At 41.5% G+C, this 60,948-nt stretch overlaps 8 protein-coding genes across 12 annotated transcripts; 3 read left to right on the plus strand and 5 right to left on the minus strand.

The window, feature by feature from the left end:
- Nucleotides 1-4,718: 4,718 nt before the first annotated feature.
- On the minus strand, nucleotides 4,719-5,500 carry LOC132790419 (uncharacterized). Of its 3 annotated transcripts, none has more exons than XR_009632796.1 (3): nucleotides 5,361-5,500; nucleotides 5,121-5,309; nucleotides 4,719-5,065 (listed from the first exon to the last, which is right to left on the minus strand). XR_009632796.1 is itself a non-coding variant. In XM_060798927.1 (3 exons), exons 1-3 carry the CDS (start codon nucleotides 5,411-5,413, stop codon nucleotides 4,863-4,865), a joined length of 438 nt encoding a protein of 145 aa, XP_060654910.1. In that variant the 5' UTR covers nucleotides 5,414-5,500; the 3' UTR covers nucleotides 4,719-4,862. The 3 variants fall into 3 exon arrangements, 2 of the variants coding, with proteins under 2 accessions (XP_060654910.1, XP_060654909.1); XM_060798927.1 differs by having other exon boundaries at nucleotides 5,121-5,302; XM_060798926.1 differs by having other exon boundaries at nucleotides 4,721-5,065; nucleotides 5,365-5,497.
- Nucleotides 5,501-12,796: 7,296 nt separating this feature from the next.
- Nucleotides 12,797-13,560, minus strand: LOC132794008 (probable cytochrome P450 6w1). The gene is made up of 2 exons (XM_060804211.1): nucleotides 13,107-13,560; nucleotides 12,797-13,072 (listed from the first exon to the last, which is right to left on the minus strand). The coding sequence occupies exons 1-2, from the start codon at nucleotides 13,548-13,550 to the stop codon at nucleotides 12,797-12,799; spliced, it is 720 nt and encodes a 239-aa protein (XP_060660194.1). The 5' UTR covers nucleotides 13,551-13,560.
- An 8,533-nt stretch (nucleotides 13,561-22,093) lies between these two features.
- LOC132790413 (zinc finger protein jing-like) lies at nucleotides 22,094-33,193 on the plus strand. Of its 2 annotated transcripts, none has more exons than XM_060798913.1 (6): nucleotides 22,094-22,478; nucleotides 26,862-30,728; nucleotides 30,788-31,328; nucleotides 31,395-31,542; nucleotides 31,608-31,785; nucleotides 31,856-33,193. In XM_060798913.1, the coding sequence occupies exons 2-6, from the start codon at nucleotides 26,998-27,000 to the stop codon at nucleotides 32,307-32,309; spliced, it is 5,052 nt and encodes a 1,683-aa protein (XP_060654896.1). In that variant the 5' UTR covers nucleotides 22,094-22,478; nucleotides 26,862-26,997; the 3' UTR covers nucleotides 32,310-33,193. The 2 variants fall into 2 exon arrangements, with proteins under 2 accessions (XP_060654896.1, XP_060654897.1); XM_060798914.1 differs by lacking the exon at nucleotides 22,094-22,478 and adding an exon at nucleotides 26,601-26,758.
- Nucleotides 33,194-38,151: 4,958 nt separating this feature from the next.
- On the minus strand, nucleotides 38,152-47,506 carry LOC132788626 (V-type proton ATPase 16 kDa proteolipid subunit c). The gene is made up of 4 exons (XM_060796124.1): nucleotides 47,351-47,506; nucleotides 46,335-46,448; nucleotides 40,997-41,186; nucleotides 38,152-40,929 (listed from the first exon to the last, which is right to left on the minus strand). The coding sequence occupies exons 2-4, from the start codon at nucleotides 46,417-46,419 to the stop codon at nucleotides 40,725-40,727; spliced, it is 480 nt and encodes a 159-aa protein (XP_060652107.1). The 5' UTR covers nucleotides 46,420-46,448; nucleotides 47,351-47,506; the 3' UTR covers nucleotides 38,152-40,724.
- Nucleotides 47,507-47,941: 435 nt separating this feature from the next.
- On the minus strand, nucleotides 47,942-50,364 carry LOC132794497 (heat shock protein 75 kDa, mitochondrial). The gene is made up of 3 exons (XM_060804983.1): nucleotides 50,114-50,364; nucleotides 48,303-50,058; nucleotides 47,942-48,240 (listed from the first exon to the last, which is right to left on the minus strand). Exons 1-3 carry the CDS (start codon nucleotides 50,241-50,243, stop codon nucleotides 48,066-48,068), a joined length of 2,061 nt encoding a protein of 686 aa, XP_060660966.1. The 5' UTR covers nucleotides 50,244-50,364; the 3' UTR covers nucleotides 47,942-48,065.
- Nucleotides 50,365-50,539: 175 nt separating this feature from the next.
- Nucleotides 50,540-52,127, plus strand: LOC132794498 (angiopoietin-related protein 7-like). Its single transcript, XM_060804984.1, has 3 exons — nucleotides 50,540-50,831; nucleotides 50,894-51,876; nucleotides 51,940-52,127. Exons 1-3 carry the CDS (start codon nucleotides 50,751-50,753, stop codon nucleotides 52,076-52,078), a joined length of 1,203 nt encoding a protein of 400 aa, XP_060660967.1. The 5' UTR covers nucleotides 50,540-50,750; the 3' UTR covers nucleotides 52,079-52,127.
- A 118-nt stretch (nucleotides 52,128-52,245) lies between these two features.
- Nucleotides 52,246-58,120, plus strand: LOC132794496 (AT-rich interactive domain-containing protein 2). 2 transcript variants are annotated; one of them, XM_060804980.1, is made up of 4 exons: nucleotides 52,246-52,811; nucleotides 52,874-53,934; nucleotides 53,993-56,913; nucleotides 56,969-58,120. In XM_060804980.1, the coding sequence occupies exons 1-4, from the start codon at nucleotides 52,519-52,521 to the stop codon at nucleotides 57,929-57,931; spliced, it is 5,238 nt and encodes a 1,745-aa protein (XP_060660963.1). In that variant the 5' UTR covers nucleotides 52,246-52,518; the 3' UTR covers nucleotides 57,932-58,120. The 2 variants fall into 2 exon arrangements, with proteins under 2 accessions (XP_060660963.1, XP_060660964.1); XM_060804981.1 differs by having other exon boundaries at nucleotides 56,972-58,120.
- Nucleotides 58,121-59,172: 1,052 nt separating this feature from the next.
- On the minus strand, nucleotides 59,173-60,691 carry LOC132792633 (guanine nucleotide-binding protein subunit beta-like protein 1). Its single transcript, XM_060802067.1, has 3 exons — nucleotides 60,476-60,691; nucleotides 59,904-60,417; nucleotides 59,173-59,841 (listed from the first exon to the last, which is right to left on the minus strand). Exons 1-3 carry the CDS (start codon nucleotides 60,611-60,613, stop codon nucleotides 59,522-59,524), a joined length of 972 nt encoding a protein of 323 aa, XP_060658050.1. The 5' UTR covers nucleotides 60,614-60,691; the 3' UTR covers nucleotides 59,173-59,521.
- Between the last annotated feature and the right edge of the window lie 257 nt (nucleotides 60,692-60,948).

Genomic DNA, 60,948 nt, shown 5'->3' on the forward strand with positions numbered 1-60,948 from the left:
CAATAATATCCGACTTATTTTTGGAAGCCTCCCTCCCCTCAAAAAGTCTTCTGTATATAGCGAGGGGGGCTTGAGATTTAGGAAGCTATTCTCTCTGGACTTTCATTGAATTTTTGGCATATGCTGTGCCCCATCAATGAAATGTTTATTGGTTCCATTGTTTGTGTTTTCAATTTGTTCCACTGCTCAACTGGTTTTAGAGGCATTTTCCAACCCACACTCTCAAACACACACACACACGCACACTCCTCACAATTCATGGGCGTCAACCATTGCAAGTCACGCACTTCCGGACAGCGACACGCCCCCTAATTGCAGCTACCGATAGCGCCGAGAAAGAGAAATGAGAAATGAGAAATGAGAACGACGGCAGCGCCAAATTAGCAATTGTCATTGTGAGTTCTACGACTATTCGCAGAACATTCGCACAGCTGTGAGGAATTTACCAGTTTCCAGTTTCCCAATAGCTGAGCTCTCAAATCAACTAAACTGTCCAAACCAGACAGGGGCAACATCCCAACCACTGCCAGGAGTGCAAAACTCGTAACAATTAGCACTCAAGATTGATGACTGAGGGAAAGGGAGAGTTCTGCAGAGAACAAAAAGGAATGAGGTGTAAGGTAACGAGGGTAAGAGCTACGAAGAAGCGACGTGTGGTATGATTTTTGTGTGTGCATTTTACAACGAAAGAGTGTTATTAACATCCGTTGCATGCCACAAGTTAAGGCGTGGCAACGACCAAAAATGCTCTCGATTCGGATATGATGGATTGATGTGATGCTTTAGAGAACATCCTAATGGAGTTTGAAAGATATGTGCTTAAGCAAAATCCTCAATGAAAACTTGCAACTATAAAATTCGATAGGGAATATATTTAAATACTAAATAGCTATATAATTGGAACATATTTTTCATATATATTCTTGTAGGTTTTCTTTATACATTAATGAGTATTCTTCTTCAATCTAAAGGAAAACTAATAAACCTAATCTATTTTTGAAATTGAAGTTAAACAACTCACAAAATTATGTTCAACAGATATAAAAAATGCATAAATGCATAGCTGAATTTACTTAAATCCCAATTGATTTAAAACTTTGTAAATTGAGCTAATGTTGGCACTACTAATTTTTTTGGTGGGAAGTCGTCGTATTTAAATTCACAAATCTAGTTTACGAGTTCTAGAACAAATCATGAATTATCGTAAATATTTACCGACTATTCTCAATTAATCTTCAACATATTCAACTCCATTTATTTAAAGAACCAAGCCCTGTAGATATACTAGATCGAAATGTTCAGATTTTTGAATTTATTATTTATTTTAATGAAATTTTATTCAAAAATGAATTTTCAGCTTATGAAATATTATAAATGATGTTTTAAATATTGCAGAAATATCTAGCATAACGTTAATGTTACTTTATTTCAAATTAGTGAAAACTTTTGTTTACTTCTCAGTTAAATTTAAATTACTATATGTATATAAACTAAAGTTTCAACAAAAGTATTGACCAAGCCAAATTCCTATCTAACTCTATTGTCAATGAAATTAAAAAAGTATAAATTTGATCACACAAACTAATATTTCTCTTTTTACTCTCAGAGTAACAAATTTTCTGAAGATACCTTAAACTGAATTCTACCGAAATTTGAGTTGTATAAGAACAAAATCTTCAATACATCTTCTTGAGTTGAGTAAAATATCTTTCAGCGAGCTGACTCCCACAAACAACTATTCGTTTCTTATGCCACGAAAAATAAAAAAAAGACGCAGTTCCCATGACACCCACCTTATAAATAGGGCAATCTATTGTCTTGCTTAGTACTTGGAAAAACTATAAAACCTTTTATGAACTTGTAAAGATTTAGCATGCTGTAACTGACACATCAAGCAAGTTGGTTAGATCTTTTTGATTTGTGTGAGTTAATGATCCTTGACTGAATGGAAGCCGAAATCGAAATCGAAACCCCACAAAATCTACTCAACGACCCACACACACCGAGAAAGAAGTGCACTGCGACAGACGAAGACAGAGACAATACACAGAGAGAAAGACCCAGAGACAGACATGGACACGGACAAGTGCCACATGCTCCATTAGCGGCATACAATTTGTACCTACCGAAAAATCCATCAAAACAAGCCCACAATAAAAACCAATTCCAATGAAATTTTTCATGCCACAAAATTGAAAGAAGAGAAGCAAAAAAAAAATGGAAAAAAGCAGTCAAGAACGAACAGCAAATAGCCTAGCTCGCTGAGTTGTCTTGGCTTGACTTGGCGAGGAATGGGCTGAACTGGACGTGGACGTGGAAGCCACAACATGAAATCTCCGAGAAGCCCTTTTTATGGTGCAACAAATCTCGAACTGAATAAAAAACAGAGAGAAACAAGTAAGCAAGTTGCAAAAGAGGCATTGCTCGACTGAAGGTTACTCGGTAAATTGGTCTTTAGATTGTACATTTGGTAATTACATTAAAGAACATAGCACTTCTTACGTTAGTTTGATAATGTAGTCGAAATTAATATGGTTTATTTAAGACATTTGTAAACAACCTTAATAAGTTCTGGAAGAATAAAAGTATTACTATCAGAATAACCAGAATAATCTTATAGTGTGGCAGATATTTTTATACCTTTTTGTGGTAACTAAAGTTGAATTCAGAATAAAAAATATATAAAATAATAAAGCTTTTAAATTCAACTAATTTCATAAAATTGTATTTTGTCAATTAACCACATTTAAACTTACTTTTGAAATTAAAAATCATTTTAAGTTATCATAATATCATACCCTTTATGTCTCATCGGTTCCGGGTATAAAAGCGAAAGAAAGAATTGTTGGACGCGGACGATGACGACGACGGCGACGACGACGACGACGATGATGACGACCAACGCTGAGTGAAAAACCCGAACAAACAATGCGGCCAAGGCGGCTGCCCCTGCCTTACATTCTCTCCCTCACTTATTCCCCTGCTCTCCTGCTCTGTCAGATTCGAGCTCTAACTACCTAGCTGCCTCCCCCTTGACAACGTCGACGACGACAAGTTGTAGCAGGAGGCGGGCAGAGAACTTCGCCACGGTCACCACAATGAGTCGAGCTGGAGACCAAGACACGATGACGATGACGATGACGTTGTGGCTCTAGTCAAGTATATGTGTGTGTCTGTGAGTTTGTGTGTGTGTGAGCAATACCATATTATTAAGTGTAGCCAGAAGCAATTAAGTGTAGATAAGCAAACAATAATGTTCCTAGTCACGTACCATACAGTCTTGGGACATTCTCTCACTTGCTTCCCCCCACAGTCGTAACTCCCTCTTCGCCCCCTCTTCGTCTGCTGCTAAAAATCTTCTCTCGTGATGTTCAATCACTCAAGTGTATTGGTCAGTTCACGATTTCAAGCATCAACTCCAACTCCAACTCCCAACTTCAGTTCCATCTCCAACTAACAGCTCATAGCTCCTGTTTCAGTTGCTGCTTCGCTGCTGTCTTTGATACATTTAATTTCATTAGTTGCGGCCCCCAACAACAAATCGTTCTTCAAACGGAGACATTGCTTCATGTGTAGTGCCATTTAGCCAATGTTACAGATTGACAGTCTATTGGACACGGTCTTCGTCTTCGGCTTGGGACGTCAACTTGAGTGCGGGAGTTAAACTGCAAGTCGATGTTGGGGTGTAATAAGTTTCAGGGCTCGTAGTTGTTGACCACAATCTCTAAATAAGAAGCAAGTAAACAAAAAGAGTGTAGCTATGTTTAAAAAGGAAAAAGCTTCTCCTGGTTGATATACTGGGGGCTTACCCTATGTTCGTTTTATTAGATATTGTAGATAACACTAACTGAAAAATAGTGTCTTCTTTATTCTGTTTTCTTGAGTGTGACCGCTAAGCGAACAACTACTAACTTCATTGTGGCCGTTAAGTGAACATAACGAAGAGTGGAGCATTACTAAAGCGAGGTGACTCTTGATTAGGAGTATCCGAAATGGTTGTGAATAGAATCTAAGATCAACACAATTACATATGTAGAAGGATAGATGAAAGTAGAAAACCCGAAAAACATAAGCTTGCCAAATACTACAACACTCGCTTTCCCTATACCCAAAAGTACCGGATGTAGCAAGTTATCAATTTATTTATCTGTTCATAAATTCGCTAAGGGAATTTATCTAACCGTGTGTGCAAAGCAATTGAGTAATTGGCAATTGGCAATTGACCATTTGAACGATAAAAACCTTTGAAGTGCAAAATACAATAATTCACCTTTTGCAAAGTACGGTTCGACAGATTCCCGATTCATCAATTCCTTATCATTGACTCACATCAATTGTATTTCTCTTCCAAATTGCCGCACATTTCAATGAACATGTGTTCCATATCAACTACACACCAAATACTTTGTCAACATGAACGAACATTGGACAATAGAATCAAATACTGACCACAGACAAGAGCAAGGCAATGCTTTGAAATCATAAGCAAATAACGTCACCCGAATACAAATACAAATCATAATAAACAACAGACACAATAGAAATCACATTTTTGTTCTCGCTTTTCAACTGTATTCGCAAACGTATTTAATTTCAAAATTCGAACACTTTTATGTACATTTTCATTGTTTTAGGTTTCAGTTTCCTACAGCGTTCCATTTAACACACGTTTCATTTCATGCTGTTCCTAAATACTTAATTAATTAGGGAGTGACAAAAAATTGCGATTATCATTATGAATAGTTATTTATATAATGAAAACTAATTATAAATCTGACACTAGCATACGCGACAAAATTTCTAAATCTGGGAAAGGACTTTACGATAAATTAAAAAACTTCTATAGTCTAGGGAACTTTCAGTCATAGCACTCGCATGATCGACATACAGCATATAATGAACCACTTTGTGGGTGCTAGCCCAACACTGTCAGCAGGGCGAGAGCATTTATTCCTGCACTTTTCACAAAACCTTACAGGATTTCCATAAGGGTAAATTGTAACGCCTATAGCGGCATTACAGCCAAAGTTTTGCGACCAGAAACAGCAATATTTTGCGACATGCTCTGCAAAGGAAACTGCTTAAAACTACGACCTCCTAAGTACGCTTCAAGTACTTACCTAATCGGTATGGATATGGCACGCAGGTAGCCCACAAGCTGTTTGGATTCGGTGTACTAGTCGCGTAGTCCTCCTCTTTCAAGTAAACTTCAGATATTGAGGCACCGCGTTCACAAAAGTATCCCGTTTCATCTATCAAACGTCCGCTGTGCCAAAACTCTGTACAGTTTACACACTGACTCCTGAGAGCTATGATGATAAGAGGTAGAATGGAAGGGAGTAATGGAATGAAACACGCACCTACCAGGCAGGAACATGATCATTGCTAAAAGAATGCTTGAGTAGTGCAACATAATAACTGGAATTTTCGAATATCAGATTTTATTTTCTATATTTTGTAATTATCTGACGCATATCGAAAATATGCTCTGTCTCAATTATTTTCCTACTAGAATTAACTTCGCCAAATGAAACCCGCATTTTATATTCTAAATCATAATCGTATTTCTCTCTGGCAACTTTTGGTGATGCGTTTTATCGCACAGCGTGCTCAGTTGGTGTTCCTGCAATCAGGAACAACCATAATTAACGGCATCCGAGTGACGTTTGCATATTTCAGTTCATCTCTTTGCCGTCTCTGAAGGCGATTCGTTCTGTGGCTGGCAAAATTCCGATGAATTTTTAATGCTCATTATGCATAGTGGAACACGCCTGACTGTTCCAAGAAATCAACTGACCCAACCCGCGAGTCTTCGCGAATGTTTCTTTTTCGTTTACACCTTTCTGCACATTTTCGAATTGTGTTATGTGACCATCCAAGCGAGGAAACACTAATAACAGAGGCGTCCAATTGGGAATTAAATTCATCAGCATTAGCCCTACAGATCTATAGATAATTGACCTGTGTCCGAGATTCAACTTTTAATTAGATCTCAAATATATTTTAACTGACAGAAGTCAAAGCGATTGCAATTTAAATTAAATACGTTTAGGATCAGAAGTGATTATAAAGACTGCTTCTTCATGATTCCAATTCAATATGGTATATATTATCTATGTTATGCAGTGGTTAAATTTAAATTTATCTTAATAGATTTTTTGAGTTTTATAGTTTGGAAATATTAAGAGAATTTATATAGTGTACTGCCGACTTTATACGAAATTTAAGAACTCTAGCTTTTATGCTCTTTAAACGTAAGATCGGTCTATGAAAAGACTTTGAACCCAAATCAATGCCAATTATTTCTTAAATATTATCTACATAAAGTATATATATTCTTGATCAGCAACGAATAGCCCTGTCCGTGTGAATGTCAGATTCTGGACTCAGCACTTGTTATGTTTATACGCTGATCAAATTTGTTTCAAATTTTTGCCACGCCCGCTTCCACCGCAAATCAAGCAAAAAAAACTTAATTTTGAAGCTAGAGTCGCGAATTTCGGTAAACTCAATAATGACTACAGTACTTATGAATCCTAAAAATTTGGTTGCGATTAAATAAAAATAGATAGAAATTATTTAAGAAATACTTTTATGTGAAAACAAGTATGAAAGTTACAGTCGAGTGTGCTCGACTGTAAAAAACGCGCACTGCAAAAGGGACTTAGCTGCGTTTGCTGACTGGTATATTTAGTACTATATGGTATATTTTAAACGTAGTGCCTTAGCAATATACCAAATAAAGCCTTCGGTATATTTTTGTATTTTTTCTTGGTGTTTTTTTTTTGGTATATTTGTAGAATTCGGTTTTATTGAAAATGGATCTCACAAACGAACACACTCGAGTGTAGCTTTCTACTTGCTTTGTTTTCTTTTATAGTTAGAAAAAAGTACAACAATGTGTAAAACATGCTGACAACTGAAAATAAAATTTAACTATTTTTGCTTTTATTTTATATATGTATGTTCACTTGTAATACATAAATTTCTACTATTTAGGAGTATAATTAAACTGAGGCTTTAATGACGCTGCTAAAGAGCCTAAAGAAGATCCGCAGCAATTTCTAACAATGTCCGATTGGTGGCGCCACCAGACACCTGAGCAACTGCATCACAAATTGGCCTTTACACTCAGGGCCACTTGTCGTCGGTAGTTGTCATCCACTCCTCACTGGGTGGCTGGGTGGCCACTTGTCCTATTGCTGGAGGGAGGTGTAGCTGCGGCTGGAAACTTTGTCGTCGGTGTCCCGGCGCCAACATCATTGGCGGCTGCTTTGGCTGCTGGTGCTGCATTGTTATTCAAATGCTTCCATTAATACTTCACTGGCAATTGCAAGGAAGTGTAAGCGAGGTGGCCACTCTTTGAGTACTCCACACAAATGGGGAGCTGGGAGCCCACACACGTCATGTATGTGCACGGACTGCGGCTTCAGTCTCCGGCTCGGCGCTTTTCATTCGATTTCCAGCAGCTATTCATATGTAAATGTTTCTACTGAGACTTGGCTGAAGGGAGACAGAGGGCGAAGAAAGAGATTGCTTGGCACACGCCCACCAACCAACTGCACAGAAGCTAGCCAGCTAGCTAAAACCCCATCCCCAACTCCAATCCCATTCCCATCTCTCTCACCTCCATCTCTATTCAATGCATAGATGGCATTTCTTTTCACTGAGGCCCCTTTTGAAATTTAATATTCGTAAATGAAATTTTCAAGTGAATTTGAATTTATTAACTTGGCATTCAGATGAAGAAAGCCGTCCAGAGTCGATTTTTTCTCATCTTTGTATTTTTTGTTGGTCAAGGAAGCCAAACAACAATTGGCCCTGGGTTCATATAGCTAACAGCCTTTGGTCCTTTCTAACGCTTGTATCCTGTTGCCGCTTGTTACTCTCCAACTCCCTTCTGAAAAGCTAACAGCACCCGTTGCTGTGCATTAACGGAAAATTGTTACAATGAACTCTACATACAAACATATGAACACATGACAAGGCATTGGAGAAACATTCTTAGATTGTATCAATGTTGAGTTATGGAAATCTAATGGGAACAACTGATAGATACCCTGTAGTCAGTACTAAGATGCCTTATACTTAAACTTATATTTAAATTGTAATCACGAATGCGAGACTCGATTTACTATTTTAGTATTATAAATAAGCTTAAGAATAGAACTAAAGAATTTATATTTTTGAAAACTAGAATTAGGTTTGTTATTTATTTATTTTGATATCCTAAATTTTTAACATATAAGGTAAACACCATCGTAAAATTTCTGTTTTCAACACCATTGGGATTTAATTTAACAGATACACATTAATGCTATATCACTGTTATTATTGATAATTTAATCATTTAAAAACATTATAATAGAGTTTTGTAGGAAATCTCAGAAAATTGATTACAGCACGGAAAAACATATCAAATTTCTGTTTTGTGGGAAAAATGCGCCTTGCACAAAAAGTATCCTTCTGTAGGAAGATACGCTAAATAGAGGTGTTCGCTATGAGATGTTTCACTGTATGTCTTTTCAAATACAACATTCCCTAGACTTTTATTTAAATTATACTACCCATCTACAATGGTTACAATGGGTATAAAATAAAAATAAAATGTGATTATAGTAGTTGTTAAGAGGCAAGGAAAAAAATCATTTTCGCTTGTGGAGTTCACGATAAGTTTGGAGAGCGCAGTGCAACTGAAACCCCGCATGACAACAACAACAACACCATCCGCAATCAAAATAACAACAAAGCCAACAACAACAATAGTGACACTAGGCAACATCAATAATAGCAACTACCAGAAGAGCTACGAGGGAAGGAGAGGACTAGAGAGAGAAAGAGAGAGAGAGAGGGAGAGGTTACAATGCAACATCCCTCGTGAAGGTATTGAATTACAGTTGATATCTTTCGGTCCGGTTTCCCCCCCGAGTCGACCCATCGACGTACTTTCGGTCCGGTTTTAATGAATTTATCAGCTGTGGCCATCGCATGTGTCGTTGAGGTTCCATCTTGAGACATTTTCGTAGAACTCGAGAGAACTCAGCCAGAGCCCATTTGCCTCATTGTAAATTCAAATTCCTTCCTTCTATCTCTTTCTTTGTCTCGCTTCCCTTCCTGCTCTTTCTTTTTCAAGTTCGATTTTATTAACATTTAATGTTCCACATTCGATCTAATGTTAATGGATTTGTGTGTAAAGTTTCTTTTTACTCAAATCGTATTTCGGCAGGGGTCCAACTCCAGACTCACTTCTTTCCCATTACAATCCCCCAAGTCAGTCCTCAATCAAGTTTGTCTCCAGACAGTCGTCAATTGTATTAAATAGTTTTTGGAAATCTTACAATGTAATGGCTTCAATTGTGAATGCCTTTAAATAGCACATCAATTTACAATAAAATCTATAAATAACCGATGAACGCGCTCGCCCGAACATTTGTTGTCAAATTCTCAATAACATCTAAATGGGTTGATTTGTAGTTGCTGCTCATCTTCTGTCAATTATCAAACATTTAATTTCCACTTCGCTCAATATTTTAGCTCTACAAAACTTCCAAGATGTTACTTGCATTTTTCATACTAACTTTTAACGATTGATTTAATCATTTAATTTCCATTGCATTCATTTTTATACCCGCTACCCATAGGGTAGAAGGGTATTATAACTTTGTGTCGGCAGGAAATGTATGTATCAGGTAGAAGGAGGCATCTCCGACCCTATAAAGTATATATATTCTTGATCAGCGTCAACAGTCGAGACGATCTAGCCATGTCCGTCTGTCCGTCCGTCCGTATGAATACCTAGATCTCAGAGACTATAAGAGATAGAGCTATAATTTCGACAGCATTTGTTATGTTTGCACGCAGATCAAATTTGTTTCAAATTTTTGCCACGCCCACTTCCGCCCCCGCAAATCAAAAAAATCGAATAACAAGCGTAATTTTAAAGCTAGAGTTTCGAATTTTGGTATATACAATAATTACTGTAGTAGTTATGATTCCTGAAAATTTGGTTGCGATCAGAAACAAATTGTGGAAGTTATTTAAGAAATACTTTTGTATGGGCAAAAACGCCTACCTACTAGGGTCTGAGTTGCTTTGGCCGACAATCTGGTATATTGTGCCGTCTATGGTATATTTTGAATGGTGTACTATATCGATATACCAAATATATCATTTGGTATATTTTTAGTATTTTTTGTATTTTCGGTATATTTTGAAAATGATACCGCAATATTTTGCCTTTATTAAAAGTGGGTAGCGGGTATCTCACAGTCGAGCACACTCGACTGTAACTTTCTTACTTGTTTCATTTCGCCTTAGTTTGAAAATTATAGTTTAGATTCTCAACTTATTTCTTATCTGTCAATCAATCATTCTAGTGTTATTAATAGATCTATTTCTGTTCATTTCGTTACCATTTTGTTAAATTTTTGTGTACCTCATTCTTTCCGTTGCATTCTCAGTATATTTTTTCTTTTATTCTTTGTTTGCTCTCATCTTAGATTCATTTAAAGATCACCTATAGGTTCTAACTGTCAGTCATCAATCATTTCTGCCCATAATATAATTTTCCTTGCCTTTAAAAATGAACTTGTTTTAGAATTAATCTTTTGATTGCACACATTATGATAATTAAGAATAAAAAATTGCAAATATAAGAACTTTATTTTCAAGACTTGACTGTTTCACATGTTAAAAGCAAATCCTCGCTGATAAGCAGATAATGTAAATTTCCCTGCTGGATTAATATCCAGCATCGTTAATACGAACATTATTCATCGATAGTTTTCTCGATTGCCCATTCAACTGACTTTAGCTTCACACTCAAACTGATTAAAACAGTGAAAACTTGGAGTAACTGCCACTGGTTACGGTGCTCAAGACCATAAACATTAGAATTACAGAATAGAACCATGAACACCAGAAGACCAGCAGTCATAAAACTTTAAGCAAACACTGTAATTGTGGTTGGCAAACGATGAGCATGAACCGCAAGACTCGAGTCAGACTCCGAAATAAACTAATATACAAGCACATAAATGTATCTGCATTTGTATATGCAGAGAGCAATGCTTTGTCAGATGACAGACAACGACACCTGACTGTGTGGATTAAAGACGATTTGCAACAGCGCCGTGGGGCAAGACAAGAAAATACGAACTGCTGAAGTTGCAGCAAATGAAATGTATCTACAAGCAGCACGACAAGAACAAGATGCCAGCTACACAATAGACAGACAGACAGACTGATAGACTGCCAAACAGCCAGACATGCAAACAGACAAATAGACAAACATACAGATTAACTAACACCGACAACAAGACAATTAAATTATGCAGGATTTTTCACTTTGTGGATTTCGCATCCGCAACCTTTTCCTTCTTTTCCTTTCCTTTCCTTTCCTTTCCTTTCCTTTCATTTCTTTGGCTTCACTTTTACACAATATGCAAGATTGATTTTAAATAAATTAAAAGTTAAATATTGACAATGTTTCTTCTTGACACAGGTGCTAAACATTTTCCCCTGGCTCACTCGCAGCCCTTCACCCTTCAACCCCTTTTATATCATCCCTCTTCACTTGCCAATATGTGTCAAATTTGTCAAAAATTTCAAATGAATTTCGATAAATTTTGCAAAGGCCATGTTCGCCTGGGAGCTGAACCATTTAAATATTTAACTTAAATTTGTTTCCGGAATTTGTTACGGTTATGCAAAAAAGTCAATAAATTTAGGAATGCAGGTAACAACAGCAAATTATAAAAATTACCTTAGCGCTTGGAGTTTTGTGCCCTACAAAAGTATTTCTTAAAAATGTTCGACAAGTTTTTCCCGACCACAACCAAATTCTCAGAAATCATATAAACTGTAATTCAAAATTACGTTTGTTATTCGACTTTTGTCAATTTTCGGGAACGGAAGTGAGCGTGGCAACAATTTGAAACAAACTTGATTTGCGGGCAAACATAACAAATGCTCGAAACAAATTATATCTCTATCTCCTATAGACTCTGAGACCCAGAATATAAGATTTATACGGACATAGCGCTATATCGTTTCGGCTGTTCGACGCTGATCAAGAATATATATATTTTATGGGGTCGGTGATGTCTATTAAAGTCTGTCAATTAAATACCATACCTGTAGGCATATACCCATTATACCATAGATAACATATAATATATTTTTATGGATTTATATAATACATTTTTGTATATAGGCAATTCTCTGGTAAATGTCGCGTGCGACCACCTTTAAAGTTAAAAAAAAACAAAAACTAAAACAATTTTCAAAATAAGTGAAGGGCATTCTTAAAGCTATGGATTAGCACTATTTTTAGAGCTTGGATTGATTTTATAAACTTGTTCTGTTTTACGATAAAATATATAGATATATATACGAACTTGTTAATTATCAGAACAGAAAACAAAACAGAAAGAAAATTCCAAAAGCATTCTTAGCTCTAATTAAAGGACTAATCTAGAGCTATAAGAGTAACCTTTTCTAATTTTTTTTTAAATTATTTCAGGTTATGTTTTTTTTTGTTCACTGAAAAGATGGTCGCACGCGACTTCCGTCAGAGAATTACCCATATGTTTACTCTAAGAACTAATAGAGAGTCCTTCTGCACTTGTTTGTAGAAGTCTCCAAAATAAGATTTTTGGTACTCTACATATATAATCATATTTACTATAAATTTAAAAGATTTTCTTTCATAATAATGAGAAAAAACATTAACATTCTGATGCCCATAAAGTAAATTTATTGAAAACGTAATGTTCAAAATAAAAAGGGCTGCATATCAATCCTTTTGTAGTCGAACATAGATGTCCACATTGCTTGCAATAATTGGAGTTTTTACATCAAATTTAAAGGAGTCAATTGTCTTATCACACTTAGCTACACTGTGATTGTGCAACAAATTAACTAAACCTAGTTTAGCCTGCAGAAGTCCAAGTCTCATGCCAATGCAATTGCGGGGACCGATCCCAAAAGGCATATAGGCATCCATGTTGATTTTATCACGGTTCTCTGGGGCAAAGCGATCTGGATCATATTTCTCAGGATCTGGCCAATACTGCAATGATGAATAAAAACATTATTTGTAAGATTTTTATTGGAACCTTAAGACATATGTTCACTTTCTCATCTCGTTGTATCTCCAGAATAGAGACATAAAAGGGCATGCCACTCGGCACCTTAAAATCATAGTGAGGCTTTAGAGTAAACTTTTCTCCTGATTGCGGTTGGGCGCATTCTCGTTCAACGAAGCCAGCGATAAGATACTTTCTCAAAGTCTCATTGACAACTTGACCAAGATAAGCCATTTCCTGTAAACGTTCATAGCTGATGTGGTCCTCATACCCGAAGTATTCCTTTATCTCCGAGCGAAGTCGATCTTGGATCGCAGTATTGTGTACTAACTCAAAGAGCGTCATTGTCATAGTAGATGAACTTGTCTCAAATCCAGCTGTCTGAAATAGAGCAGCTTGGGCAACCAAATACTCCAAATCTTTATCATTAAAATCTTTTTGTGATTGAGTCTCTCGCTTCATTGCCAGTAGAATATCGACTAGACTCCAGACTTCTCACGCTCATCTAAAACGTAAGATATAGTACGAATAAAGAAATCTCTGTTTTTTTTTGGAAACATTTTGGCACGCATCAAAGGAACCAATTTCGGTAGGAGTAAGATGCAGAAACTATCCAAAAGCGATTTCAAGTTAAACCTAAAGAATTCAGTGTTAACCTTAAAGAACTCGCTATAAGATCAATGGTAAACCGAGCACATTTATCCTTAATTAGAACGACAGAATCAGCAGACACTTTCCCCAAGTTCGCCTCCAGTTCCTTTCCGACCTACGAAAAATTCAATTAATTTACATGTTTTTTAAACCATATATAAAGATGTACTCACTTCCACCATCAGGGGATACATTTGCTTAATCTTTCCGCTGGTAAAGACAGGCGAGATTGTATTCCTTAGGCCTTTCCAATCCGGAGCTCGCGAAAGCAAGAAATTATTGTAGCCGAGTGAATCATGAATTGGATCCGTTTTCATAGCACGATTTACAAAATAGTTGAACTTCTTGATCATCACAGTCTTGATGAGATCTCGAACAATTATGCCAGGACCCTTAAGGAAGTATACTCCGATTAATGGCTCATTCTCAAATCCCTTGGCTGCGTAGAGAATACTGAGTTGTTCAAAGAAAGAAATTTTCCCAGTAAGAAAACTACGTATATTTCCAAAAAATTGGCTCTGGCTTAATTGATTTCACTCCATTACGCTGCTAAAAGCTATAAAAACGCTTCTGCCAGATATAAAGGACAATTGCAACACTGGCGAAAAATATAAAGAATTCCGTAAACATCTTTTTAGTTTGTAGCAAAATACACGACTTACTGTGAATGCAAATGTTTGGGGTATTTATACCAATTCTCTTATCTGGTTAGAGTCATGCTGATAAACGATGACATAGGTCAAAATGTACATGTGTGCAATATACATATATGAAATATGCTATATCAAATATTTATGTAAATTGTTTAATATTATATCCATTAATCCAATAATACATATGTTCTAAAATTATCTTCTCTTAATAATATAATATTAATAAACTTTTTAAAGATTCTTTAAAATTTCGTCAGACTCGCACTCAACCCTAGAGTGTAGCGTTTTTGGCAATATAATGCTGAATGGGATCGTGCGTAATTTTATTCACTTCATTCAACTTTCTACGAGTCTTCTTATCATATAGCAAGTCATTATTACTTTCGTAGCCTTACGCTTCGACTATCTCAAATTATATTTTTTTTTTGTTCTTGGGCATTCCTTACTGATAACGAAGTAGACGGCACGTCGCTAAAATAAAGGGTGTCACAATATCCGAAACACAGAGAGAATTGTATGGTTCAAGATTTGTAGACTTGTCAGCAGTCAACAAATAAGATTCAAATTTCAATGAAATTTATTAAAAAGTAGTGTGCTCGACTGTGAGATACCCGCTACCCATTTTGAATAAAAGCAAAATATTGCGGTATCAAGATATACCGAAAAAACTACAAAACACTAAAAATATACCATTTGGTATATCGATACAGTACCACATTCAAAAAAATACCATAGACGGGACAATATATTTCTTTAATAACTTCCACAATTTTTATCTGATCACAACCAAATTTTCAGAAATCATAACTACTATGGTTATTATTGTATACACCTAAATTAAATAACGCTTGTTTTACGCTTGTTATTTAACTATTGTTATTATTGTATACATCAAAATTCTCAGCTATAGCTTTTAAATTACGCTTGTTATTCGATCTTTGAAACATTTGAAACAAGCTTGATCTGCGTGCAAACACAACAAATGCTGTCGAATGCTGTTATAGCTCTATCTCTTATAGTCTCTAAGATCTAGGTGTTCATACGGACAGACGAACAGACGGACATGGCTAGATCGTCTCGGCTGTTGACGTTGATCAAGAATATATATACTTTATTGGGTCGGAGATGCCTCGTTCTACCTGTTACATACATTTCCTGCCGGCACAAAGTTATAATACCCTTCTACCCTATGGGTAGCGGGTATAAAAACATTGGAGAAGTATTACCAACTCCATCTTTAGTTATTTCATCTTTAGTTGTCATCTTTAGTTGTCAAAAATTTTTTTAGTAAGAGATGTTTTAATTCATATCATATTTTATTATTTATGAATAGTGCTGTTGGTGACTAAGACTGTTTTATTAAAGGAGTCTTGGTAAAATTGTAAAGCAGAAGCATTTTAATCGAAATTTGTAGATTAGTTAGCTTCTGAGATCGATATCCTCTAGGAGACTGATAGATGGAATCAACTGTTAATGCATTAAACTGTAGATGTTATTAAAAAAAATCAACATTTTCTCTCTTTCTCGCTTAACTACGTCTGTCTCGCTTTTTCATTCGCCAACTGTCTGACTTGTTCAACTTTCCCGGGATGGCATCGTTGAATGTGGCCCCTGCTCAAGTTTTGTAATCGTTTCAAGTTATCCAATTTGTAAGATGTTCCAAGCGCGCTCCCTGTCCCGTTCCCCTGCTGCTCCCCCTCGTCTCCACCCCTGCACTAGCAATGATAAATCATCTTTTGTATTATGATTATTTTGTCGGTGTTTTTTTTTCGGGTAACCGTTTCCCATCTTCGACGCCTCTCCAGAACAGACGACGCCGCCGCCACAGCCAGTGCCAGCTGCTGCCTGCCGCATGTTGCATGCCGCTGCCGCATGCCGCATGCTGTATGCCTTATGGTGGCCTTTTCTTGCCTCTACCTGAACAGTTGCATTCGTAAATTTCATTGTAATTTTATGATTATGGCCGCACGCATTTTGATTGATACTTTAGCACTACTTACGAGGCCAACGGCCTTCCCCCCTGGAGCCATCGAGTTGCCAAAGGGGAGCGTGGGGGATTTGGATGGAGGGGGAGACTGCACCCTCCGCTGGCGATTCACCCTCAACCCTGCAGTCCAATTGAATTTCGATTTCAATGCTCATCATGTTGAAGATTATCACGTTATTGTAGTTCCAGCGAATTTCAATTTTTAGTCGAAATGCATTCGAGGCCCCGTTGAAAATACATCAATCTCATCGATGGGGCACGATGGGGAACGATGGGAAACGGGGACATGGCGGCGGGGGAAGCGCACACACAAAAAACTTCCTGCGGCGCACAAATTTTCAATGCCTGTGGCAACAAACTCGCGCTCATTATGGCCCCATTGAGGGGGGCGTGGCAGCAGCAACAACTGTGGGGCAACCTTTGGCCAATGTCCGGCCGGTAAAGCCCGCGAGGCCGGCAAGGGGCAAGTCGAAGCACTTGTCGGCTGCGTTCGCTTTGGCGGCCTCTCATTTCGTATGCCGTTAGGCGGCCCAATGTAATTATTCAATACATTTTACGTGCGTCGCATGCCAATGCTAGCCACGCCTACCGTAGCCACCGCCCACCTACACACACACACGGACACGCACTCGCTCGCCTTCACATTTGTATGGCTTTCCACTTAAACTTCATTAGAATATGTGTGGTGTGCACAGCTCGTTTCCTTCGACCCGACTCCGTCGCATCCCCTCGCACCCTCTCTTTGTGGCATTCTTAGTTCGTCTCTTGCTGTTGCCTCATTCACTGTTGCCACTTTCGGCGCACTTTGCAATTTATTAAACATTTTATTGCGCCCCAAGGCGTGCTTGCTAAAGTAAAATGCTACACAATGTGGCCAGACAGCTCAACTTTTCCCACCCATCCTCCCACTCCACATTCACTCAGCTGGCAACGCTGCACAATTAAAGCTTGAGCCTAATGCTCAGTGCATAAAGTAGAAGAGGAAGATACTACATACATACATAAGAAAGGTCTGGGAAAACTTTGGAATGAGTTTTCTTCGGATTTCAAAAAACCATAAAAGTAAAGAGTTCCTCAGGTGTTTCGCTTTATTGCTTAGGGGACGTGTATTTAAGGCGCCCTGACAATAATTTGTATAATACCAAAACATTTTTGCTTATTACTGAAATATCAGACGGAGAAAAGAGTTGAATGAGTTCTTTAACTTTCCTACAAATTAAAATATATGAACAGATGAGATACCAAAAATAACATTTTGAAAAAAAAAAAATAATAATAATAATAATTCACCGATGAAGAAAGTTATTTTAGTGGCACCTGCTTTGTCAATTTATATCCATAATTAGTTTTTCTTTATTTATCAAATTGCAGTCGTTTTCCATTTTAATTTTCCCGCAAGCGATGGCAACCCTGTTTGATATATTTACAACTTGTACCACCTTACTTGGTAAGAGCTAAGCTCTTCTGATCCCACGCACACATCCTTACAGACTCCCTCCAGCTGCAGCAAAGGGAGAAACGAGAGAGGAAAAAATAAAGAATTTAGGTCTTCCAGGCGAGTGCATGCATTGTATGAGTCCTGTCAGGGACCACTCAGCACCCCAATTATAACGCGCTAGACAATAAACAAAAATAATAATACGAAATCTAGTCCACACACACACCCATACACTTGTATGAACACTACTCATGTGTGCAATGCTAAGAGCAACCCTCGCTAATGAAGCTGCAGTTTTACTGCTGCTTTTTCCTCTTTCTCTCAGTGTTTGCCAACTGTGGTGTTTTGACTGTTGGGGAGGGAATAGAGTTGGAGGGGATTATCACCAGTAGCAATGGACATTCATTAGGCATAGGGGGGAAAAAAACCAACCTGCGATATCCACAATTACGTTTATTTGTAGCAAACATACAACAAAGTATTCGTGCTGCCTACTATCGGCTAGCGATGGCACGACTTAAGCACGAGCACGAGCACTCACACAAGTTCTGACACTTGCTGTAGTTGCAGTTGTTTGTTTTTTTGTAGTTGTTGCGGATACGCACATTCAGGCATTACATTCAATGGAGTATTCCATTAACTCACGCACACACACACACACATACACACAAAGATAGTCGCGCACTGACACAGCTGAGCTGCCTGGTAACCGCAGGCAACATGTGCCGCACACAGCGACAACATCAGCGTTTGCATGTGTAAATGGAAAGAGCGAGAGAGAGAGAGAGAGAGCGGCGCTTTATTTGCTGGGAACAAATACTTACAACAACTGCAAATCACAGCTGCAGGCTGCAGCAAGCAAACGGTCGTCGGCATCGTCGGCTCTCAACATAAAAAAGCGCCGCCGTCGCGTCTGCCTCCCCATGCTCGTCCCCATCCCCTTTTCAATCTTTCTCTCTCTTTCTGTCGTTCGGTCTGCGTAACATTTGTTTTGACATTGCCCCGTTGGCTGCCCACCAAACACATCGTTTGTCCATCTGTCAGTCAGTTCGTTCGTTCATTCGTTCGTCCGTCAGACCAGCAATCTATTTTTTTTTTTTGTTGATTGTTTGTTGTTCACTGAGCTTTTTTCTTGCCCGTTTCCAGGCGTAAAGTTTTGAAATTAGTTTCAAGTTTTTCTATTTTTTTCCTCCCCGAAAAAGCGCGACACATTTTTTTGTCAACTTTCAGTAAAGTGCTTAAAACAGCAGCAGGAAACAGAAGAAAAACCAAACAAACAAAAAAATAGAACTATTCCCATGCACTTGATAACAGTTTTTTGGTTCAATTGTTGACAGCGTGCGAGCAGATTGAAGACCCTAAAACCAAAACTAAAACCCAATGGAAATTGGATTGACAAAAATTTAGACCAACTCTGTGAATCGATCCCCTCATCTGGAGAAGAAATCCATAAATATGTGCATTGACGTGATTTGGCGACTTTCGTCGAAATGGAAAAAATCTCGTTCTAAGAATAGCTACATTTTTTTCTGGGCTTAAGTCGATATAATGCTGACTGGAATTTTTCTGTATTTTTGTTTTTTTTTTTTCGTTTTCATTTTATGCATCCACAACTGCGAAAAAAATGCATTTTTATTTTTCCAATTTATTCTCTACATTTTGCTTCGGGTTTTCTTCTTTTTTGACAACAACATTTTACTACGGCGAGAACATCTGCGGGCAACTGTGAGGCAATTGCGACTGATAAGGGTTTTCAAATATTGTATCTATGTGAATCTTTTGTTAGTGTTGGCATTGTTGCCACACACGATGCCACATTCTGTGTTGATGTGCGTAAAGGTTCTGTCAGAGTGTTTACTGAGGAAAATACTTATATCACGAGATACAACTAAGACAAACACCAACAAAAAACACACTCTTAATACAGTAGAGATGTTTTGAAGATCTGAAATGCTGAAATTATACTAAAATAATGAACACTTCAAGTCATATTCACTCATGTCAATATAAAAACATATAAGATTTTTACTCTAGTAAATAAATACCTAAAAACTACAATTTATTAAAGAATCTATGACAGAAAGTTATTGTCGGTCAACTAAGATTATTTCATATTTAACTTTTGTTTTAATTAAAACTGAATCATCATTAATATTTCTTTAGTAGGAAAAAAATTAATAAAGAACAAATTAATTTATAATCTATGCCTTACAATAAATAAATAAAAAAATAAATATGGTGGCATATTTGGGGAAAAAATTTAATTTACAAAAATTATATATACCGCAAATCTCAACTTTTTCATCTTTAGCACATAAAAGTTCAGGCCGTTTCATCGCCTTGACTTACTAAATTAAATTGAATTTCATGTAATTAATTAGGTTTAGCATATGTAGATTAAATGAGAAACAGTTTTCTCGGTTAGTTGCAGCTAATTAGCATAAGTAAATGTTAGGAACCCAAATCAAATTTAAAGTAATAGGCATTCACACGTACTATCCATAATTCATATTCACATACGAACCCGAACTCAAACTCCTCCCATTCACATAAACCCAAAAAAACCCGAAACCGAAACTGAAACTGAGCCTGAGTTGACAGGTCTGTTGCATGGACAGGCGAATGGAGAAGGATGCCAATCGAAAGAGGTTGTCAGAAACAGTTTATAACGCCTAGAATTATGCCGCACATAAATCAAAATTGACGCGTAAACAAATATGCTTCGATGTAGGTGATGGGGCTTTTGTATTTTTTTGATATTGCAAATTTTGCGCATATTAAGAAGTTGTGTATGTGATCAAAGGCAAAAGTAATGAAAGAAAGGAAAGAAAAAAAAAGATGGAAGCCAAAAAAAATCTGAGAGTTTCGTATTGGGGCTAGACGTTTGTTTTTGGCACTCTGTTTGCACTGTGGGGTAGAATTCTAATTTATGGCCGGCAATAAGCGCTAACGGAAAAATGGAAAACGTTTCAGGATTCGTTTTGCAGACGGAATCCCCATAAAATCCTAATATAATAAGCATGTAAATGTGTCCCGGCAAACTCAGCTTCACCCCACTGTTGACAGACAATCCATTAGAATGGCAAACTATGCGTATAACGGTATACAAGTTAGTTAGCAAAATTCAGTTTCGTTGAGATTTCTACGGCAAATTGAATAATTTTTTTTTTTAACGAAAGTGTCGGGCAATTGACGGATGAAGCTGGCGGGAAAACGTCTAAATAATTAGATAAACATTTAAGCCATGCAAACAGAGAGAAGAAAAGTAAAAAAGACGACAGCCTTATGCCAAGTGACATGAAGAAGAAGCAGCTGAAGTGGAGACAGAACACGCGACAACTGTAGACGCATAACGGCAATGCGGGGACAACAACGACAACAGCAGCCAGTTGATGTTTGTGGAGAGCAGAAGTTGCGCCAGCGGGGTCCGAGGCCGGAGAGTACGTGACCATAACATGAACTGCCCCCCGCACACAAATACACACAACAGAGTAGCATACATATACAATTTGCGGGTTCAAAGTGGAGAGACGACGTACTACATACAAACAGGAAATATTTAACGTGCTTGCAACAACAGCAACAAAAGTGAAATATAAATAAAAATAATAATAATAATGGGCAAAAACGTAGGGAACACACAGAACGTGTGTGGCTGAGAGAGCGCCGAGGGTTGCTGGCCCTGCACTCAGAAAGCAAGCGTGAGAGAGCCCTCCGAGAGAGAGAGAGAGAGCGCATTTCGAAATGCATGCGTGTGAGTGTGGGTGTGCGTGTGCAGTGTGCAATGGTCGTGTGCCGAAGTTGATGTCGAAGTCGAAGCTGTGTGGCATTGCTGTAGTCCTCACTCTCAGTTTCTCTCTCTCTCTCTCAGTCGCAAGTTGCCGTTAGAATATCCCACCGGCCCTTTTTATACAGGGAAATTCTCTGATCGCACAAGAGAGATAGACGACATCGCCAGCCAGCGAGAGAGAGAGCAAACATACGAACGAACGAAACAACGAACGAGAACAAAAGTGAACAAACAAAACACAAACGAAGCAATGCGACGCGCCGCGACGGCGCGACGACAACGACTTCTCTCTCTTCGAGTTGCAAGACTGAAAAAACAGGGAATTTGTTGCTGCTGCTTTAGCTGCTGCTGCTGCTGTTGGCCTTTAACGAATTCTATAAATCAGTCTTTCATTTTCTCTTTCACATCATTCAGCCATTTTCTCTTTGACGCGACGGACGCGTCTGCAGCTCGCAAACGGACGAACGGCAAAACGAAACGGGCAACGGTCATACTAAGCGCACGAACAACGCTTGGGAATTTGGTTTTTTGTCGGATTAATTAAAACAATGTTCTTCTTATGAATGTTTCGCCTTTTCGGGTTCTGTGCTACCATATAGTAATAACAAATACGTAATGCAAATATCTCCAGTAAGTGAAGAAGCAAAAGAAATGCACTAAGTGTATTTAAGAATAAAAGAATACAAAAAAATATAAGAAGCAAACAAACGTGCGTGCGTGCGTGCATTGTGAATGTATGCGAGTGTGTGTGCGTGAAACATTTAAGCTTTAAGTGCTAAAAGCGTGCGTTGCTGCTGCGCTTTGGATACCCAGCGACGTCGCCGTCACCATCATCGCCGCCAGCATTTGGAGCTGCTGTCTAACATTAAATGTTAGTATACCAACACAAGCATAGCTAAATATGTACATACATACATACATACATATGTATACACATACATATGTACATACAAGAAGAACAGCGAGCAGCATAAACGAAACGTCTGCAAAGATGCGACGGACGCCTGCCAGCCTGTGCCTGACTGTGTGTGTTAAAAATAAAAGTAATCAAAAGGGGGCAGCGATTACGTCGCCGCTGCCGCTGTCGCTGCCCTCGCCGTCGTTGGCGTTGTAGTTGTCGTTGTCGTTGTCGTCGCGTGCATTGCTCCCTCTCAGCTGCTGCGCATGTGTTTGTAGTTGTAGCTGTAGTTGGCGTTGTCGTTGTCGTAGTGTGTAGTGAAGTGTATTATACGTATACAATGCATGCCCATGTTGTGCCCTGCTTCAATTTTGTCAAACTATTACAGCAGCGCTTACATTTACATCATACGTTAAATAAACTGTTAACATTGAGTCCGAGACTCCGAGTGCTGCGCTGTCTGTCTATTGTTTGTTTTTGTTTGCCCACGCAAATATGCAATGATTTTTTGTCGCGTTACGCTGCGCTTTTCGCCTTCCCCACTCTCTCTCCACCATCCCAATCATGCATATTTATCGCGTTCGTTCTCTCTCTCTCTCTTACACACACAGCCCGCGTTCATTTCATTCATACCTTACAAATGAAGCGTGCTCAATTGTGCGAATGGCGGGTGGGTGGTGGGTGGTGTGTGTTGGGTTGGGTGGCTGCACAGTTAAAGTGACGGGAGTTGGGGTTGGAATCTGTGTGTTGGGTGGTGGATACACACACACATACTCACACCACGAAGCACACATACAGATGCAAATACACAGGCGTCTTACAAGCGGAAGTGGAAGTCGTTCTGTATGTGTAAGTCTTTTAGCACTGTGTTTGTGTGTGTGTGTGTGTGTGTATCTAATGGGATTTTCTAATAAAATTTAAATTGTTGCCGTTTTTGCTGGGCGCCTTCTATGAATTTAATATGAAGTGTGTGAGAAGTGGTCGAATGAAATACGAGTGAATAATTTACGAAGCACAAAACTTGCTGTTTTATACATAAATCTCTTCTTTAAATCGGATGCTGAATATGCAATTAACCTCAAATTTGTTGCTAATTGTACAAACAAATACATAAATCGTAACGCAAAGCAAAATAAACTCTTTTTCTTACATGAAACTTTAAAAATAAAGTGAAATATGCTTCATATGTGAATTCTTCGTGTGATGTAAAATGCCGTCGCTTAAAATATTAAGTGCAAACTGAAAATTAGTGAAAAACTTCTTGATAGTGTGATATTATACAACAATCAAAGTACATTAATGAAACTGAAAAGAATAATATTTATTTTATATGGAACAATTTAAGTTTTACCTTAAAAAAAAATTGAAAAAAAGGCTGTTTGAAAGACAAAACTTGTTTCTTATTCTTTCAAATAATAGAAAAGAGTGTAAAACACGGAAAATAAAACTAAAACCACATAAAAAAAAAGAAACATTTTGAAGCATAGTAAAAAAAATATTTTGTGCATTAAAGTGCAATAACTTTTAATTTATAAACATAACTAAACTCGTGTGCACTAAAGTTATTTACATAATTAAATGAAATGTTAAAATTAATCTAAATGAAGTAAAGTGACTGGTAACTTCAGAGTTGTGAGAAATGTGAGTTGTCATAAAATAAGATCGAAGGAAGTTAAACAGAAAATTAAATACAAAAATTAATCAATACTTATCACAGTTGAAGTTTTCTATTTAAATGTAAAATCTTCGAGATTATCCTTTAAATTGTGAACAGCACAGAGAATTTGAAATTCCATGTGTGCATCTGATTATATGAAACAAAAGAAACCTCACCAATGTAGAAAAACCTCGGACCCAAAAGTAAGGCGTTACTTCTTGGCAGAAGCCAACCCGACCAACAGAGCGGCTTAACATTAATCTTCACATTTAACGATGCGTTTAACAGGATTGTTGTTGTCACAGGCAGCGAAGAGGAAGACATAGAGAGGAGAGTGAGAGAGAGAGAGAAAGAGAATATAGGCAGGTGGCACAGAGAATTTCAACCTAAATGCCCGAAGCAGACCTAGAGATTATACTTTTGGGTCGTAAAAAAAAAACCCAAATAAAATAAAATATTTTGAGCATTCAAAGTCGTCAAAAAAATGCCGAAAAAAAATGTTACATGAAAACTCAAAATGAAATGCAATCAGCAGTGACGATAACAATGACAAGAACTGCTTACAAAACGAAAATTAAGGGAAATACTAGAAGTAAAGAAGCAAACAGTGAACACTCTAAAAGTTATCTATTTGATTTTGTCAAAGATAAAAACCTAAAACTGAATGCATTCAGTGTTAATTAAAGTAATAGGAATCAATAAAATAAAAACATTTTAAATCTCGCAAAAAAAATTTACACCTGTGAAACACTTTAATAAAAATAATTTTTATATAAATATCTTTTAAAATTTCAACTCGTTAGAGTTAAAAATCCCACATGTGATTATCTTTGGCTTTTATTAGTTCACTGTAACGAGCGTGGACTGTAAAGACAAAAGATCTGAGCACAAGTGCATACACACACACACACACACACGAATGCAAGCCGACATAAACATGGATTTATGTGTGTTGAGCGTGTGTCGATGCGTGCATTTGAGTGTGTGAAAGACTCACGCTCAACGCTTTTTATTAATTCTGTTAAATATGCACACACCAAAAAAAATGAAAATATAAAAAAGAAACAAGAATTTCAAACAAACATCAAACGCGGGCGGTGAGGAGATCAACAAACCGCTCTGCCTACGTGCAACTTCACAGTCGCAGTCCATTTCCCATTACGTTCCCCCTCTAAAGCCAAAACGGCTCTCTGCCTGCTGCGGCTGCCTTCACTGAATGCTTGCTACTGAAACTGAAATTTTCCCGCATTAGAATGCTCGTGCTCCGTTTCGTTGTTGTTGTTGTTACTGTTGTTGTTGGTTGGCTGGTTATGTTGCATGCGGACGACGACGGACGCCGCGACGTCGTCGACAGACAACAATCCAGCGGGACTGTCGGACTGACAGAGACGGACAATGCAGAACGCAAAGATAAAATGAGAGAGCGAGCGGGAGGGAGAGAAAAATAACACGCGAGCCGGAGCCGCAGCCAGAACCAAAGCAGAAGGGCATGCAATGGAAGAAGGAAGGGAATGGGAGTTGATTTTATTTTTCTTCCTTTTGGGCTGCTGCTTCTTGCCTTGCCTGTGCTCTGCGCTATGTTGTGTGTAGTATTATTTTTTTTGTTTACCTTATGCTTTCGTTTATCGACCCGTTTTTGGTTTTGTGTGTTTTTGTGTGCTACATATGCGTTTTTGTTGCGCTCTCTCGCTCTCATTTCGTTCGCGTGCTCTGCGCCGCTCTCGCTGCGAGTTGAGAAGCAGCAACCGCAGCATAATCGCAGTTTGCATGCTTTTAGTATCCTTTTGCTAGTCGGGGGAAACAGTTACTGGGATAAATAGAATAATCTACGAATGCAATATTAACGTTACGCAATTAAAATAATTACTATTTCCTTGCTTTCCTTTTGTTTTATTATATTTTTAAAATATTAAAGGTAAACATAAGTTTTGTAAATCAACGATTATTGCAATAATTTGTATGCTCTTAAAAAGCTGTTTTATTTAGCACCTGTGTCGGGGTGTGGCCGCAAGTTAAATTTCTAAAACATACGTTTTTACGCTGATAGATATACCAAAATGGTTACTTGTCATTTAACAGTTTGGTACATTTCCAATAGTGTAAGAAATGGCGCGTCATTTAAACCCATTTTATAGATTTTACATAATTTAAACTCAGTAGAGACCATTTTTTCTCCATATAAAATTTATAATAACAATTTCCATTGCACAAAAAAAAAAACGTAAAATAAGTTGTCTGTCAAAGCGACGGTTCCTCATCTCTTCGTAGCAGTCAGCTTTCGAGTGTGTTGCTGTTAAGGCACTGCACGCGGTTTCGATTGTTTGGGAAATTTCACAGCTGTTGGCTCCATTGTGTGCGTTAACAGTGAGATAGAGATGCGCGTGCGTTCCACACTGTTAGTTAACAGGCATTAAAAAAAAACAAGACATAAAAAGAAGAAAACAAAACTAATTGTTATTGTGATTATTATGTTTTTATTAGAATGAATTAAAGTGTATAAAAAATGCGTGCAACATAAGAGTGCACGCTTGTGGGGGCAGCAGCGCAGTAGCAGCAACAGCAGCTAGCATCAGTCGACACACACAGCGTGTCCAAGGTGTGGCAGCAGCTTTGAGTAGTGAAAAATGATTTTTTTTTTGTTTTTGCTGCAAATGCATTATTTAATAATGTTCAATTATTATCTCTCTTTTACTTTACAGTGGCGTTGCCACCTCGCTCAGCTGCGCCGATTCCAGCACAGGCTCCAGTGAGGATGCATCTGAGCCCGGCTCACCGTACAGTGCGCACTCGCTATTGAGCGACGAGCAGCAGCAACAGCAGCAGCAGCTAAACAAGATGCCGCCACAAATACTCAGCGCCAGCGCCGCAGCGGCAGCTGCTGCCAGCAATAGCAGCAGCAATGCAACAGGAACAGCAACAGCGAACGCTGCAGCAACAGTTGCTGCCAGCAATCAGAATGCAGCGAGAAGCAACCACAGCAACAACAACACTGCCAAAATCACCACAACAATAGCTCAACGCACCAACAGCAGCAGCAACACATCAGCAACAGGAGCAACAACTGCAGTGCCAACGCTGCAATGGCCCTGGAACACAAGTCTCGGCAGCACCTCAACTGCTGTGCCCGCCTACAACTCATCCTCCACACCCGCCACTACAAAGAAGCGTGCTGCTGTTGCCAGCAATGGCAGCAACAGCGACGCCGCCAGCAACACTGCCAGCTGCATTGCTGTGGCAGCGAAAAAGTCACGTGCCGAATTGCAAGGCAACAACAGCAGCAACAACGGCAACAGCAGCAGCAACAACCTCAGCACCAGCGACAAAAGACTGAAAGCCGCCGCCTTGGAGGAGTCGCAGACTAAGATCACGGGTTTCTTCAAGTCACAAATGAAGGCGACGCCTGGCAAGTTGGCCACGCCCTCACCACCGCCCACAGCAGCGGCAGCAGCAGCGAATACGCTTACAATGAGCACGCCGGCAACCACAGCATCGCTCAACAAATACTTTAACATACTATCGCAGCTCAACGAGCAGAAGCAGCACCAGCAACAACAACAACAACAACAGCCGCAACCCAAGCCAGCAACAGTTGCTGCGGCGCCTGCAATAGTTGCTGCTGCGGCTGCAACGCCAACTGCTGCTGCTGCTTTGCCTGTGCCAGCACTCAAGAAGATCGAACGCAGCAGCAAGCAACCGGCAAAGATTGCTCAAGTGGCGCCCAATCTGCGCAAGACACCCAGCAGCAACAGTCACAATCATGCCGGCAACAGCAGCAGCAACAACACTGGCAAATCGCCCGCCAAGAAGCACGTGGCCATTGCACCGCGCACGCCCGAGATGAAGCAACAGCAGCAGCAACAGTTGCAGCTGCAAGCATCCAAATCATTGCTTGCAGCAACCGCGTATCGTGCGTCCAACGGCAACAGCAGCAATGCGGTTGCCGTCACAGCAACTGCAACGGCAGCAGCCACGGCAGCCGTTGCTGTCGCCAAGCCCTGCCAGAAGCTGCAACTCGCCGCCGCGCCCACAGCCACGCCCACTCAGAATCCCACGCTCTATCAGCTGCCCGTGCAACTGCCGAATCTGGTGCAGTTGCCGCCGCAACTGGCAGCAGCCGCCAACATCATGCAGCTGAACAATGTGGCCAAAGCAGCAGTTGCTGCTGCTGCCAGCAACAATGCGGCGGCAGCAGCAGCCTCGGCGCAGGCAGCACAAGCAGCAGCCGCGCAGTATTTCCTCAACGGCACCGTCTTCAAGCTGCAACAGGTGACGACGGCAACGACGACGACAGCAACCACGGCGACGGCGGCAGCAGCAACTGCCGGAGGCGTCAATCCCTTTGGTCTGCTCAATGCCAATGAGCTGCAGGAGCTGCTACTCAAGCAGCAACAGCAGCAGGTGCAACAACAACAGCAGCAGCAACAGCAACAATTGCAGCTGCAGCAGGCGGCGGCTGTGAAGGCGGCTGCAGCAGCCGTGGCCACGCCCACTGCGAATGGTGCTGCCAACTTCCAGGAGTTGTTTCAGCAGCAGATTGCCGCTGCAATTGCAGCCCAACAGCAGCAGCAGCAACAACAACAACAGCAGCAACACCAACAGCAACAGTTGCAGCGTCTCGGCGCCGCAGCAGCAGCACAACCCGTGTTTATGGCAACGCCAGCGGGATTGTTGCTGAATGCAGCCACGCTGCCAGCAATGTTGGCGCAAGCAGCGGCCGCAATTGCCGCCAACAGTCAGCAACAACAGCAGCAGCAACAGCAAAAGGTTGCCGCCGCTGTGGCCCTGCAGCAGCAACACCAGCAGCAGCAGCAACAGTCGCTGCCAGCGTTGCAGCCGATACCCGCCTTGAGTTCCATCTTTGAGCCAGCCGCTGAGCAGCAGCAGCAACAGTTGCAGCTACAGCAACAGCAGCTGGCGCAGTTGCTGCTCTCCCATCAGCAGCAGCAGCAGCAACAACAACAACATCATCAGCAGCAGCAGCAACAGCAACTCATCACTGCCAATCAGCCACCGCCGTTGACAGCAGCAAACAGCTGCAACAGCAACAGCATTAGCAACAATACTGCCAGCAACATAAGCAACAACAGCAATGCCTCGAATAATTTAAGCAACAACACTGCCCTGCTGCCACAACAGCAGCAACAACAACAACAACAGCAGCAGCAACAACAGCTGCAGCAACTGCCACAGCAGCAGCAACAACAGCAACCACGTGCCATCATCAAGGGACCGCCACCGCTGGTCACCATCTCCTCCGCCTCCAGCTCCGCCCTCGGCACAGTTGCCGCCAAATCGCGCAGCTCGCTGCCCTCCGCTTTGGCCAAGCCCTACCAGAAGCGTCCGTCGCCGCAGCGCCAGCAGCAGCAGCAACAGCAGGTGGGCAAGTGCAAGTATGCAGCAATCGCCACGCCCACCACGCCGCCTCCTCTTGTGCCAACGAGCACGGGAGCAACAGCAGCCACAGCAGCAACGGGAGTCGGAGCTGCTGCCAAGGAGCTGCAGCAGTTGCGCAAGAGTGCCACGCCCAGCAACATTACGCCCACGCCGCCTCTAGTGAGCATAGCGCCTGCGAAGCTGACGCCCACGCTCAGCATGGCCAAGCAACAGCAACAGTTGCCGCCAACCACAGTTGGCAAGATCTCAAGCAGCAGCAGCAGCGCTGATCTCTTTGATCTGGTGAAGAACTCGAATGGCGCCATCAGCATTGTGGGCAAATCACCGGCAGCCAGCAACAGTTGCAGCTTTGCCTCATCGCCAACACCCTCGCTCGCCCTCACCCCGCTGCCCTTCAGCTCGCCCAGCAGCAGCAGCAACAGCAATTCCTCGCCAGCTCTCTCGGTGCACTCTTCGAGCACTTTGTGCTCCTTTGGCAAATCCCTTGTGACCATCAAGGCCGAACCCATCGAGGAGACACTCTCCGCCTCCACCGCCTCCTCCATGCCAACGCCCACTTGCTCAGCCACGCCTACAGCATTACTGTGCAGCTCAACGCCGCTTGGAGTGGCCAACAACAGCAGCCAAAATCCGCAAAGCTTTGCCGGCCAGTTGCCGGGCACTCGGTGCGTCAATGTGAAGCACGAGTTGCTCGCCGAGTGCAGCGGTGGGAACTCGAATTGCAGCAGCAGCTATGCGAGCACCAGCAACTCGGTGAGCTCCGCTGCGGATCTCTCGCTGGAGGCATCGACGCCAGCCACTTCGCTGAGCCCGGCGCCGTCGCCTTCGGCCAGCAGCCAGAGCCAAACGATTCCCATTGCATCGCCGGAGGGAAATGCCAGTCAGCAGGACATGCTGAGCGAGCTGGTCACCTCGTCGTGCAACTCCAGTGGCACCGAGGATTGCTCGCAGACCGCCTCGTTGCCGGCAACCACTGTGGCCACCGCCACAGTGAGCACGGCAGCAACTCCGATTGCCGGCAGCAGCAGCAGCGGCAGCAGCAACTACGACGAGGAGGACGACAAGTCGGTGGCCTCCTCGGAGGCAGCGACGCACAAGCGACTGACGCCCGAGTCGGGCATTGGCGGCAGCCTCAGCAACAGCGAGAGCAGCAACTCCATAGCCGATGCCATGTAAGTAATCTTCAGATCAGTTGTTGACAAACAATTTGTTTAATTTGCTTTCGATTTAGTTCCAGCAAATCCGCCTGTCCGGCTGCCTCTTCGGTCTCGGTCTCCGCCTCCGCCTCGGACAGCAACTCGCTGGCCAGCAACGCACCTTCGCCCGCCTCGCCCAGCAACGATGATGGCTCCTGCTCCGCCCCAGCAACGCCAGCACCCGCGCCCTGTGCTCTGCTGGACACAACGCTAGCGGAGACGGCCAGCAAAATGCTGCCCAAGTGCGCCATCTCACCGATATTGTCGCAGCCCAAGACGATCCGCTTCCCAGCTGGTGCTGGAGCCGGCGGCAAGGGTGGCAAGCGGCACGACGGCGTCTGCTACTGGGACAAGTGCAACAAGAAGCACGAGAGCAACTCGAAGCTGTTGGATCACATGCAGACACATCACGTGAACACCCAAACAGGTCCCTTTGCCTGCCTCTGGGTTGGCTGCAAGGTCTACAACAAGGAGTCCTGCTCGCGTCGCTGGCTGGAGCGGCACGTGCTCTCACACGGCGGCTCCAAGCAGTTCAAGTGCATCGTCGAGGGCTGCGGACTGCGCTTTGGATCACAGGTAAGTTCAACAGTTGCTGATCTTGGCTGCAATAGCAAACTAATTGTGAATTTCTTCAACTTGCAGTTGGCGTTGCAGAAGCATGTGAACAATCACTTCAATGCCACGGACAATGCCAAGGAGAGCACCAACAAACGCACCTCGGATCCCCCAGTGCCCAAGCAGTTGCGCAAGAACGGCAAGAAGCTTCGCTATCGCCGTCAGCCCTTCTCTGGTAAGTTGCCTTTAACCCGCCTTCTAATCTTGCAACGCCTTCTAATCTATTCTGTGCTTTTGCAGCGCGCATGTTCGACTTCTTCGACACGGGCATCATGGAGGGACTGCAGCATCGTCTGCGTCAGATCAGCACGCTCACCAACGGCGCCCAGGCGATCACCTTCCAGGGACAGTGTCTGATGCGACGCCGCAACAGCCAAGGCAGCTACGAGTGCTTTGTGCGCTGGTCGCCGCGTGAAATGTAAGTTAAAACAACTCTTCTAATCTTTGAATTGCAGTCAACTAATTGTGTGTTTATCTCTCTCTTTTAGCATCTCGGATGAGTGGATGCCCGAGTGTCCGAATCGAACGCGACAACACACAAAGGTGCTGCACATCAAGCACATGCGTCCGGCGGAGAAAACCTGCGTCGACAGTCTGCTGAGCACAGCGTACAGATTGCGCTATCATGCGCAGCTCTTCGATGACGACTACAACGTGAACGAACAGCAACAGCAGCAGGAGGAGGAGATGGACCAAAGCAGCAGCGAATGTGCTGCCAGCGACGATGACGAAGATGACGATGATGATGAAGAGGAGGATGAAGATGAAGATGATGGTGTATCGGGCACAATCAGCTCGACCAGCGGTAGTGGCACAGTGTCCAGCTACCAACAGGTGCTCAGCATAGCCAAGCTGCAGATGCAGCAACGTCGAAAGCATCCGCGTAAGCCGCCCAAGGTGACGACACAACTGGTGCCCACGGATGCGTTGGTGCCGCTCTAGAAAGTATTTTTGCCTAAGTAGTTGATAAACGGAAGAGAACGAGACGAGATGAGACGAGAAGCGAAGGACAAACGAGTAAACAGTGACAAGTAGTTGATAGAGAGATAGTTTTGATAAGGACACAACAACAACCACAACCAGCATCCCCACCCCCCGTATCACATAAACATAAACTAGAATTAACAACTGTAACATATATATAGTATATATACTGACATATACAACATATATCAAGATAGATAATGCCATGTACATAGAAGTCGCTTCAATATCAGAACAAATTTTAACTTGACTTATTTACTTATTTATAATGTTAACTCGTAACTTGACTTGAACTAATTTCTGTAAATTGTGAACTGCCTAAAACGAGTAGAAGACGAAGCAGAGGAGCCTTGAGACTTGTTTCCCCCCTCTCCCCTCTTCAATCATCTTCAATACTTTCGATTTTTGTTTGTTGTATTTCCACATTTCATCATTTGTTTCATTTCTCATTTTGTATTCCAAAACTTCCAAAAAAGAATGAAGAAAACGCACAAATAACAACAACAAAAAGAATAAGACTTGAAGCATTTATCGCTAATCATTTTAAAGTGTAGCATTAACATTAATTAAGCAGTTAATTAATGATCTTTCATGTACTCAATGTGTTTTCAATGAGCAATGCAAACAGTTTTAAGTTTTTACACACACACACACACACATTTCGTTAGAATTGAACAAAACCTAAACAAATTAATGTAGTCCAAATTTTTATACTTTTTTGTAAATATTAAAATTAATTAGTTTTTGCTCTTAGCTCTAATTCAATTTCATTAAACATTACGCCTAAACACAACTTCTCATTTAGAAAAGAAAACAAACAATACAAAAGGAAAAAAAAACTAAAAGAAATCAAAATAATAAACAACAAGCTGTTTTTTTAGAATTTAATTTGTTTTTATTTCGTTTTTCGTTTTTGTTTTTAATGATTAACAACAGTCGAAAGGTCAACGAGCTCGCCTTAAACAATTATTAAGCATAATTAATTTTCTACGCCAATGAATTTATAAGTGTTTAAAGCTAAGATTATACAACAAAAAAACAATACTATACGAACCCTAAGAACATTACTCAACACTGCCAAAGCGAAATGAATAATACAAGAACCACAACCACAAGATGAAGAACTAGAAGAACACACGAAAATGTGGACAAACAGTTATAAGAACGACTGATAAATGTAAAAAAAAAACGAAACACAAAGAACAAAAATCGTAAAAGATAAATCAAGCATTATCTTTTCTGTAATTCTTAGTTCGCACAAAGCTTATCATAATTCCCATATATATAATACGTATACATATATATAAACTATATCTGTGTGTTGTAGCTGCGCCTGTAATCAAGACCCTTCTCCCCCGCCCCCGCCCACGCCTATAGATGTAAGCCTATATGTAATACTCGTGTAGATAAAGCCAATCAGTTTTTGGGCATTACTTTGTACTTTCATACAGTAGTATATATACATATATATATATACATATGTATTCATAATACGTTTGGGTTTTCTCCATTTTGTAGATGAGGCAAAGTTGCATTTTGTAAATGATATAGTATTAAAATTGAAAGCAATACATTTTTAACAATTGCCTGGAAGTTCTGAGATTAACGTAACTAAAAAGAGAGTCAACAATTTGGATTGCCTAAAACCACGACAAAAACAAAAAAAATAATGAGATTCAACCATATTTTGTACCGAGAGAAAATTCAAATAAAAAATATAAACTACCTCAGATTTTTGCAAACAAAATGAAAAATAAAAACATAAAAAACATAGGAATTTTTCGAGAAAAGTTTTCTAAAAGACAACAAAAAAGAATAGAGACTATATTTAAAAAACAAATAACAACATTGTTGCAGAACAAGGGAAAAGTTTACAGAGATAAAAACTCGTAAATAGATAAAACTGCATATTTTCTTATAGAAGACACTCACACACACACACACACACACACAACTATCATGAGCTACTTACATACATACAGTTCAGCATATTCCCGTTTCACAACACTGCCCGTCATCAGATTATTATATAGATTTTCAAATTATTTTGTATATAGTTGAAGCAAAAATGCATAAATATATCATGATATCAATTCAATTACTAATAACGCAAACCGCTTTAATAAATAATACTATCTAAATAATTATTATAAACCTATTACCGATTTAGCATTGCGAAAGCAATAAAGAACAAAATGCGAATTAAGCATGGGAGATTTCTCAGAACTTATGAATAATTTTAGAGCTCGCCAAGCAGACAGCAATTGATTTGACATTCAGTTCTCGGGCCCCAGATCTTGAAAGAGATGTGTGTGTAATAGAGATCGAGAGCCCGCATATTGTAACTAATGTAATCAAAAGTACAGTCTACACGTAACAATGGAAAACATATATATATTATATATATATATATATATACATAGATATTATATTATATAATATTAACTCTACCATATACACAATTTAGTATGTACAAGTGGAACAGAACCGAAACAGAAACATGTAAGCTCTGACAAATGAAAAAAATATATAGAGGCAAGAAATACCATTGAATCGATTGTCGAATTATTTACTTCACTACTGGGCGGGACACCCACAGAGATTAAAAGAACAAAAGGTAAGTAAAAAGCTCAGGAATTGTATTATTTTGATGATTTCATACTAACGATAACATCTGAAGCGTAATATCAAACGATCATCAATTACTATCTTCATCTATTTTATCTCTCTTAACAATCCAACCACCCTCAGTTCCGTAATGGAAGTCGAAGCAGCCGGGCTTAGCATTAACGCGGACAAACCAGACCTTATCCTCTTCCCACTTCACGAAGAGGTATAAGGTACCCATGTGGACCCCCCAAAATGAGGCTGCACTACGCTAAACCCTAGCCAAGCAGTAAAATACCTAGGTGTGATCCTGGACAGCAAACTGACTTGGCAGCTCAACCTGTTAGAAAGGGTGAAGGAGGCTACCGGAGCCTTGTATAGGGCGAAAAAGATGCTTAGCTGCACTTGGGGCTCTCTCTCCTCATCTTATTCGGTGGATATAGTCTGTGTTGTTCGTCCTATCCTCACCTACGGTATTCTAGTGTGGTGGCAGATCACTGTAAAAAGAACGTACCTATCCATCATGGAAAGGACACAGCGTCTAGAGCTACTGTGTATCACAGGCGCCATCAAGTCGACCCCTCGAGGTAATAACTGACGTCAAACTCCTTAACTTATACGTGCAGTCAATAACCTCAAAATTGGTCCTTAGGATTGCTGCCACAGGCAATCTAGGTCTATCAGGCTATGGTAGGGCTATTAGTACGGACCTGGATTATACTATCCCCCTCACGTGTACTGACCATACTAACACGGTTTAACTGGAACCGGTCTGCTGGCGGGAAGGGTTATGCATTCCCGAAGCCCTCAACCTCTTCACCGAGGGGTCGAAGATGGACAAAGGAGTCGGTGCGGTCGTCTACTGCCCTAACCCGGTTTTCAAAACTCCTACATTGCAGCATCTTCCAGGCGGAAGTCTGGCAGAAGTGGCTCGGGGTATACAGTGCAATTACAGCTCGATAAACATCTTTGTTGACAGCCAGGATCAATGTACTCAAATGTGGTCAAGTCCTAAGTTGTCCTGGAAAGCAGAAGAGCAATAGAGTCGCTGAACGCATCTGAATTGTGCGAATCTACTGGATCCCAAGCCACCAGGTCATCGATGGCAACGAGATCGCAGACACTCTTCCCAAAGAGGGGGTACGGGTTGATGTCGGCAAGACGTGTAATGTGCCGATATCCCTGAGATCTCTAGGCAGGGACGCGACCTGGAGTAATACCAACTCGTGCAAAACTACAAGGCTGATGTGTGCTTCAATAAACACAAACTTAACCAAATACGTCATGCAGCTTTCCAGGAAAGACTACAGACTAATGCTCGTAATTTGAAGTGGTCACTGTCCATGTTGTAAAGCTGGGTATCACGAACAGCGATCAGTACAGGAAATGCAACGAGTCCGAAGTCAGGGAAACACGTGAGCATCTTCTCTGTAGTGGTCCAGCGTTATCCCGACTCCGGTTCGTCGTGCCATAACGAACTTCGTGACATTTCATGACTACCACCCAGGATGTTGCTGTCTTTTGCCAAAAATGCATCCATACTGTGCGGCTTCAGAGACGAAGGGACCTTCCACCGGCTCAGCTACGGACCTCCACTGGTCTATGCTTCGACCCTAGCAGGGGCAGCCGGCCCTACCTAACTTAACCTAACAACCTTTACGAAAATTAATTCTAGGATTTTGTTAGTTTCCCGCACTTAATTTTATCGACCTCCAAGTTATGTGTATAATCAATAATTAAAAGCTTAGTATCGTTTCGAATTGAGAAAAGGTGGCGTAACAGAAATCCATTTAATTTAACACCACACATCAATAATGTTTATATTTAGCAATAATAAGGGTTTTGGGATAATCAAAGTTTGTTTCTTTCGTAAATGTGATTTGTCATTTATGAATCATAATTATTACATATGGACAAATCAGCATATATATTTTCTATATAGTCGTTTGTTATGCTATTCAGAGCTTTGGCTTTTAGATTAAGATTATATACGCGATATTAACCAATATACATAGGTAAACATGACAATACAAAATCCTATTATTAGAAACATTGACTTAAGGATTTAAGCTATTTTCTGGACATGTTTTGCTCAACTTAATTATTTTAATTTGAGAGATTTGAGATTTGGTGTGGTTTTTGTGCTAGCATGTTAGACTTTATAGCATCTTCTCAAACTAAAAGAACCAAGCACTAAGATAAACGTTTTGGGTTCTCGGCTTTTGTTAAAAAACCAGTAAGGTTACAGTCGACTGTGAGATTCCATCTTTAATAAATTCATTTATTGCAAAGCTATTCACACTCCCGAGTACTCTACCTGTTATATCGATATACTAAAACATATAAAATATACTATAGAGTACAAATTATACCAGATTGTTAACCAAAGCAGCTAAAACTCGATTGCAGAAGTCGTTTTTCTACCATTTTTATTTGGCTGCAACAATATTTTAAAGAATCTTTAAGATTTAAGATCTAAGTATTCGTTCGGGAGAGAAACACATGGCTATATCTTCTCGGCTGTAGACGCTGATCAAGAATTTATATATCTTATAAAGTTGGAGATGCCTCTGGAAGCACAAAGATATGATACTATTCTACCCTAAGAGTAGTGGGTATGAAAACAATCAAATTTTTAAACTCCTGCAAGTTATCTTTACATTTTCTATTATATTCTCAGGATTTCTGATATTTCAAGTTTTAAAATATAAATTGAAAAATATTACTTTCATTTTATGTATATGTATCGCAGTCGATAATCAAAGCTATAACTATGACAAAATGTTGTTAGGAAGAAAAATTCAACATCCATTCAAACGAAAATTTTAGAGAAACCTAAAGCATAACAAATTTTAGAACGTTGTACAAAATTTATTAATTCCTAGCATTTCACATTATTATTAATTCAATTACCAAATTGAAGCTAGATTGGAATCTCAATCGGTGCTCACTGAGTTAAATATTAAGAAAAAAAATCAGACAAGTGTTGGTTTTATATATATTATAATCGAAGTTTTACATTTGACAGTGGTCTTGGTCATTAGAGAAGTTCTTCTTCATCGTTTTTCACCTCCTTGTAAGCCATATTTATACGTCCAATGTAACTTTAGTGCCCAATCAAGATCTCTTCACAAGTTCAGCCTTTGGTTAAATCCGCTATAAACCCATTTAAACCAATAGACAAGTCAAAGTATTTTTTTTGGAAATTAGAAATTACAATTTATTTCATACAATGTCTGTTGTTGTTGTTGTTGTTTATCGAGTACACAGTTACAGTTACAATTAAACCTTAGATCGATTGCATGCGAGGAGGGGGTGAGAGCGAAAAGAGAGAACGCAAATTGCACGGAAAACAATGGAAATACTCTACAAATTTTCCTCACCAAACGCAAACAAGACGAACAAATCCGACAGCCACATACTCTACACACTTCAAGCAATTACCTCTGTCACTGACCAATTTACCCCCCGCGCGTCGCATTTCTCCCGCCACCCAAGCACACCAAGTGAACGCAACACGGGCGCTGCAACTCAGTGGGCATAAGGAGGGAGGAGGGAATGCTTCGCGGGCGGGGGGAATTGGATGGCAACAGAGCATTATGTACAAATGTTGCAGACTACAGTGTAGAGCACATTGCGTGGATCCTCTTGAATTGTTGTTGTCTTTTTTGTGCATGTTTTGTTCTTGTCTCCGCTTTGGTGGGGACAACTCGAGAGTCGAGTGACCGCCAGCGAATCTCCAGGGCCGGATCAGTGGCGAAAGGGGGGAAGAGGCGCCCCGCACAGGTTGGTCACCTCCGCGTTCTCAGCATCACGAATGCATCGGCGGCCAACGGGCAGGGAGGTGTTGCCTCGCCCCCTCTCTCCATGACCACATGCCCCGGGGAAAAGCGTTGCGGATAACTCTCAGTGGCCGGCAAGTTGCAGTGCTCCCCTCTCGCTCTCTCCTTCCTGTTGTGGTGTTGTTGTACAAATTGTTGTTGTTACTTGCTAGTTGCATACAGATCGAACATAGGATGTTGATTTTAAGGTTTAGTTTTCGACTAACTTCTAATTTGTTGGGATTTTACAATTTTTTTGTTGCATTTTTCAACGTTGACACAAAGTTGGTGTTGTTTTGTTGTCTACGTTTTTGAGTTTTTGTTTGTTTTTCGTTTTGCTTGCACGACTTTTGGTTTGATGTTGTTGTTTGTGTTGTGTCGGTTTGTTGTTTTATAATTTTGCTACTACATTTTCATGTTAATATTTTTTATACATAATATATATTTTATATATAATATTTGTTTCTTTACTATACAATAACAGCGGAAAAATTGTGTGTGATTTTATATAGGTTTTCATTCGGGTTGATTTGTGTTTTTTCTCATATTTCTCGTTTTTCAATACCATCCTCTTTTTGTGTTTATAACAACTCTTTTTCTCATGTTAATATGTATAATTGTTTATCATTCATTTTTGTATATATATATGTATATATATATATATATTATGTATATCAATACCGTAATTGTTGTTTTTGTTTTGTATTTGTATTACAATTTTTTATGTATTTTCTTATCACAAAAAAATCATAATTATATATATATATATAATTTATTATTATTAATTTTTAATATATTATTCTTAGAATTGAACAATAATTAAAAATAAACATAGGACTTAGTTACATTTTTGTATGCATGTGTGTGTGTGTGTTTGGGTGTATGCGTGTGTAGTTTTTATGATTGTATGTAGTTGTTGGTTGCAGTTGTCGAAGTATTGCCAAGTAGTTTTTTTTTCTATGTTGTTCTTGTCGCCTTCACCCCCAACAACAACAATTCCTATTCTCGCCAGCCGTTGTGAGCTTCCGCGGCACAACAATTGTTCGCCAGGGTGGCAACGCCATGCATGCGCGCGCGCGCTCAAACAGCTGCTACCGCCAGAGTTGCCCTTAAACAATAGCTGCAGTGCTTTAGATGTTTTCGTTTTGTTGTTGTTGTTGGTATTCGCTTTTATTTGTTGTTATTTTGGCCCTTTTCGCTAAATTTGTTTTCAAATTTTTATGTTGCAGCTGAATGCGCAAATTTACAATTGTTGATTGATGTTGTTTTTTTGTTGTTGTTGTTGTTGGTTTTTCTTTACAAACTTCTTTAACGAATTTTACATATACACTAAACATTATTTAATAATAATAATGGAAAAAACAAATAACAAAGAGCACACGTTTTGTGGAGCGCAAAAAAAATAAGAAATATATAGTTTAAGAAAGAGACAAATTTGATATTTGATATTACAACTTTATGAACTTAACTGCAAAATTGATTTGAACGGAAAAATAAACTAAACTAAACAATGCACCAGCAATTTGTTGTTGTTGTTGTTTGTCGCAATTTGCAAAGTAAAATACACATAATTAACAAGTAAATCAAACGTAATAAAAATGTTGTCGCTGTTTGTTGTTGTTGTACACACTAAACCAGAACGAGAATGACAACCCTGGTACCTAACTCCTATTTGCAGTTGCAGTTATTGTTATTTAGTTTTTGTTGTTGCTATATACAAACGGCCACCAGAGTTGCCACCCAGACGCGTGCATTTTCATTCCTTTTGTTGTCGTGGTTGGTTGATTTCATTGTTATTTTGTTGGATGGTTTATTATTTGATACACTTTTTACTTGCATTTCTTGACGTTGACGTTGATGTATGATGTTCTTTTGTTGCTGGGCTGTTTGTCTACTTCTTCTTCTTCTCTTCTTGTTGTTGTGTGTGTGTGTTGAATTGATTGATTTATTTCGTGTACAGGTAGATGGCCACAATCAAACCGTAGAGACCCAACACTTCGGCGAAGATGAGAATCAGGATCATACCGACGAACAGACGAGGCTGTTGTGCTGTTCCACGCACACCGGCATCTCCCACGATGCCGATCGCAAAACCGGCTGCCAGGCCCGAGAAGCCCACAGACAACCCAGCACCCAAATGAATGAAACCCCTAAGAAATAGAAAACATTATAAAATTAGGAAACTCTTTAGATTTTCTTTGCCTCTTCGATACTCACTTGTACAGGGAATAAGTTGTGGGCGTATCCAGTTGGCCGGCAATCAGGACAGCGACGACCAGACCGTAAATGGCAATGATACCCGCCATGACCACAGGAATGATGGATTTCATGATCAGTTCAGGACGCATCACTGACATGGCAGCAATACCGGTACCAGACTTAGCAGTGCCATAGGCAGCGCCGAGTGCTGTAATTGCAAAATAAGGATTACGAATATTAATATTTTGAAATGAATACATTAGTAATTTTTAGTTCATTTTCGTCATGTCCATCGAATCTTCTACCTAACCTACATATTTAAATTCAAGAGCCTTTCTTTAATGCGGTCACACTGACAGCCAAAGTAACCTTGAACTTTGTCCATTCCGTTATTTTGATCATTCTGTTGAAAAGTACTTCAAATTTATGCGATAAAACACAGTCAGCGCTAAATAAAATATACTGTAAAATGAACGTAACATTTTTGTTCGTCACATGACTGTCGCACACACATACAGCCATAAAAAAATATGTATGTGAGTGTACATAACTGCTCAATACGCGCTAGAGTCAGAGTTGTTGAGTGGTTTCTCTCTGCTCTCTTGTTCTCATATTTGACTGGCTCTCATTACGATATTTATTTGATAAGGTCGCCTAAATGCAAAGAAGCTAAATTGCTAGAGTTGCCAAATAGTCTGTGCATGTGTACGAGTGTGTGTGTGTGCACGCGCACTGAATATTGAAATATAAAACCAGTTTCGTATGACGGTCAATGGTATTTGTTAAATTCATTTTCAAACAACTCATATTGTTGCCTCTGTGTGTGTGTGTGGAGCGCTAATAAATCGAATTAAAACACGCACACAGTTACGCTCGTAAAGTGCTGGTAGGCTAAAAGCAAATGCATGCCTTGTGACTGCCACACTAAGTACACGTATGTGTATGTGTGTGCGAGTGAAGCTTTCATGGTGTGCGGGCGTACGGGCGAACGGGAATACAGTCGCTTCCAGCATTAATTGTCACAGTCATGTGACTTTTAATACTAATTAACTATATTCATATTCGACTCATTCTTACGGTGTAAATTAAAAGGGCTTTGCTAAATAATTAAACGCTATCAACAATCGTGTGCCAAAGTCGTGCTGTTTTCAAATCAATATCTAATAGATTATCAAACATATATTATTATTTATTATTGCTGCTTCATTTGTCAATGTCGAAAGAGAGAGAAAGAAAGATAGAGAGATCACGCACAGATACAAAATGTACGTCATACGCACAAAAGCGGCGTCATCTCGCAGTCATAAAAAAAACCGGAAAGTACTCGTTTCTTTTTATTCTCTTTTTGTTTTTATCCTACTACCAATATAAAGATTCAACATATATAGATATTTATACACTTGCCGCTATCCATACATGCAAACAAGCTAAAATCTGAAGCTCAATCTGACGTTGCATTCACCATCGGAAACAAACAAGATTTTTATTGGTCATCGTTATGGGGGTTCGGGGATTTCCAGACGCCAATTTAAATATAGCGAATGTATGCGCACGTATAAATAAATAAAATGCGTATCTGCATTTATTCAAAGTCTTTTCCCGCCCTAGCAACAAAATGGAAAGGCATCGACACTCAATTGCAATTAATCAAGTGATGTTCATTCATTGAAGACAATATTTTACTATAGGGAAGCAAACCATCTGCCATCAAGACATTTAAAAGTTGTGAATTAGATTTGTGGCTGGCAATTGATTCATATGGTTCTAAACAGGTTGAAAAGGTTTCTCCTACCTTTACATAAGATCTAACAGAGAACAGGTGCAATTTTTATTATCGCCATTAGCACGACAAGGTAATAATCTAATATACCTATGTGTGCTTGACTCTTCCCATACTACCACAAATGTGCCGTTGTGTGTGTGACTAACTGACGTCACAACTTTTATCTGATTAAGATTCGCCCTAAAAATATAACAGCTGAGCTGAGCTACGTGCATCGTTATTGTTGTCACTGACTGTAAAGGACAAACAGTGTGTACACACTGAAATAATGATTAAACACAAAATAAACAGACTTTGTTTTTGGCTTTGACAGCAATAATAAAGCGAACGTTGCGCTGCATTTAAATGTGCAAATTTGCACTTATTAATGAATACATCATTTCAATTTAAAAATGTGGCATTGGCTTGTGCTTGGTGCTCGTTTTAACTGATCTTTCCGAGCGACAGACGCATGGCAGACGTTATCGTGGGCGTTGCTGAACAATACAATACACAAAACGCGACGGCGGCGGCTAGAAGAGGAAGCAGCAAACAAGAGCATAGAGGAACAAAAAACAAACAACCAACCAGCACATTTTAAGATAAATATAAAATGTGAAGAATAGTATATGAGAAACGAATAACGATATATGTACAGCGACATACGTATGTACACACTTAGTATATGTGTGTGTGAGTGACTATGTGTACAACAACAAATTGAAGCGTCACAGTTGAGTGCGCACAGCAGACTGTCTCTCGAGAGAGAGTGAGAGTGAGCAAAAGAGAGGCAAATAATAGCAGTAGGCAGCATCTTATCAAATACTACTCAAAAAGGAAGAAGAGAGAATTGTTGTTGCCATGTTGTCGTTTTGTTTGAGACAAGCGAAAAGTCAAAAGGCGTTGGAATGCACAATCTACACACACGACGAACAAGACGAGTGAAAATCAAACATTGTGTACATTTGTTCTGAGCATCTTAAATTCATTTTCTGGCTCTAGTTCTAGCGCATCTATCTTTCTCACTCTCGCTCGCGCAGATAACAAAAGTTTGCAAAGTTTGTGATTACAATTTTTTTCTGTTTTGTTGTGCATTAATCTTCGTTTTTGATTAGATAATGTGCTTGCACAGGATGTGAGAACAAAAATTGGCAGTTATAAATTAATCATATTAATTACAATTGGTTATTAATTAATCTAAAATATATATGGAGTTAAATTCTCCACCCACCAACACACGAAAACATAAAAGTTGAGTTGAGTTAGAGTTGCCACGTTTTAACTGCCACTCTATCTCGCTCTCTCTCTTACTAAAGCAGGGTCGTTATTACACTCAAGCTCTCTATGGACATTTTTTTTTTTGCGATTTATCCCAAGTTAGCGTAAAGAATAAACAGCAAATCTAGCACGTGACTTTGCTTACAATTTTTACATAATTAAAAGAAGCACATACACACATACGGTCTGTGCATGTATGTGTGGTCTATATATAAATATTGGTTTTACTATCATTTTTATATGTAAATGTATCTACTACTATTTTGCTACTGAGTTTGCGCACGCAAAAACAGCATGTGGGAGTAAAAAGTTGCTTGCGTGTTTGTGTGTGTGAGAGTGTGAAGGATTTCTGAAATCATTAATAAACGACTAAAACAAAAGCACAATGGAACAGACACTGATAAAAACTCAAAGCAACGCCCAATGCAGCAGCAGCTGTGACGATATCGAAAGCCAATGAGTCACAATTGAATCAGTCACAACATTTTGAGCGATGCACAAGTTATTTTGCAAGTGCGAGCTTTACATCAATTCTCTCTCCCACTCGTCCGCTTGATCACAGCGTTGCCAGACTTCGTCGCTCATCAACCAACCAATCAGTTTTATGCAAATACAGCAGCAGTTTGTGAGTTGAAATGTACTTGGAGAAACGGCTTAACAATGAATTATGCTGTTGACTTTCCATTACATAAGTAATAAGTACAGAGGCGATATCATTGTTGCCATGTCAAGACGTTTTAGCGCTATCTAATATAAATCTTGTGACACTAACAAGAAGGGTAAACATTATACGTGAGCTCTATTTTATTGTGAGAGTGGAAATCACAAGACTGAGTTTTGATGCGTGACATAAGAATTATGTCATTGATTGTTTACTTTCAAATAGGTTGAGACCTTTTCTTTTCCTGTTGTCCAAGAAATACGGTGAAAAATGCATGAATTAACAGTATAGTATTCTTTGATCAAAAAAGTGAACGAGGAGCGCGTGCTATTTTTCATTACTTTCTTTGCTTTACGCTGGTGATCTTATCTTATCACTGTCAAGTTATTGGTAAATAATCCCGCCCCACTTATCAGCTAAGGTAAATAAGTAGAAATGTATGGCCTCCGATAAGCTTCATAAAAGAATCGCAGGCATGTGATGCCACTTTGCAGTGTTATGGACTCGACGATTGATCGTCGCAAGGGGTGTTTGAGGTAACAAGACGGGGCATGTGATTACGATTATGATTATTATGATTACCATTACTGCCTTGTGAGAAATGGACAATGCAAGCAAAGCGCTCAATCATGTGTTTGTTTAAATAGTATTTTCCATGTGAATATTACGATCAGATAACAACAATGGGATTGATCGGAAATCAAATACACGTATGTATATTGTGGGGTAACCCGCATACATATATCAGCTGACTTATATTTACATGTTAATGACACACGTGATTTAGAAAAATGCATATGACACATACATCAACATATACTGCGTTTAGTGGAAACCTTAAGAATGCTACTGCTACCTGCTGCTGTTATTCATTAAAAAGATAAACCAAGTAACGAGGGGCAAAGAAAAAAAATCATTTAGTATGGCAACACCGAAAAAGTTGGTCTTGTGACTGTGTGTGAAAAGGAAAGCGAGCTTCGCCGACTCGTACAACTTCACCAAAAGCGTAACTCTGCTCTACTCTCTCACGTACATAGGATTGAGAGAGCAAGAGCGAAGAGAACAATAACGAAAAGTGTGCGCAGCGCTCTCTCACGCTCACTGGTGCTCTCTCGCTCTTCTTTTATCTACCGCTCAGAGTTGCTGTTGTGTGTGTATGAGTAATGCCGTTTTTAGCATGAAGAAAAAAACGGCAGCAAAATTTCTAATTTCGATGCTGCCATTTTTGTGTTTGCAATAAAAGCAATTAAAAAAAATGCGCACAAAACATTTATACAAAATTCAATTGAATATTTTTTTTTATGTAATAAGGGTGTCTATTAACTGTTGTGGTTAAAACATGGAATTTTTTTTTTGCTAGTCACGCGCATTTGGAATGAACTCAAACTCAACACAGACACAAGTGTTTGTGTGTGTGACTTTGGATGTGCGTGTATTGAATTTTTGTACACTTGCCGCTGCCGTCCACCTACAAACGTATCTACATGGGTACTTTTTCTTGTTCTTTCTTTGCTGCGCTGCTGCTGCCTTTTCTTCTTCTTCTAGCCTTTACGCCACACAAAATGTTCGATTTTTCTACGCATGCAGCGCTCCGATGATTTAAAGGAGTTTTCTGCGATGTGACGATGATGGATTAAAGATGGAAGAACACTCACCTGAGAAGATAATGGCGGACGCTGCGCCCATAACACCGAAGAAGGGGCCATAGATGGGGTTATCGTTGCTGACATCTGTAGACATGTTTGCTTTGTTTTTTGTGTTTTATTGGGCTACAAATGAAAATCGAAATTTGAATTTCTTTTGTTTCTGTTGCTGTTTCGCTTATATTATTGCACTTTGATGTTGTGTTATATCGGCGCGTTTTTCTTTTAGCTTTGCAAGAAACAAAGTATTTTTATTACATATACAATATACGTATGTGTGTGTGTATATATATGTACAAAAAAATCTTGCGCTGCTTTTCGAACCACAATGCTGCTACGACGACGTACGATTTGTGAGTGAGAGCGCGAGATACGAGAGACCGACCGAGAGCAAAAGCACTCGCTTGGCTGACGATTGCCTCACAAATTATTGAATTTTATCTCGACTTTTTGAGTGCGACGCTGAGAGCTCTTGTCCATGTGTATGTGTGAGTGCTCATGTCATGTGAGTGCAAAAGTGTGTGTATGAGCGCATGACGGAATGAGCTCACATAAAAAGTCCAATTGGCAATGACAACGCGCTGGAAAATTACACACGCACACTCACATACATTCACCGAGTCACATGCACACGCACATGAGTTATTTAAAACTTCTTTTTTTGAAACACAATTGACAGAATTTGCGCGTTTTTCTTCGTTCTTTTTTTCTTTCGTTCAGTTACTGAGTTAATTTTGCAGCAACTTTTACGCTCACCGTTCGCTCACACATACGCATACATGGTTCGCTCATTGCCAACGGCCTGTATTGTGCATATGTGTGTGTCTCTGTGTGTGTGTGTATGTCGTGGCAGAAAATATTGTACCAAATTTTGGTATGACTTTTTTTGCTCGTGGCTTTTTCATTTTCTGTTTGCTTTTCGTTTTTATATCGTAGCAGCATTGTTGTTAACATTGTAATATGATTATATTGTGGATTTATCATTTTGATTGCGCCTCATATGACTGGTTGTTTTTTTTTTCACTCACGTGATTAGAAATCTAATTTAAAGCAACTCGCTTCTGTGGCTGGCCTTTCGGGTTTATTGCTGGCTGCTGCTGCTGGGCGACTGACTGCACGCTCTGCTTTTGGATACGGCACTGAACGGGAGTTCGAGTTTGCGTTTTCTTTTATAAATTTTGGTCACGGGGGGCGGTTGTAATCAGCGTGACCACGGGCTTAATTTTAATATATACTCCGTTACAGGCAAAATATACCGAAATATGTCGCGATCACAAAGAGTGGATGGTTACACTTAAAATGTTATATTGGTATTTTCCAGGAATAGAAAAATGCAAGATACAAATACATACCATCAATGATGCAATTTATACCAAAACGAATATTGAAAAATCACAAGTGCTTATGATATTATATTATCGATTTGTTGCGCGAACGTTGTTGGACCTAATAGTTGTTTTTGCTTACGAATACGCTACAAATTTGAATTTGTGCAAATATGACAAACGGTCACATTGTGGAACCACATCGATATTTTTAAATCCGAAAATATCGATTTAATTTTTGCAGTTTGTAGGAGTTGAGTCGGACCGTTTATTAGGAAACTTAAAAATGGAATATTGTTGATTTTTCAACTTATTGAACATTAACATATATTATCGTGTATTTGGTAATTTTTTACATTTTAACTATTAATATTACATATATATGGATCTCTATAATTTTGGAAATAACAGATTGTGCTTAATATTTCTCTAAAGCTTTTGTCAATAAGCTGTTCATGTTGGTCAGCAGCATACGAGGATCTTCCGCAAGTCCTGCGCCCACCATGGCATTGGCGAACAGCTGCTTAGTGATCAATAGCGCCAATTCGGGTTCGCTCTCGCGCAAGGCGTTCAGTTTCTTGATAATGGGATGCCTGCAAAGGGAATAAATATATTATAATGTGAGCTGGGGGAGACATAAAAAGCACTCTCTCACTTGGGATTGATTTCCAGCTCGGGCTGCAACAGCGCAAAACGATTCTCTTCGGGCACTTGATGACTCTGAGTGCGTATGAAATGCCGAGCTGCGGCCATCTCCTCGACGGTGATGACACACGGATGTGAATCCAGACGTGTGGTGGCCTTTACCTTGGCCACCTGACCCTTAAGCTGATCCTGCAGCCAGGGTATTAGGCTATCCAACTCGGAACGCAACAAGCTGCCCTGGCCAAAGTCTTCGAGTGCAGCTGGATCCTTGGACTCGTTGCGCATCTCTTTCTCAACTGACACGAGCTTCTTGCTCTTGAACTGACCCAACTGCATGAGGACCAGTTCATCGTAGGGTTCGTAGCAGAAGAGAACCAGCTCGTTGCGCTTCTTAAGATTCTCGTAGTATGGCGATGCTTCAGCTAGCACTCGATTCGGTGCAGCCAGGTAGTAGATGTCCTTGTGATCATCACCCACCTCTTTGTAGTACTCCTCCAGTGAAATGCGACCTGTCTCCGACTTGGAGGATTCAAAACGCAACAGCTTGGCAATCTCTTCCTTCTCGGCCGTATCGCTGGAGGTGACAATACCTTCCTTAAGGAAAAGACCGTAGTCGCGATAGAATGCCTCATATTCCTCTGGCTGCTTCTTGGCTCGTTCCTGCAAAAAGCGAATGACACGACTCGAGATCACGCTGGACAGCTTGCGAATGAGATTGTTGTTCTGCAGCAGCTCTCGGCTTAAATTCAAGGGTATATCCTCAGAGTCTACGACGCCCTTGACAAAGCGCAGCCACTTGGGCAACAGATGCTCAGTCTTCGACTGAATGAGCACCTTACGCGTGTACAAAGCGACGCCAGTGCTGCCGTCACGCGACATTTCAAAGAGTCCCGGTTTGCCTTCGGGGAAGTAGAGCAGCGCATGGATGCTCAGTGGAACGTCAGCGTTGTAGTGAAGCGTGAAGCGAGGCGTGTCGAAGCTGTTGCTGATGAAGCGGTAGAAGTCCTGGTGCTGCTCCTTAGTGGTGCTCTGTGGATCCATCAGCCACAACGGCTTAATCTCATTCGCCTGCTTGCCGTTCAGCAGAATGGGAGAGCCCACAAAATTGCTGTACTTCTTGATGACAGCACGAATGCGATCCTCATCCGCATACTCACGGCACTCGGTCTTCAGATGCAGCACAATCTTGGTGCCGTGCTCCACGTCCGCCACCTCCTCGATCTCATAGCTGCCACTGCCGTCCGTGGACCAGCGCAAACCGGGCGCCTTGGGATCAGCGGCACGCGTAAACACCTCGACACGTTGGGCCACTATGAACGAGGAGTAGAAGCCCACGCCAAACTGGCCAATAATATTGGATCCCGAGTCCTTAGCCTTACTTGGATCATTCTTTAGCTGCTCCAGAAACTGCTTGGAGCCACTGCGCGCAATGGTGCCCAGATTGCTGACCAGCTCCTCGCGTGTCATGCCAATACCAGTGTCCTGAATGATCAGCTGCATCTGCGGCTTGTCTGTGGTAATCCGTATCTCAAGCGGACGATCCTTGGCGGCTAATTCCGATTCGGCTGTGGTGCTGAGAGACGTGTAGCGGAACTTTTCCAGGGCATCGCTAGCATTCGAGATCAACTCGCGTACAAATACCTCGTGATCCGAGTAGAGGGAACGTGCTACAATGTCCAGCAATTGACGGGTTTCCGCTTGGAACTCGTGCTTATCGACAGTCTTCGAACTCTCTGCTGCAGTGGCCAAATGCCGCTTCGGTAGAGCTGTTACCAAGAAGATGTAGAAGTTTTTGGTTTGTATTGTAAGTGCAAGGCTCACCTGTCGTTTGTTGCACCAAGAGAGGAGCCGCTCGAGTCCAACTCAGAGTGCGATTTGTTTGCCGGCAAACGCTGGCCAAGCGGATTACTTGACGAGACTTTAGAAGTCCTCCAAAAGCACGCACGCTCATTTTGATCTATGACTTACAACACGAACTTTTGTCGAATTTATAAAAATAAAACACTATTGTTTCTTTTTTGAAAACTAATTGGAAATATGTGTTATTTAACTGTCCGGTCGCACATGTGTTGCGATTGTCAAAAACATGTGTTATCGATAACTCCTTGTTATCGCAGCACTTGTTTAGGGTGTGACCAGCTTAAGCGACATATAAAATTCGTTATTCTTTATTATTTAAATAAATGTTTGTGCTTGTATTCAACGAATTTCAATATAATAAAAACTAAATTAAGAATTCAAATAATATTTGTTAACAGCCATTTAAATATCTTAACATTAAATTGTGAAGAAATTGAAATTGATAAGCTAATGTAGCATAGCTGGCATTTGACCCTATTATGAGTCTTATCATTGTTTATATTTTTGCACAAACTAGGCAGATTTAGGAAACTATTAATTTCTGCTATTAGTAGATTAAACACATTCAACGCTAGTGGAACGACAATTTCCTGCGAAAATGTCTCTGCTTGTCATATTCTTGGGCATCTTTTTAGGTGGTCTTTCAACTTCTCATTCAGAATTCAATGTAAATAACGAGGTAAGAAACTTGTATTCAACCTTTGTTCATTTATTAACGGAAAATTGAGTTTATTTACAAAGCTCGATGCTGTGGAAAATAATTGCGCTGCATATTGTCTAAATCTTTTTTTGAAAAGCAATGAATTTGCAAATAACAAATTGAAATCTTGTGAAATGCATAGTAAGCAAATGTCTGTACTCCAAAGTGAACTAGTAGTTTTGAAATTAAAAGAAGAAATCTCTGAAAAGAAACTTAAAAAAGCTGATGAGAGATGTACAAAGACTCAAGAACAGCTCGACACCGATCTACACTCAATAAAAAACCTTCTTTATCACCTCACGAATCAATCGAGAGACGAGGCCAAGAGACTCAAGGAACAGCAAAAACAAATCGGAGATTATAGGGATTTAATTGAAGAAAAGAACGATATAATTCGAGCCTTACAATCTAAATTGGAAATCTATGAATACTCAGCAAAGATACTGAATTTTAATGTTTCATTAATTCCACCAGCGCTGATTATAAAGCATGAGATACCTGAACAGCAAATTAAAATTTATGAAACTAGTTGCTTGAGTATGGGAAACTCTTCAGATATTTTGGAAATCCAAGTACCAGGAATGCAACCATTTTCTGTGGCATGCGATGGAGATATTGCTGGACCTGGATGGACTGTAATTCAACGAAGAGTTGACAATAGTGTGTACTTTAATCGTAGCTGGAATGAATACCGAAATGGCTTTGGAGATCTGGAGAAAAGCTTCTTCATGGGATTGGAAAAGATTCATCATATCACAAAATCACAGAACTATGAACTATATATACATCTGGAGAGTTTTAACGGTACTGTTCGCTATGCACGTTATAATAAGTTTGGTATTGGAAACGAAACGGATGCCTATGAACTAAAAGTCTTGGGAGCGTATTCTGGCGATGCTGGCGATGCGTTAGTTCAAAATATAAATATGAAGTTTACAACTTTCGATCGGGATAATGATAAATTTTATAGCAATTGCGCCAGTGAGCGCGATGGTGGCTGGTGGTATAATCAATGTGCTCGATCGTAAGTACTAGTAAATTATTCGAAATTTACAAATACGCTTAATGTATATCTAATTATTTTAAGAAATCTAAATGGACGTTACTATGAAAGCGAAATGGATGTATGGGCAGGCATTTGGTGGTGGAATTGGCAAGAAACGCGCACTCTGAAAGCAGTGCATATGCTAATAAGGCCAACGAATACGACTATAGTGAAAAACTAGCTGTTATTTAAATGGGAAATTTTGTAAGTAAATGAAAATAGTTGTCAACTGTTCAAATAAACTTTTTTGAATACTTTGCTTGTTTGATACACTTACGGAAAACAAAAGTACATAATATTAGGTTGTGCTTTGTAAATTCTGTAAAAATTATAATTGGAATATTACTTACGATATTTATTTTCGAAATCGATAGTCCAGCACTTATTAAAATCAGTGTGACTATGAAAGGCGCAAAAATACCGAATGTATATTTTTGGAAATGCAAGTTACGGTCACATTAAATGCAACCCTGCTTGTGGAAGCGCGTCGTCTGCGCGTTTTGTAGCTCGTAGTTTTTTTTGTTGAGTTTTAATTTTTAACTACTATAAGTGAACGTGTGCGTGGTTTTGACTTAAAAGAATGTATTACGCGTATTACCGTTGCAACTAAACCCACATAAAATGACCTCCATTGATAGTGTACGTGTGCTGCTGCAATCGCTGCCAGCAGCAGCGCCCTCTGTCAGCAACAACAACAACGCGCTGCAAAATGAGTTGACGCCGGCAAAACTTGGCGCTGCTGCAACTCCATTGCGCGCGAGAAACGCGCAGCAGCAACAATATCAGCAATATGCTCCACAGCAGCTGTTCTATGGCAACACGCCGGAAAAATCAGCGCCGGGAGCAAATGGTCAAGGGCAAGGAGCGCCAGAAGAATTCTGGCGGGATCTGCATCAGTTTCACGAGCGGCGAGGGTAAATCTTTGATCTATAACTAAATATCACATTTTATTAAACATAAACGTATATGTCAATAGCACGCCACTGACGCAGGCGGCCAAGATCAGTGGACAACACGTGGATCTGTATCGACTTTACCAGGAGGTGACCGAACGCGGTGGCTTCAACAAGGTGAACATGCGCGATGAGTGGGACGAGGTTTATAGTGCATTGGACACGCTGCGCGAGCGCTGTGTGAATGGCACCGCTGGCATCAAGCACATCTATCGTCGCTACCTGGACAAATACGAACGTTTGAATTTCCACGGTGAGGATCCCGACAAATTAGAGGCACTGGAGGCTGCCATCGAATGCGCAGAACTGGGTGCCAGCGCTAGAGCACGCTCTCGTGCCTTGGCCAGCGGTGGCGGCGTTGGCAGTGGTCTGGGACTTTCCGGAGGTGGCTTGGGCAGCATGTTTGGCAATGCGCATTCCACTTTGACGGCGGTGCCGATGGCCTACAATCAGCGGCAGCACATCGTGAATGCAGATCGCCGGCGGCAGTACAAGATGTCCACACAGCTGCACAAGCACAGCAGCTATGAGAAACTGTTGCTGTCGCTCATCTCACCGCTGCCTAATGAGCAGGACTTTGCTATCAATGTGTGCACATTGATGGCCAACGAGCCACGTCCCACGTTGCAGCTGAGTGAGTGCCCCAAGTTACTGGACGTGCTGCTGGCACATCTGGGCGTCTATGCGGATTACACGATGCGTCAGCTCTTCCAGCATGGACACAACACGGCTGGCGTGCAAGTGCGACGTCATTCGAAGCTCAATTTCTGGCGCGATCTGTTGTACGACAAGCCACAGATATTGGATTTGTATACGGATGAGCAGGCGTGGCTGGACAACGGTCTGATTAGCAAGGATGTCGACGCTGTTGGCAATTTGGAGCAGCTGTCGGATGAGTTTGACTTTGAGCTGGACTTTTTGAATCTGCGTCGTAGCCATGGCACCGACGAACGCATTGGACAGCGTGTGCTGCAGATTGTGCAGCTGCTGCGCAGCCTAAGTTTTCATCAGGAGAATGTGACGCTGCTTTCAGCGAATCGTACGCTGTGGCGTTACCTGGTGATGGGCGCCAATGTACGCTGGAGTAAGTGCAGCATAGCGATTATAATCACTTCGTATTCTAAACTCTTTTTGCTTTGCAGGCAACATTCACATTCAGGCCTTGGAGACGGCTGGGAATCTGGCGCAGCAATTCGAGCTTCTCGATCCTGCCACAGACGAGTTGTCGCGCAATTTGCTGTCCACGCTGTGCGAGGGCATCGAGTCCAACGATCGCGCCGTCATCATCAGCTGCCTGGAGATACTCTATAAACTGTGTGGACGTGAGGGCAACGCCCAGCATATAAGTCGCTGCCTGGGCTTGGATTTCTATCAGCGTGTCATGCTTCTGCTCTCGCTCACCGATGTCATGTTGCTGATCTTTACGCTGGAGGCGATTTATGCACTCAGTGCGCTGGGTGCTCGTCCCTGCTCTATGCTAATGCAGGTGCGTGGCCTGTTGGATCAACTTGTGGCGCTGCTCACTGTAGAGGCGCAATCCTACGGCGCTGCTGGCTGCATTTTGATGCGCGTTGTCGAGGTGGTGCCTGGGAATATGCTGCCCACAATGACGCAGCCAATGCCCAGCAACCAATTGACGCAAATGATGACAGTGAAGCAACCGCATCCCCAACCGCAACCAGCTCCCATTGTGGCAGCACTGCCTCCGCCTGCTCCCACCCAAGTGCAAGTGTTGCCACCGCAGGCTGAAGCCGTCTCGGTGCCCGTCTCAATTGTGCCTGCCCCCAATCCAGCGCCGCCTGCGCTGCCTGTGCCGAGTCTGCCGCAGGTGCAGCTGCCCATGCCCAGCTTGCCGCAAGTGCAGCTGCCGCCAGCTGTGCTGCAAGCCGCCGCCGCCGCCGCCGCCGCAGCCACATCCTCCCAAGCAGCAACCGCGACTATTTTGCCCGCTGCTCCCTCGGCGCCGCAGAGTTTTACCCATGAGGACGAGACGTATGCGCTCGCCTGGCTGGGCGCCACCTACGAGCGTGCTGGCAATGGACACGAGCATCGGGTGGAGCAGCAGGAGCTCTACACCATCTATCTGTCGCATTGCCAGAAGGCGGGCAAGCATTCGGTTGTGAATCGCGTGCAATTCCCGCGTCTCGTGCGACTCATCTTCAATCCTACCGTGGGACCAGCCATTGTGCGCCAGGTGGATGGCACCGATCTGCCCGGAACACACTATATTGGCATACGCATGCGTGCCCAGCCGCTGCCCATGCAACAGCACAAGGCAGCGCCGGCGGTCGTAGCTACAGCTCCAACAACTGTGGCAACTGTTGTTGCCGCTAAGAAGGATGCCGCTGGCAAAGCGGAGCCAGCTGCTGGCGAGGCACAAGAGGAAGCGACGACATCGGCGGTGGCCACGCCCAGCTCATCGCTGATCAAGAGTCTGCTCGCCAACAAGGTTAACGAGCGGCAGCTGAAGCAGAAGGCGCAATCCCAGCCACAGCCACCAGCACTGGTGGCCACCACGTCCTCGGCGACGGGTTCACCAGCAAGCCAACCCATTAAGGTCACTTCGACGGCGATTAGTGCGTTCGTGAACAATCCGCTGATGCAACACACGCCCGTCAAGGTGGGTCAGACGACCATTAAGCCATTGCATCCGCAGCTAGCGCTGGAGAAGAAGCCCATAACGGACTCGGCGCCGCCGCCTCTGGCTCCGCTGAGCGGTGCTAATGTGCTGACCAAGGACTCCCAAGGACGCACACTGATCATACAATCCAAGCGCAAGCTAACCATCGATGAGGAGCAGAACAAACGGTTGGCCTTGGACAGCAGCAGTGTTGTTGGGGTGGCTGCTGGCAAGGAGGAGCCTCAGGTGACGCCCTCGAAGAATGCGGCGAATCTCTATGCGGATCTGGCAGCCTCCATACTGGAGGACGAGGATCTGGACGATGTGCCGCCCCTGGCAGCATCCACACAAGAGCAGCAGCCCACACAACAGCATCAACAGCAGCAGCAACAACTGCAACTGATTCCCGCCAAGGTGCAGCCGGCACAGCGACAACTGATCTTTCCGGCGGGCAATGCGACTGCGGCGCCGCCACAACTGAAACTGGCCACCACAGCGACCATCAAGACGGACCAGGGACTGCAAACAGTGCCCGTCATACTGCAGCAGAAGTCGGAGCAACAGCAACAGCAACAACCTACGCAGACACAGTACGTGTTGGCCACCAACCAGCAGGGACAGACCTATCTGGTGGCCCAGCAGACGGCACCCGTGGCTGTGGCACCGCCCACGGCACCGGCCACGCCCACGCTGCTGGTGACACAGACACAGCCGCAGCACAATCAGCAGACGAAGACGATCATCATACTGCAACAGCCGCAGGGAGTGAGTGCATCCAATGTGCCTGGCACACAGAAGGTGATCATGACCACGGCCCAGGGACAACAGGTGCTGGTGACGACGACCACAGCGCCAGCTGGGGCCCAGCCACGCCCCCAAACACCGTCCGTGCAGCAACAACAGCAGCAACAGCAGCAGCCACAGCAAATCTTCATCAATCCGCAGCGTGGAGTGCCAGCAGCTTTGGGTGCGGGTCAGATGTCGCCTTCGCTGTTGTCGCAGCTCAATCAGATCCCGGCCACCATCAAGCTGCATCAGCCACAGCCTGCGGCACATCAACAGCAACAACAACAGCAGCAGCAGCGAAGCAGCATTGTGGCCACGAAGGCATCGCCGATTCCACAGCTGCAGCAGCATCAATCCATCATACAACAGCACATCATCTCGAGCCCAGCAGCGACCACAGCAGCAGCAGCGGGAGCAGTTGACAAGCGGCAAATACTGCTGGGTGGCATAAAGGAGACGACGCTGATTACACAGACGCCGGTGACGTCGGCGCCACTGCAGCAAAGTCAACTGAATTCGCAGACGATTATTACGACGCAGCCGCCGATTGTGGCTGGTGCTCTGCAGCAGCAGCAGCAGCACATACGCAACGTGCTCGAACAGCAGCAGCAGCATCATCCATCCATCATACAGCAGAAGATATCGATGCCCACAACGGTAACTCGTAGAATTCTCTTTATTGAAATTTGATTTCATCAAACTTTCTCTTTAGCAGCTGTCCGATGCAGGCAAACCCAAGACGACGCCTGCGTTGCCCATAGCCAAGAAACAGCTGCCGTTGGCAGCGTCGCCTGCGCCATCTCTGAAGCCACCTCAACAACCACAGCAGTTGCCTGGAGCTACCAGCGAATCGGCGAGCAAAGCCGTTGAAAGCAAGCCAGCGGAGCAAGTTGTAAGCGCTGCGGCAGTTGTTGCTGTGCCGGCTGCAACTTCGGTGACCAGCGTGATCGCCCAACCCAATCCCAATGCTAATCCTCAGCCAGCCGCTGCTGTGCCTGTTGCCCCCGTACCCGCTGTGCCCGTCGATGCCAACTGGCTGTTCATCTGCGATTGGCGCAACTGTCCGCGTCGCAAGTTCAAGTCGCTCAACGAGCTGCAGCATCATGTGTGCAACGTGCACTGTCCCGATCACTTGGATGCTGGTGCCGAGATCTATTGCCAGTGGGGCAGCGGTCCCAGCCTGTGCGACAACATTGCGCGCAAACGTTACTCGCTGATGACGCATCTGGTGGATCGTCATCTAGCACTGGACGATCTGCGTGCAAGCGTTCAGCGTCGCCTTGCCACGGGCATACACAATGTGGCGCCCGCCCAGCCCACGGTGACCATTGTGCGCAATGCAGGGAATGCGGCAGCTGCTGCGACGCCAGCAGGTAGTGCAGCAGCTCCGGCGACGGCAGCAACGGCAACCGCTGTTGGCACCTCTGCATTGCAGGCGATTAAGCGGCATTCGGCTGATTTCCTCAACTCGAAGGAACTGATGGATGAGAACGAGGGACCAGTCACGAAGAGCATTCGCCTGACAGCGGCGCTGATTCTGCGCAATCTCGTGAACAACACATCGACGGCAAAACGCAGCCTCAAACGCTATGAGCCGCATTTGGCGAATGTGGCGTTCAGCAATGTGGAGGCCAGCGGTGTTCTGTCGCACATATTGCACGAGCTGAGTCAGTAACAGATTAGGTGTCTAACATATATCTACTATATACTATTGTTTATACATACATGTATTTTTGTACGCTATTCTCCATGTGCTGCTCTTACAAAATTATCAACAACAAATTAATTCAACTAACGACACTACTTATAAAATGTGAACAGAATTGAGTTGCTAAATTAATATACACACATAATAATATTTTAATGCGAAATGTGTCTTTATCATAGATATCACAATCTTCAAATGGACTTTGCTATTGTTATTGTCTGATATTTGTCTCGTCGTTTGAGTAACATTATATTCTATTGTGTTGGATCTGCTTTCTAATATGAACAAGAAAGCTACAGTCGAGTATGCTCGACTGTGAGATACCCGTTACCAATTGTGAAGAAAAGCATAACAGTGGAGTATTATTATTCAAATATGCCAAATTAATATACCGCAAAAATACTAATATATACCAAAGACTATAATGGGTATATTGGTATACAACAAAATATACCAGATTGACAGCCAAAGCTACCCGTAGTAAGTTGGCGTTTTTGTCTAAACAAAACTATATGCTAGATAACTTCTACTTGTATCTGAAGGCAACCAAATTTTCAGGAATTATAAAAACTATAGTTATAATTGCATGTATTATTGCGCAACTGGGCGTGGCAAAAATTTTAAACAAACTTGATTTGCGTGCTAACATAACAAGTGCTGTCGAAAAAAAATTATATCTCTAAGAACTAGGTGTTGATGTTGTTGATGCTGATCAAAAATATATATACTTTATGGCGTCGGAGATGTCTACTTTTGTCTGTAACATACATTTCCTGTCGGCACGTATATATAACATATAACATAATACCCTTCTACCCTATGGGTAACGAATTTGGGTAGAATACGATTTCAATCACTATGAGATCACCTTCCTTGATTTTATAAAAAATCGAGATAGGCTGGAAAGGGTCTAGGAAATGAAGAATACTCCAGTTTATTTTCCAAATTTTATAATTTTCAAAGGATTTCAGAGAAAATCCTAATTACTTAAAACTGGAAATTAATGAATTAATGAGAATGAAAATGTAGTAATAATATTAAATACCAGTCAATTGCCTTAAAATTTTTAGCTTTGTCCTTTATGTTTGTAATCGGTAATTTATTCATTATGCAAATATATCTTTGCAGGGTGGATAGACAAATATAGCTAAAAAGTCGCAGCGTATTCGATTGTTACATTTGAATTCCCTGACTTTATGCAGAATTTTCTTTTAAATATCGTCAAACAGTTGACTAATTGTCTCATTTCTAGACAATGCATTAATAGCATAATATCAACGGCATATATAAAAACGTATCCTTAATATTATGACATACTGATACGTATAGTCTAGAATTCGATGCATTTTGGATACATGTTCTTCAAAGTAGGTTTGGCTTTCTTCTGCCTTCATGATTCTAATCCAATACAACATTCCTTGCAGAATGCATCTTCATTTATTAAGCATACAAATTAAACTATTTTACAGCTGTCTACGAATTGTCAGTCAGAGAAAGGTTGATAAACTCAACTGTAACACTTAAAACTAGAACAGTGGCGCGGCTATTCAAGCTCGCTTAGTTGTACAGATCCCACAGCGAGATCTGACCATCCATGCCAGCGGCTGCCATTATTGGAGCACGCCACATGGACACGGGTTGCGGGGAATAGGCAATGTCCATAACGCCGCCTTGCTTGTGCTGCGTGAGCACGGCCAATGGACGCAGACTTTTCCAGGAGAAGATGCGTATACGTCCATCCCAGCCACCGCTGGCAAAGACCTTCTGATCGCCACGTATGCGCACGCAGTTGACGCCAGGGTTCTTGATGCACAGTTCCGAGCCGCGCTGCAGCTGCATCGATTGCCGTTGATAGCTAAAGGTCGTCAGCTTATCGTCTAAGGGAAAAGAAGGGAAAATGCTATAATTGCTGAGTGTGTATGGTATATTCTTTGCATACTGGCAGTGCCGACAATGCCACGATTGGTTATGGCATCGTAGTCCACAGATATAGCTTCGGGCGCCAGGTCTACAATGTCAATCATGACGCCGGAGCTAAGATCCCAGGTGAGAAAATGTCCCGACTCGTAGCCAGCTAACAGAAAGAGCTGCGATGCGCACTCGAAGGGCTTGAAACAGGTGACGCTGCCCAGCTTTGGCAATTGTGGATCATCTGGCAGCAGCATTTGTGTGGGCGCCGCCGGATCTGTGACATGCAGCACCCCAATTGCCGTCTCCTCGCAGGGATAGAAGAGCAGCTGTTCGTTTGTATTATTGGGATTGATGTGCAGCGCTGTTCGGCAATAGCCAAGGTGATTGCCAGGAATGCTGCGCTCCTTTACATAGCTGCTGTTGCTGATCGAGTAGGTGGTGATGGTGCCACCCTTCTCCTGTGTGACAAGGTGCTCTTTTGTATGGTGAAGATTTGTTATTGGCTCGCTGCCCACTTCAAAGTGCATCGGCGATCGATTTGTCTACAAGCCAAACAATGTTATTTGTTGTTATGATATTGTTGTTGTTCTTGTCAGTCACCTGTAGATCCCATAGAAAGACTTTGCCTTTCTGCGTGCCAGCCAGCAGACGTTCGCTTTCGTGGAAACACAGCGAACTCACAGCTCCCATTTCCGGGCACCGCAGACTGAACACGGGATCTGGTGGTAACACAGCCATATTAAGTAGATATTAATTAGTAAAATGAAACTAAAGCGTGCTGCGTTGTTAGCTCGATAAGATAAATAGTGTCGGCGATAGATTGTGGTGGCTGAACGATAGCAATTTGCATATATTATCGAGCAGCGACAGGTGCATCTCAGCAGTGTGACCAATTTCGATACTTTTCCGTTAAATCTGGCCTATTTGAAGATCGATAATTGAAGAAACTGAAGAAAGTTGGGAAAAGCTGGAATATTGTGTTTGTTTGCTTCACTTTTTGGTTTTTAATATTGCGAATAGTTTTACTTATAACTATCCTCTAAATAGTTGCCTTCAGATCTGATTGATGCAGC

This window comes from Drosophila nasuta, chromosome 3 (assembly GCF_023558535.2).
Source record: "Drosophila nasuta strain 15112-1781.00 chromosome 3, ASM2355853v1, whole genome shotgun sequence".
Classification (NCBI taxonomy): Eukaryota; Metazoa; Arthropoda; class Insecta; order Diptera; family Drosophilidae; genus Drosophila; species Drosophila nasuta.

Bases quoted from the DNA above. Each gene is read 5' to 3' on its own strand.
- LOC132794497 (XM_060804983.1), bottom strand. From the start codon at position 50,243: ATGAGCGTGCGTGCTTTTGGAGGACTTCTAAAGTCTCGTCAAGTAATC. The intron at 50,059-50,113 runs GTGAGCCTTGCA...TCTTGGTAACAG, and splicing joins CTTGGTGCAACAAACGACAG to CTCTACCGAAGCGGCATTTG. The intron at 48,241-48,302 runs GTGAGAGAGTGC...TTCCCTTTGCAG, and splicing joins GAGCTGGAAATCAATCCCAA to GCATCCCATTATCAAGAAAC.
- LOC132790419 (XM_060798926.1), bottom strand. From the start codon at position 5,413: ATGTTGCACTACTCAAGCATTCTTTTAGCAATGATCATGTTCCTGCCT. The intron at 5,310-5,364 runs GTAGGTGCGTGT...TTATCATCATAG, and splicing joins AATGATCATGTTCCTGCCTG to CTCTCAGGAGTCAGTGTGTA. The intron at 5,066-5,120 runs GTAAGTACTTGA...TTTCCTTTGCAG, and splicing joins GCCATATCCATACCGATTAG to AGCATGTCGCAAAATATTGC.
- LOC132794008 (XM_060804211.1), bottom strand. From the start codon at position 13,550: ATGAAGCGAGAGACTCAATCACAAAAAGATTTTAATGATAAAGATTTG. The intron at 13,073-13,106 runs ATCTTACAAATA...TCATCATTGCAG, and splicing joins GTCTTAAGGTTCCAATAAAA to TATTGGCCAGATCCTGAGAA.
- LOC132794498 (XM_060804984.1), top strand. From the start codon at position 50,751: ATGTCTCTGCTTGTCATATTCTTGGGCATCTTTTTAGGTGGTCTTTCA. The intron at 50,832-50,893 runs GTAAGAAACTTG...TTATTTACAAAG, and splicing joins AATTCAATGTAAATAACGAG to CTCGATGCTGTGGAAAATAA. The intron at 51,877-51,939 runs GTAAGTACTAGT...AATTATTTTAAG, and splicing joins TATAATCAATGTGCTCGATC to AAATCTAAATGGACGTTACT.
- LOC132794496 (XM_060804980.1), top strand. From the start codon at position 52,519: ATGACCTCCATTGATAGTGTACGTGTGCTGCTGCAATCGCTGCCAGCA. The intron at 52,812-52,873 runs GTAAATCTTTGA...ATATGTCAATAG, and splicing joins CAGTTTCACGAGCGGCGAGG to CACGCCACTGACGCAGGCGG. The intron at 56,914-56,968 runs GTAACTCGTAGA...CTTTCTCTTTAG, and splicing joins AGATATCGATGCCCACAACG to CAGCTGTCCGATGCAGGCAA.
- LOC132792633 (XM_060802067.1), bottom strand. From the start codon at position 60,613: ATGGCTGTGTTACCACCAGATCCCGTGTTCAGTCTGCGGTGCCCGGAA. The intron at 60,418-60,475 runs GTGACTGACAAG...TTTGGCTTGTAG, and splicing joins TCTTTCTATGGGATCTACAG to ACAAATCGATCGCCGATGCA. The intron at 59,842-59,903 runs GTATGCAAAGAA...CTTTTCCCTTAG, and splicing joins TGGCATTGTCGGCACTGCCA to ACGATAAGCTGACGACCTTT.
- LOC132788626 (XM_060796124.1), bottom strand. From the start codon at position 46,419: ATGTCTACAGATGTCAGCAACGATAACCCCATCTATGGCCCCTTCTTC. The intron at 41,187-46,334 runs GTGAGTGTTCTT...TTGCAATTACAG, and splicing joins GTCCGCCATTATCTTCTCAG to CACTCGGCGCTGCCTATGGC. The intron at 40,930-40,996 runs GTGAGTATCGAA...TCTATTTCTTAG, and splicing joins ACAACTTATTCCCTGTACAA to GGGTTTCATTCATTTGGGTG.
- LOC132790413 (XM_060798913.1), top strand. From the start codon at position 26,998: ATGCCGCCACAAATACTCAGCGCCAGCGCCGCAGCGGCAGCTGCTGCC. The intron at 30,729-30,787 runs GTAAGTAATCTT...CTTTCGATTTAG, and splicing joins AACTCCATAGCCGATGCCAT to TTCCAGCAAATCCGCCTGTC. The intron at 31,329-31,394 runs GTAAGTTCAACA...TTCAACTTGCAG, and splicing joins GACTGCGCTTTGGATCACAG to TTGGCGTTGCAGAAGCATGT.